Source organism: Ixodes scapularis, unplaced genomic scaffold (assembly GCF_016920785.2).
Source record: "Ixodes scapularis isolate PalLabHiFi unplaced genomic scaffold, ASM1692078v2 PGA_scaffold10__122_contigs__length_95168666, whole genome shotgun sequence".
Classification (NCBI taxonomy): domain Eukaryota; kingdom Metazoa; phylum Arthropoda; class Arachnida; order Ixodida; family Ixodidae; genus Ixodes; species Ixodes scapularis.
Genome location: NW_024609836.1, coordinates 78,452,040 through 78,524,128, shown reverse-complemented (window position 1 = coordinate 78,524,128; position 72,089 = coordinate 78,452,040). Strand labels below are relative to the sequence as shown.

At 43.7% G+C, this 72,089-nt stretch overlaps 3 protein-coding genes across 3 annotated transcripts; 1 reads left to right on the top strand and 2 right to left on the bottom strand.

Moving 5' to 3' along the window:
• The first annotated feature begins 26,577 nt into the window (after positions 1–26,577).
• On the top strand, positions 26,578–27,688 carry LOC120849249. Its single transcript, XM_040221438.2, has 2 exons — positions 26,578–27,023; positions 27,365–27,688. The coding sequence occupies exons 1-2, from the start codon at positions 26,841–26,843 to the stop codon at positions 27,554–27,556; spliced, it is 375 nt and encodes a 124-aa protein (XP_040077372.1). The 5' UTR covers positions 26,578–26,840; the 3' UTR covers positions 27,557–27,688.
• A 16,972-nt stretch (positions 27,689–44,660) lies between these two features.
• On the bottom strand, positions 44,661–52,479 carry LOC120849258. Its single transcript, XM_040221452.1, has 3 exons — positions 52,413–52,479; positions 50,616–50,786; positions 44,661–44,683 (listed from the first exon to the last, which is right to left on the bottom strand). Exons 1-3 carry the CDS (start codon positions 52,477–52,479, stop codon positions 44,661–44,663), a joined length of 261 nt encoding a protein of 86 aa, XP_040077386.1.
• Positions 52,480–66,211: 13,732 nt separating this feature from the next.
• Positions 66,212–70,870, bottom strand: LOC120849259. The gene is made up of 3 exons (XM_040221453.1): positions 70,804–70,870; positions 68,944–69,114; positions 66,212–66,258 (listed from the first exon to the last, which is right to left on the bottom strand). The coding sequence occupies exons 1-3, from the start codon at positions 70,868–70,870 to the stop codon at positions 66,212–66,214; spliced, it is 285 nt and encodes a 94-aa protein (XP_040077387.1).
• Between the last annotated feature and the right edge of the window lie 1,219 nt (positions 70,871–72,089).

The following is a 72,089-nucleotide window of genomic DNA, read 5'->3' as shown; positions in this document are numbered from 1 at the left end:
ATCGATGGTTGTTTCAAATAAAATAAATTTCTTGATAATAAACGAGGTCTTCACAAATGGGTTTTTGGAGTTAAAGAAACACTGGATTTAATATTCTCGATACAATTTTAGTTTACAAGACGGACACTCTTGGTGGTCGCGTACCACCATCGCACAGGCAATCTCGCTTTGAGTCCCGCTGTTAGACTGCCGCATAGTTTTCTTGAGCAGCTTGGTCTCACCCAAGGCTGCAACCCGATCCGCATCCTGCCCGACGCCAGCCAGTCGCGCCTTCATGGCCCGGGCATCCACGTGCGAGATCCCTGGCGCCGAGGAGTTCGAATAAATCACAATCTTCCGAGAACTCAACCTTGCGCCCAGCGAAATAAAATAAAAGGGCCAGTACAGAATGGCGCTCGCTTACATTCGGGCATCCTGACATTGTTAACGTCCTCGTTAACGACAACAAAAAGCAATGCTTATGCAAATTAAGAAAGATTAATCTTTCATGTTTCTTAATAACAAAATATGAATACACAGGAATTGACACTACATATACGTGAACAGCCCAATTAACGCATAAATGCTTTAATGCACGTTATGCAACAAAAAAACAACAACAACAAAAGAACGCCTCGGGAGCTGAACGGTGACTTCGTCCCTGGCGGATTCTGCTTCTTTTGACGATGATGTGTCGTCTTCCAAGTGTGTTTTCCTTGTTGTCGACGTCCATCCCTTCAATTGGGAAACATGCGCCGTAGTTGCGAATCTATTGGCCTTGGTCTTGTCAAGCTCAGTGACGGGATAGGTGTCGGATGGAGGAACCTGCGTCACAACCAAAGGCCCTCTCTACTTCGGTTCAGCCTTCGTTGGCTTGTCTGTGGGTTCAGTAGCTTTTCTCATAAAGACTATGTCTCCGACATCGTAGAGTTGAAGTACAGGTTCACATGTTAGTTTTGACTTCAAAGCTTGCAAACTTTCCTCTTCCTCAGGGTTCCACTCAAACTTTTCATTCTTCTTGGTGAGCCTTGTGAGGGGTTCAGCGATTAACGCATACTTTGGGACGAAGCGTCGAAAAAAGCTCGTCAGTCCCAAAAATCGTCTGACATCATGAGGGTTCTCTTGAACCGGGATTTCTGTGATTGCGCGTACCTTAACTGCGCCGGGTTGCACCGCTCCGTTCTGCAGTCGAAAACCCAGAAAATCCACACTATCTTTTCCGAAAGCGCATTTGCTTAAGTGAAGGGTTAAATTCGCCTTCCTGAAGGCTTCCAGGATTTGGCGCAGCCGCGTGATGGTATCATCCCAGTTTTTCGCTGGAATCAGCGCATCATCCAGACAGCACATAGCGATCGTTCCCTTCAGCGGCCCCAAAACGTGGTTCGTAAGACGCTGGAACACGGACGAAGCATTCGTGAGTCCAAATCCAAATCCCCCCAAATTGACCTGTCTGAAGGTAGCCGTGAGCGAGGCCGAGAACTGTGTACATCGCTGCTCCGCATAGTCCTTCTAGTTGATCATCAATGCTTGTTAGGGGTATTTTTCTTTTACGGTCTGGGTGTTCAATCGTGTATAGTTCATTACTAGACGCTTCTCTCCGCTCTTCTTCTGAACAAGGATCACGGGACTTGCGTAAGCGGAATGCGTCTCGCTCACAATTCCCTCTCGTTTCCATTCGCTGACGATCTCGCGAATCGTTTCTCTTTCTGCTACGTTTGTTCGGTAAGGCCGAACCGTAACTGGTGAGCTTCCCGGCACTTCCGGGATGTCCATTTCAAGGACGTTTGTGCACCCAAGCTCGCTCAAGTTCGCAGCGAAGCACTCCCGATACTCGTTCAGGAGGTCAAGGAGCTCATTTTTTTGCACCTCGGTCACCGACGGACCTACTTCGACCTGATTCTTGTCTATCGGCTTCCGAATTGCCGTGGTGAAAACCCCTTGTTTCTCGGTTTCGTAACTCTCTTCCGCTCGGTTTCTCTGGTTGTCCTCCTCACCGAGTGTGTTATACAATGTCGACCGCAGTGACAGGTCCAAGACGCTGTCCCTTTTTAATGACTACGTCGTTATTTCCGCTTGGGAAAACTGGAACAGCAATCTCTCCGTATTTCATGTCGAGAAGAATTTCTTTTCCACAGTTGTTGAAAAGGACGGGGCCAGTGACATCAGATTCTGATGACAGCGTGGTCCAATTTATCACGTTCGCCTGGAGGGTGGACCTTTCGGTTGTCTTTACAATCAACTTGAGAACGTCGCTCAAGGGTTCGAGGCGGGAGAAAGGGAGAAAGGAAAGAGTAGACACAATATTCCACAGGGTCGCAGGATCGCGCTACCTGTCGAAAATCGACGTCAAAAAAGCCTTTCTAGACATCCGCTTGAGCGAAGAGGATATCCACATGGTTAAAAAAAAAAAAAAAAAAACGAGACTGCGGGTAAACGAAACAACACTAAAAAGTTTTTCAACCATGTGCAATGTACACCAGCTCGTTTGCGCCCTTGCATTTTGTTCAGGATATCCAGAAAGCAGCATTTGTGACAGAAGATGGTCACTTCGAACCACTATGGATGCTGTTTGGACTCTGCACAGCACCATCGACGATGCAAAGCGTGATGAACGAAGGCCTTCAAACACCAATCGACGATGGACATGTCATTGTGTACTGTACATGGACGATGTGTGTGTGTTCAAACTTCACAGACACAGTCGAGACGCACATCAAGATTCTGGACCAGGTTCAAGGACCCTCCATGACCTTGGACTACGAGTCGACCTCAACAAGCGCATGTTCACAGAAAAGACGATTCCGTTTCTCGGATTCCTATTCTCACGGGACGGAGTAGCTGTGGACCCTCAACGCACACCAGCGATCTCCAACTACGGGATCACACGATCAAAGACGGGCATTAGATCCTTTCTCGGACTCGCGTCGCACTACCGCAAGTACGTCAAGGATTTCGCAAAAATCGCACAGCCATTAACCCAGCTCACGAAAAACGATGCGTTGCTGACATGGACCCCTGAATGTCAAAGTGCCATGGACACGTTAAAACAACGACCCACCGAAGCACCAGTACTTGCAAACTTAGATGCAGGCTTACCAACCCAGGTGTATGTGGACGCCTCACACGTCGTATTCGGAGCAGTACCAATCCAAGTGCGCGGCAACTCAACTCGTGTCGCCGAATACACGAGCAAGAAAGTAACAGACGCCGACAGCAGCAAGCACTCGACCGAGCTAGAAGCGATGGCGGCTCACTGGGCCATTAGGGATCGCTTTCACCCATACCTTCAAGGTTTGGAACACTTCGAACCCTTCATGGACAACTGGGCCGTAGCCCACATCATGTCCAAAAAGAACCCAAACCGAAGACTCGCACGAATCGTTTTCAATTTGGCACAGTATCACTTCACCGTGCGTCGCACACCCGGAAAGACAAACACAGTGGGTGATATTCTCTTACGCATGAGGCCCGAAATAAATGCCATTTGTGTACTGAAAGCCAGCGATGATCGACTACGTGATGCACAAGACGAAGACGCCGAGCTGGCAGCGATCATCGCAGAGCTCGAGGCACCGGGAGACACGGTACACGAGAAACGCCTCGAGAGAAACTTCCAGCATGACAACGGCATTTTGATGCATGTGACAAAGGAGAACAACACAACGAGACTCCGAACCGAAGTGCCCAAGTCCCTGCGCAACGGTGTCCTGAGAAGCCATCATGACGACACTAGACATGGTCACGCACTCCGAGCGAAGTCTAAACCTGAACGACGGTACTACTGGAGCAACATGGCCCGCGACATCACAAAGTATGTTCGAGGGTGCAAGATATGCCAACAACACAATCACGCGACAGGCGTGCAACCAGGCACTCTCAATCCCAGGGTCATCCCCACGACACCGTTTGATTCTGTGGCCATCGACCACGTCGGATCAATCAACACCGATGACGAAAACAAGTACTTCATACAGCTGTGGACCTCATGGCTACGTTCATTGTGACACGCGCAGTGCCCGACAAATCTACCGCACACCATGCATGGAGCCAGGATTTTGTTTCGGAGCGGGGGGGGGGGGGGGGGGGCGGGGGGGGCCCATAGGCCCCCCCCCCCCCCCCACCTGGCTACGTGCCTGCCGCACACGTCCTCATATTCATAGAGGAAGACATTGCGACAAAGTTCGGAACTCCACGGACTATCATCTCAGATAACGATAGCGCATACACGTTAAGAGCAGCAAACGAGTACCTCCAACGACGCAGTGTCGAACACATCTTCACGGTACCATACGCACCAGACACGAATGGACTAGTCGAAAGAGCCAACGGCAGGATTCTCCCACCTCTACGCAAAAACGTGAATGGAGGCGTGGATCACTGGAGAGATTATCTTTAAAAGGCAACCTCCGAAGTGAACACGCAGTTTCACGCAGGACTGAAACGGTCACCGTTCGAACTCTTATTCAACTTCACGCCGCGAAGAGTCATCGAAAACCAGACATTGAACCAGACATTGAACAAGCCGACATCAATGCTCTCCGACAAGAGGCATTTGAGAACCTAACCGAATACCTTCAAGGCATGAAGCGGACACACGACAGGATACATGCGCCAGCCACCTACGATATCGGAGGAAAGGTCGGGTATAGCAACGGCATCAGACAAGGAAAATTCGCGCCTCTGTACGAAGGGCCGTACACGATCATTGACTCCGACAAACATACGTACACGATATCCCGCAACCCTCAAAATCGAACAGAATCCCGGACAGCAACCGCACGCCAACTGAAGCGCTTCCACGATCAACCAACGATCGATCCAGCTGGCCAGGACGCTGCGGATGAGGATGCAGAAGCAACAGTCCGATCTAGCACCTCGGACGACAACGAATACAGAGTGACCGTGACCGAGCCCAACGTTACTTTGGCCGAGACGGCATCGAACTTTCCAACAAGATCTTCATAGAGGCAGCGTAGACGCCCCACATGGCTCAAAGACTTTGTGACAGACGCAGTATTTTGAGTGCGGGCGTGTTAGCGGAGAGAGCTCCACAACGACGGACACCTAGCGATCGGTGGAGGGGCGGAGGGGGAGGAGGAGCATCGCGGGGAGAATTCGCGCAGTCATGTCGTCACGACGAATTGTAATCAATTTTAATCCGCATTAAATCGTTGAGTTTCAACTAATTTCGCTTATTCTTGAACTCATTCACGACTAGCAGTACTAATGAACAGTTTTACTATATAACTTCTAGCATAAAATATTCGCATTTTTCTAGCTTCGATTGAATGTTGGAATGTCTGAGAATCGAAACGAAACGTGTACATCGCGTTAGGGCCTAGGGGAAGTTGCTTCAGCCCTGTGTCACCCAATAACCATAGCAACTTCTAACGAGGAAGCTCCTGCGATCTTCAACCTTTTGTGCTAATTGACGATTCCACATTCGATTGCAATACTTTTTTTAAGTGGAAAGCCGGCGTTTGCTTAATTGACGTGCACGCGAACTCTTACAAAGCATTTGAACCAATCATTCGGTAAAAAGGAGCATTACCTATGTTCATAAAGCAGTTTATTTGTCCCTTTGGAACTCAGAACACAGTAAGTCTTCACATTTTTTATTGACCAGTGCACTAAATGTTTTATCCAATGTCCCTTAGAAATTAGCATTAGTAGGCTCTTTACCTTGCCGGTCGGTATCACTAGTCCACAGTAACCTACAAATGTATGATCATACTCCCCTTTGGTAGTTGTCTAATCCATCATTCTAACATCTAGAATCTTTCAAAAAAAGCCCCTCTCTTTATAGGTCCAGAGATGGAACCACACTTATCAGCAATTCGTTAATTAAATGTAATGCACCTCAGAAATAGAAGATTAACTGCGCATTTTTCTCCTTCGTAGGATTTATTGCAGCAATAATCTTTTTCATCAAGAGTGCATTGTATTAGTCGGTCAATTACTTATTTGTCCTAATTACTTGGACAAGAGGACTCATATTTGCGTTCATGCCTTGCCCGAAGAGCAGTCTTGTTGAAAAATGTTGACTACCATTCTTTTCAGCCTCGTCAATAGCCTTTTTTTCAAAAATGTGGGCCGGCTTTACTTCGTTTCACCGTAACTTGGTATGGAGAAACCGCCACAGCCCCTCGAGTCAATCGGAGAGCCGGAGGTGCTCTTGCAGGTAACAGCTAGCTGACCATTTTTCGCCAAGGTCCTTTCTCCGTGACAATGGCCCGAAGAGGCGTGCCAGGTTTATGCGTCTTTGCCGAAAAGAAAACCTCCAACTAACCTGTCTTACACTTTTTTATTTTGTTTTCCAACTGTGACAGCTCAAGGCCATTGCACAGTTTTAGGGCAGCACTATTGACCTTTTTTGGTTCGAGTGAATTTGGTCTGAAACTTTTGCAACTGGCATCACGTGCTTTTAAATCCAGTGCAGACAAAGAGAGAGGTTTTGCGGTGCTGGCAAGGGACACTGGATCACCCTACAGGTCGCTCTAGAAGTCCTCCGTGAAGTCATCCTAGACATCGTCTCGAGATCGTTTTAATTATGAGGAAAGAGACAAACTTAAATCCACTCCCTCAATGTGGGGGGGAGGAGGTTATAAAATCAACACGATGTTTCTTTAGATCTACATGCAAAGGAAAATTAACTTTTTTTTTAAACAGCGTAGATTGAAAAAGATTGTTATAATACGAATTTACGACGAAGTAAAAAAAACATTAGAGCTATATTTACGGCGCAAAATGAATTTGTAGTTGACGACCGCGGGAGCCACCGCTGGTCACGTGGTAAACCTGTGCGCCGCCGCGCTGCGTCGCCGCCCCCGCAAAGTCACGCCGCCGCCGCACGCTGAGCGTGGTGCGACGCCGGTTCAACGCGCTTCTCCTCGTCGGCGACGCCGCGCAAGTTCGTCTGCTCCGGGGCGCCGACGCCGTCAATTTCTGACCGCCGCACAGGTCGTCTGCTATCGTAGTGCTTGCGCTCTTTCAGAAGCTTTCTTCCTGCTCTAAAAGTGGCTTATTAATCTTCGTTTCTTGCTTCATTTTTTACGAAGATAAATGAGTAACTTTTAGAGACCATAAGAAGCTTCTGAAAGAGCGCAATCACCATCTGACGAATAGCAGCAAGTCACGTGATAACTAGAGGCCACTAAATCAGTTTCTCCGCTAGATTTAGCGGACAATTATATCAGTTTCTCCGAAGATTTTGCGGGAAATTGACGTCACGTGACCTCAACACCACTACGATTCCCCGCTAAATGAATTGGTGTTGACATCATGAGACGTTAATCATCCCGCTAAATCCAGCGGAGACACTGAATTTGTTCATAGATGACGAGCCACCAAGTCATGTGACGTCATTTTTCCCCCTAACTTTAGCGGGGAAACTGAATTGGGGTTGGGGTCACGCGTCGTCAATTTTTCAACTAAATTTAGGTGGAAACTGTGGGAGGAGAGGAGGGTATAAAGGAGGAGGAATCAGGGTACGCAGGAGGAGGTGGGGAGAGTACGGAGAAAGAGGAGGAAAGAAGGGCGAGGAGAGAGAAAGGAGAGGAGGAGGAGGAGGAGGAGGGTCATCCCCTCCCCTCCTCCTCCTCAAGAGCTGTGCTCTAGTTTCGAATTACAGAAATTGGTAAACGTCTTTCATTTTTTCTTAAGTGGCGATTGCGTTAAAGAGTTGTTTCCTTCTGCATCCAACTCCTCAAATGCTCCTCAGCGGGTACAGTCCCTTGAAAAAGATTCCAAGCTCGTTTTGAAATGTTGAGCCCCTTCATATTTTAGGCACTCGTTGGGAGTTCGTTTCTTTTATTATTATCTTAACTTAATCATACAGATTTCTTTGGAATATGTTCGTTTCAAATCAATATTTTGAACCAAATTTAACGCACTTTCACGCGCCCACTCTTCTATAAACTATGTGGATACTCTAGATTGGAGTTTAGATACCGTGTCCGCCATTAGATCAACCAAACATTACCAGCTGCCACCAGTGCTAAAATAAAACCATCGGGCGACGTTATTTATCACTAATTATTTACCGGATATTCTCAAAATGAAGGTGATTAATGAAAAGATGTATGGATACCTCCTCATAGATGGTGAGGTATTTCGTGCCCTTCAGTTGAATGGTGTTGATTAACAACGCAGCCTGACCCGGGGATTATAGTCAGAGTACACGAAATAGGTGAGGTGAAGAATAAGTAAAGTGAAAAAGCGTATTTTTACTGAACTACGTTTTTTATTGTTGTTACGAGTCTTTTCAAGTTTGTTTTATTGTAAGCATTTTATCAATTATTATTATCGTTTTCCCAAACGAGATACAAAACCTTATGTCGTCGATATTGATTGAGTTATACTTTTCACTGCGCCACCTCTGGATCTGAAACATATATATATACATATAAATATAGATTTATTTTTTTCAGAATTAGCATTTGCGCAGATATTCGCACGATGCAAGTATTAGCCCTAAATTTACTATAATATTGCTCGAAGATATTTTCTAATAGAGTTGTAATAAGATGCGAAGCTGATGCTCTATTTAATCGTGCATCTTCTTTAAAGGTCAATTGAAATTTAATTTCATATATTGTGTTTTTTTTGTTTTTTTTTATTAAATGTATTTAAAAAAATCATTAAAAGATGTTCCAATACGGTTTCGTGCAGGTGAGTTATACGACTAGGGGGACGGTATGTGTGTGGCTAATCTTTGCGAAAAGTCGGCTAATTAACTAACCCCATTAAGTAACTTTTTAATTACTGAAAATAGACATATGGTACCAATTAGAAACTTCGAGAGCCTTGTCGAAAACCACTATATAACTCTTGTTAGAACGCCTCGTGGGAATCTGGGGGGCGGACCAAAGTTAGCACTTGTGAAGCAGGCGCAAAGCTAGCAGTGGCGGAATGCGATAATGATCTAATCACCCGTGTTCCCCCGCGGCTAGCTTTGTGCCTGCTTCACGAGTTGTAGCTTTGACGCGTCCCCGAGTTTCCCGCAGGCTTCAAGTCGTTCTAGAAATTGTTGATGGTTTTCGACAACCCTCTCTAAGTTTCTAGTTGGAAACATATGTCTATTTTCAGTATTCAAAAAGTTAATGAACGAATTTTAATTAATTAGTCGACTTATCGCAAAGATTAGCCGCCCATATAATGTTCCCTGGCTGTATAACTCACCTACGGAAGCAGTATTAGAACATCTTTTATGGATATAATGTAATAAATCTATTCCAATTTAAAGAAAAAAAGATTCATCCGGTATAAAGTTTCAGTACTAGAAGTATTTATACTTATCCGTGGTGCCTTCCTTAATTAAGAACAATGTTAGTGCTTAGTGGGTACTACCATGTAATGCTTGGAGTTTTGGAACTGGTGCCATGAACATTTTTTTTTTATCAAGACCAGCTGAACTTGTAAATAGGATGCCCACTGTGGACGCAGTCTATGCAATAGTGATAGTTATTTTTCCAATTAGTATTTTCTTTCAGTGCTAACGATGATATTAAACTGTGTTTTCACGACGTTTTATGTCATGCATAGAGTAGAGGTAACCAAAAGGCGATGACAATATCTCAATGTATTTGTGCTGAAATGCAAAAAAGAACTCACACACTTTATACTTCACACACTATAAAAACGACGTTATTAAAAACCTAGACAGGAAAACATATATACTGATGAGGATGGGTCGAACGAATACATTACAGCGAAGGTTTGCGTCTATACAATAGGCTCCTATCTGCAAAAGGTCTAAGACGAAATCGCTGACTCTCTGAACGGCGGATTGAGGCGAAGAACTATAGAGCATGGGTTTGAATTTTAGAATAATATTTCTATTTACCACGTATCACAAATTTTTTTATCAGTTTTGAAAACTTGAGTTCAGTTAATATGCTCATAAAACTTCTCTGACACAGTTCAGTTGCTTGTATACCGTACATAACTAAAGTATGCCACGCATTTAAGCAACGGCGAGGACACTTACCGCATTCAAATTCACACTCGTGCTCAGATTGAAAGCAGTTCTGTGAGGAACGACAGCGCCCTCTTGACATAACTGCTTCGCAGTGATTGGTTCGGGGATTAAAAGTCCATCGTTGTCTATCGTTTCCTCCTACGCCGCCTCCAGAACCACCATTGTACCGGGGTTCACATTTCGCTTCTGCTGTTGTCAAGAGCCCTGTAACATCAACCATATATGAGATTAACTAGCCTTAATTATATATGCCTAGACATAAAACAATACATTACTGAAACGAACCGTCATAAGCCTCGTCGTTCTGAACGTAATAGGAACTGACATGTTCAGCAACGCAGGGTGTGGCGAGTTCCTATAGCACCCGATTATCGCTTCGCAACCGTTGAGATCGCGGCATTCGGCGAATTATATGCCGAGGAACAAACCACGAAGCAAAAAGCGTGAACATAATGGAACAGAAAGTCCGGCTGCTAACAAGCTAATGAAGGTTAGACATCGAGCCAAACACAACACGAGCCCAGTCTGAGACTTTGTATGCATGGGTGCGTGTGTGCGTGCATGCGTGCATGTGGGGGTGTGTCTTTGTGTTTTGTGTGTGCGTGTGGTTTTTTGATTTCTGGATTCTCAGGGTTGTGTTACTTATAACATAATATGCCACATTCGGCGTCTCTTGAGCTGTCTGATTCTGCGCCGAGAAGCTGATGGAGAGGAAAGGGCGAGAGCGTGCGGGGACGTGAGAGCGCCGAGCTCTGACTGGAGTGATTAGTGGGTAGACGCAAAACTAGCTGCCTTCATTTCTACTCATACTCTGAAGGCGTTGGATTGCCGAACGCCGGCGTCTTACGTTCTGAGTTCGCGTTCCAACAGGTTCGAAAAATAAATATGCACAAAGGGAGCTAGCATTACGTCTACCCCTTAATCATTCCAGTCAGACGTCGGCGTTCTGACGTCTTCACGCGTTCTCGTCTCCTCTTCTCCCTCAATTTCTCTGCGCATAGCTCTCCGACGCATCCGACGCATAGCCCTCCCCATGTCGCGCTTGGGAGCACTGATACGTACGACGGAGCAAATATACCACGTGGTTTTTAACAGGCTCGTGATTGGACCTGGCGTCCTCTAGCATTGGGCTTTAGTCCATCCAGGATGAGACGGAGTAAAGTAACTTCTTTTCAGTATTTTTTTTTATTTATAACATGTTTTTGCATTCGTTGGAACAATTATGAATTCTACGTCTGGCAGGTCTTCATCCCAAGCTTCAATAATGCAAACTGGAGTGTTTTTTTTTTTTTTTTTTTTGGAAAAGAACGGTGAAGTTATTTATTTTTAACTTAGTATTGTTTTAAATTTCCATATATTTTTCTGTCGTTAAGTGAGTTACAGAAAACATCCTTGTCCCATCTTGATGGATAAGCATCAAAGGCACCATTGTTGTTTGGGTTTCCTCCCTTGAGATAAACTTACTAGTTTTCTATTCCGGTTATAGCAACTTTGACCAAATCAAAGGCAGTCCTGCACCCATTTACTATTATACATATCCTGGGGCCCTACACTCGCCAAACACAGAGTTGAAGCCGAAAGTTTGCAGAGTGCTCCGATTGGGCGCCGGGGACAAAACGCAGAATCATCGTCATGATAGCCTAATCATCCGTGAACTTCGGCCCTGACTTTGAGTTTGACAAGTTTAGGGCCGCTGGGCTTTAACAAGCTTAATAAAATCACCAGCGGCCCCACGTTTAATATTTTAGGAATTATAGTGAAGAAGTTAATGCTCCCACTATATAAAGTGTACATGACTAAGTCTTTACAGAGTTAATGCAAAAAAAAAAGTGTTGCATTCTGGAGGAGAGGCACACAATTTAAAAGTCTAACTCAAATGAATAAAATGAAAACCAACAATTATACGGAATTAAAATTAGAAGAAGGGAGAAAGTTATATCGATAAAGTAAATATATGTCTATATCTGGTAAACTTGGGATCAAAAATGCATTGTCCTTTATAGAAGAAACATACTACGCGTATAATTAAAGGGCGGGGACTCGGGAAATAGTGCAAACATAAAATTACTTTCTTACATTTTTAAAAAAACTTTAGCTCTTGCACATAGTTTGTTGCAGGATAAAATCTGCGAAAGAGGCACCACCCCAAAAAGGTGCGCTCCACTCAATGTCTTGGTGCACATTTAAATGGGAGCTTTTTTTTAATTTTATATTTTGTGCCAGACATATCTATAGATCACGCTACGAAAGGTCCGTATGGCATCATTTATAATTTTCTTTTTCAATTAACCACGTACAAATCAATTTGACGCTTGGCCATGTTCGTTTGCCATGTCTTGTTTGTCTTTTTCCGCAGAGTCATATCTGAAGTATATAAATCTGGCGCACTTCAGCCGACATTTATTTGACTGTTGCGCATAGTATGTGTATAGTATAGGGTAATTGTGTGCAATCATCTAGATTATAAAGTAATTTGAGCAAGTACCTTGAGTTATGTTGATTTATATGGGTCTTATGAGAAATTATGAGACATCGGTAATACAGGGACATAAAGAAAATTATCAATAAGAAATAATAAAATGTTTGGCGCTGAACCATATTTTTTTAACATCTGAATCTTATGACGCTTTTTGCCGAGGAGAGTATAGAGGTGCCATTTTTCAATTCTGGGGTAGATCCGTACTCCCATTTTAATGTTTTAACAAACTCCAGTCATCTTCATGGCAATAAAAATGAATTAAACTTTTATTCAAAGTCAACTTGTTCGTTTAGTGGCAGGGTGATTTTCCATAAATTATAATCTTGTAAATGTGATTGTGTGTGTCGGTCAACGTAAAGGGGCAGAAACTAAGCAAAAAACGACAGTTGTCCTGACAAAGATATGTGTATGGCACTGTAATGCTACAACATTCAGTTAGATTGCTTGACGACATAAATGGTTCAATTATAACACATGCTAATTAAGTCACAGGGTATTACATCCTGAACTACAAATTACCACACGCATTAATATCATGCTGGTGAAGTACATAGAAACGACAAAAAGGCCAGGAAAAAGTGGATAGTAAACAAAACAAGTTACAAGAACCGACTAATCCTCATCGCTGCTGCTTTGATTGAACATCAAATGTTACAAGAGTAATGGTTGACAAAAAATGACAAAGTTCTGCCTCTCATTCGACAGATTCTACATTCAAAATAGTGCCCAGCACCACCGAAACAAGGGGATGAAAATAGCCACGGAAATCATCGTACCCACACCAACACAGGTATTTGATTTCAAATAAACCCACCCAATAAATAAATTACAAAAATTATGTTTCTGAACTAGAAATGTCCAGACGCTTCAGTATTAGGGTGATACATTCAACATAAAAGAGGTAAAAACGGAAAATAAACAAATCAGGTTCCAAGAGCCTACTCATCCAGCTCGCTACTTTGATTCAACATCAAATGTTACAAGAGTAATGGCTCACAAAAGAATTGCAAGGTGTTACCGATTATTTGGCACCCATTCCAGTTCGAAATTGAGGACCAGTACAATCGAAGCATCTACGAAATGATACAAGATGTACTACGTACCTGTTGTGTGAATAGAAATAACCACGGCAATCAGCAGGAGCTTCATCGCTTATGTTGACGTCCTTTATGGAATGAAGTTTCTGCGCAAACTGCTTAGTATTTGAACGAATTGGTGATTTTATACCTTAGACACATAGAATAAGTATCACGTGGGCAATTGTAACAGTCTTCATTTCCGCCGTCATGACGAAAACTGTCAACTGTGATCATTGTTAAAACCCCTCGAGAAGTAAATTAAAAGTAACAACAACAAAAACGGACAATACAACACGTAATTTCAAAGTGCAGCTGCGTTTGTTCGGTCCACCTGTGAACGGTAAAAAAAGCTCACCAAATAAATTAGATACTATCAAGGCTACTTTTTACTTCCGGTTTCTAAATATTTGTTGCCCGAACCTGTACATATCTAAATACTATGTTATACTCCGAAATTTAAACGCAGCTAACGTAGCATTCCGCAAAATATGGGCCTTTGATTGGCCGGTGATCAGGGACTGGATATATGCGACCAACCTTCTTACGTTCGACGTCAGGGTATAACAGATAGCCTTGATGCCACCTCGACGTCATGAGCGGGCCTTGTCTTCAACGTTGTACCGTCAGAGTTCGGCATTCGACGTCGCCGCGAGCTCTTGTTTCCTCCTCACCGTCAATTTTTGATCGTGTGGTCAGTGACAACTACTTTATGTAGGTTTAGAAAACTTGTACTTTACTTGAAGTACATTCTCTGAGCATGTACTTGTACTTTACTAAATTATTTTTTCTGATACTTTTTGGACTTCACAGTACGATCTCCAAATTTGAAAACACAAAATGGCGTACCGTCGTGTGAAAACGCGCTATCGTCTTTCGAGAGGTAATCTGGTCATTTCTCTTAGTGAAGTGATGGAGGCTATAAGACCGATACAAATAAGTGCCTTATAAAATAATTCTGTTAAATAGTTTGTGAGCGAGAGTAAAACAACTGCTCTGTGGCGATTTGGTTTTTGCCCAATATTTGCAGCCATTTCGAAAATACTGATGCACCTCCGATAATTTTTCGAGCAATGCATACCAGTTAAGAAAACACAGTATATAGGTGATGAAAGGGCATCATAAAAGATTGTCTTAAAAGTGCTTGTACTTTACTTTGAAAATACACTCTATTTATGGTATTTGACGTTACATTGCACTCGGTTTGCTTACTACATTACTTGAAGTATATAACCTCTCATTTACTTTGTACTTCAAGAACTTTTTAGATGAACTTTACACAACACAGTAAACGGGCAAGCACTGCCTGCAAAATCAAACTGAAGCAATGGTCACTTCAAACTATAAATAACACATCATTGACGAAAAAAAAAGTACAAAACAAGCCGCTTGATATTTGGCTAGCAGGATTTCGCTAACGGATCAAAAGCTATACACTTTTCTGTAACCTTGAAACAAAAAACTATGTATATATATATATGTCTGTGTGTGTGTGTCTGTGTGTGTATGTAGAAAGAGAGACAGAAAAAAAAAAACGTAGCGCGGGATGACGAAAAGTATATACGGCAGAAAATGCAATTGAGACGGTTGTTGGAGCCACCTCCTCGGAGACCACGTACGATGGTGGGAAGTGCCCGTGGTGCATATTCAATAACGTGGCTCTGAATTCTCGCAGTTGATGATGATACCATGTCTCTAAAGCTCATAAACAAAGAGTACTACATGTACACGGGACGAGACAGAACAGTGGGAGGATTTCTGGAGCACAAACAAGCACGCACCACGTGACACCAACAGTCGTACCGCGGTCCACGCGGCGGCGTGTGTTTCCAGAACACCTCCGATTGGCTACATTTCGTTTCGTGTGCATTAATAAGACAGATTTGGAAACGCCAGAAAGTCAAGGTGGACTCGTGTAGAGGTTAGCACATCCAACCGGACATTGGGAGGCCTAGAGTTCAAATCTTGGCTCCGCCGTTATTTTGGCTTTCGGCGGGTTCCTAAAAACTTTATTTCTTTGATTTATTGGATTAATTACGGTTCATTCATTTGCATATGTTCGTTTATATCCTCCTCGGAGACCACGTAAGATGGTGGGAAGTGCCCGTGTTGTATATTCAATAACGTGGCTCTTGATTCTCGCAGATGATGATGATACTGTGTCTCTAAAGCTCAAAAACAAAACAAAAAATACTACATGTACACGGGACGAGACAGAACAATGGGAGGACTTCTGGAGGACAAACGAGCACGTACCACGTGACACCAAGCGTTGTACCGCGTTCCACGCGACGGCGTGTTTTTGCAGAACACCTCCGATTGGATACATTTCGTTTCGTATATATATATATATATATATATATATTATAGGAACTTCAAAAGTTATTCGCTACTTTTTAAGGTAGTTAGTAATTTACTGAATTACTTTCTATTTGAGTAATTTCTACAACACTCAGATTACTTTGGAGGCGAATACTCAGTAACTTTACATAATTACTTTGCAGAGGAACTTGTACATTTCTGATCTGAGGGACCCGTCATATAAATCTATTTATTCACGAAACTATTGCGCAATTTTCAGAACGACCTTAGCAAGGTTATAGGAAAATACAATGGGTCCCAGCAGTATAGTCATCTCGAATTTCTTTTTGACCTGTCATAAGCCCTTTAATGCGAAAGGATTCGGAAGAATTACGTAGGCAATTGCAACATTCGGAATCTCCAAGGGCTCGACGGAATATTCCATCTGTAATCATTGTTCAAACCCCACGAGAAATTGAAATCGAAATAACAACAGCGAACGTCACAAACTATGGTATTAAAGCGCAGCTGTTTTCTTGATCAATATGTAAACTGTAAACAATACACGGTGGACAAGAATAAAACAAAACTTAAAAAAATAAACTAAGAAAGTAAAAAAAAGTAAAACAAATTTATGAAGGTAAGATGCTTCGCGGTGCCTGTTGAAACAGGCAGGGATCACTTTCGTCATTCTTGTCCAGCTCGCTTGCACCTTCGCATTTTAATTGCATTATAATGTTAATTTCCCTGGTAAATTTAGAGGGCAAATTTAATTTGTTTGGAGGTCATGTTACATCAATCCAAGTGACGTCATTTTTTCTGTGAAATTTAGCGGGAAAGCTAAATTGGTGTTGAAATAATCTGACGTAATTTTTTTACGATAAATTTAGCGGGGAAGCTGAATTTGTGTTGAAATCATGTGACCTCCATTTTTCCACTAGATCTGAAGGGGAGACTGAATCTGTGTATAGGTCATGTGACGTTATGTGACGTCATTTTTCCCGCTACATTTAGTGGGGCAACTGAATTGGACGAGGTCACGCGACGTACGAATGTTCCGCTAGAGCTAGCGTGAAAACAATGTGTATATAGGCCACGTGACACCAAGTCATATGACGGCTTTTCTTCGCTAAATTTAGCGGGGAAAAAACGGCCAGAGACATACCTCAAAGTAAACTGAAGATCCCAAGAAAGCTAATCGCTTTGAAACCAAATTAAATCATGGCAACGATTTTTTTCCTTTCACTTTAGATTTTTTGTTGCCTGAAGCTGTACTTATTTAATAACATGTATACTCGTCTTCACCTCAAGAGCCGTAGTAAAACAAGTCCGGCTCCGCTAAAAACAATGCTAATTTTCCCCTTTATGCGTATAATTAAGATATATGTAGGTGAATTTTAGATTAGATGTACGTTATCTTATCAAGACGTCCACGTTCCAAACGTCAAAGGCATCGTTTTTTCCTCCGACAACCAAATCTCGGAAGAACTGCTTCGCGCCGCGTAGGAACAATCCGCAAATATTGATGCTTTCCTTGAGGGGAAAAGGAGTATAAAGCAAAAATACCTTTGCCTCCCCTCACCTTCCAAACGTTATCATTGCTTGCGCCAACTCAGCCGTTGGATCTAAGCCTGACTTCGAGAGTCCTTCGACTCGTTTATTGCAAATGAGGCCCAGCCAAGCACTGACGCTGTACTCGTGTCCAATTTCTCCCCACGCTTGATATGTCTTTGATGTTTATTTTCAGCAAAATCTGCGTGATCTTCCCAAGATGGAAGATGATCCGGTAATTTGGGAAGGTGTTCTGTAGATGTTTATAATAGTTTCACAATCCCTCATCCTTGCCACGTTTGCTGAAGTCTATCCCCCTGCACGACCGTGGGAGTCACGACCTTTTCATCTGACGTGTCAAGCTGGGCGTATTCCTTCAGTCTGCCCGGGATGCACAACTTGGGTAGGCCCATGATAATTCTTCTAGCTGGATTGTTTAAGACTTCGATGTTCTGCCATCGAGCCATTGTGATCCGGTAATGCCGAGCTTCGTAGCAGATGCACGATACGGCTAGGGCGTTTACCATTGTTCTGCTGATTACTTCTGTTGCTCCGCTCCTGCAATGTTCGTGTGTATCTTGAAGACAAAAGCCTGCCATTCCCGTTCCTTAAATTGTGATCCCCATGATTTTCCATGACGGGGAAATTGAATACTTTTGCCTGCTAGATAGAGGTTCAGTTGTTACGCGATCTTGGCGAGACGTTGTCTTTTAGGTGTAATTATGGTGAAGTTGGGTTTATCCGGAGATGCTTGCATCTTTACTCTCCTTAGGTGGGCTTCGATTAAGTCTAGGCCTGCTTGGAGTGTCTTGCTGCCTTGCAATACTGTAGATTTTTTTTTCCATATTGAAACCTGGTGGATGGCTGCAATTATGAGATTAAAGAGTGTCAGTTATAGGACGGTGCCTTCTCGGACGCCCACACGGTTCACTTTTGGTTTGCTGCCGTGCGAGGCGCAGCGTACAGAGAACGTTCTTCCTTCCAAAATTATTTTGAAAGTTCAGAGGCCTTCTCCTAATACCGAGTCTCTGAGCTTTGATAATGATTGAGAAGAGGGGGACTGCGTGAAACGCTTTCTTCACGTCAATTAACCATTGTTTTGATAATCACTCCGTCGGAGTTGATATTCTGGATTACTATCTGCCAAACTGAGGGCGATGCTTTCTTGCGTTCCGATGCAGGGTCGAAATCCTCTCTGGGCAGGATGAAAGGCTTTGGGAAATCCCAGATTCCATGTGACTCTTGCTAGAACACTCTTCAAAAAACATCTAGTGATGAGCTAGTAACTGCACTAGTTACTACATTTTTCTGATCGTTAATCAAATCAGTTTATTTTCTCCATTCAGCAAAAAAAAAAAAGGGGGGGGGGGTGGCCGAAGTAAAAAGCTGATAAATCAGCTCGACATGGTCCTTAGCCAACCTAAAGAGGCAGTGCCGGCACTAAAAAAATATACCCTAATAAGTTAAGAAGCAAAATAGTAATTGAAAATACAAAAGGGCGTGTCAGGAGCAATGGGTAGAAATATTAACCAACATTGAGAAACTGACCACAACACTGGAACACGAGAACAGCCTCACGACACAACTTACTAGCTTTCACTAACAATTTACTACTTCAAGGGCGCGGTAGCTTGTATAACGTTAGTAAATGCAGCATTAGTAGATTTTTATTAGTGTTACTATCTTTTTACAAGCTATTTACTGCCCCAAATGCGCGGAAAAGATGGCGGCGTCTGCAGCATACCCGATGGCCATCTTTAGCGACGCACTTACTGTTTAGAAATGCAGGAGCAGGTATCCACACACGATGATAGCATCAAATATTGTTGGAAGAGGTATGTTCAAGCGTTCAAGCTGACTTTATAACGATTGCAGCCTCCGTTCCAGCAAGTAGACGAGTAGAGATCCCGCGATCTCTACCCCTCCACCCCCGTGGGAAGACAAGGCACACTCTAATGGCGAATTCCACTGGGCGTTTTGGAGCGCTCCGGGATCAGTTGACCAGATCCGGACTGGAGCACGTGCACGATCCGAACGTGGTCGTGCCGCCTACGGATCCCCTGTGGAACATGACCACTGCTCCGGGATCGGCGGATGCCTTCCCGTCATTCAATTGCCCGGGAATCCTCTTTCCGCGGCCGCCGTGGTCATTTCGAAGACGTTTTTGCAATCGCGGCGCTAACACGTGTTCGACGCACGAGCGGCAGAAATGGATCAGGCGCTTCTAGCAAAGATTGCCGGATTGCCCGTAGCGCGGCAAAACGAACCGGCTGTCGAGCCAAGGGGTAAGCAAGCGGCCATTACGAATTCTTCTGAATTCGAGACAATCTAGGAGCCCAGCCCTCGACGTGCTTCCTCTTCTTCTGAGGCGAGATGGGCGAGATCAGGCGAGATGCCCCGCGAGAAAGGAAGTCACGTGTGTGCGCCGAGGGCTGGCCCGGCTGGCTTCCGGTTGAATCCGCCGAAATCGTGGGAGCGACTTTTCTCGGATCCAGATCGAGATCTGGAGCGGAAGCTAATCCAAAACGGACCAGTGAAACACGTCGGTCTCGATCCCGATCGCCCAGTGAAATGGGCTCGCTCCAGGAAACTCGATCCCGGCGCGCTCCAAAACGCCCAGTGGAAATCGCCATTAGAAATGGGGGGTGTACAGGGGTACACCCGTTGGCACATATGTTGCATATCAAAACTCCATTTCGTCGTTCTGTCCGCTGACGTCGAGCTGGCAATACCCACTTCTGGGAGCGGCTTGATACCTGTCGGATATAACGCACTAAATAGCTAAGGTGCGTATTAGAGACCACACCAAAAAAAATTCAATAGGGTTTTGGAGCAGGGCCAAAATAACCTTTATTGTCTTACTGTAGCCTTTAATGAGTACAATAGCTATTTTAATAAGTTGTATCTCTCGACTATTAAACCGCTCGTAAAAGTTGGTATCGCCAGCTCGACGTCGGTGGACAGAACGCCGAAACGTAGTTTTGAGGTGTTACGTATGGGACAAGGAGTGTACCCTGTCCACTCCCAATTTCTGAGAGCACACTGGTGGACCATCTCCGTTTTAAACAGAACGTGGAAAAAGACCAGAAGGCCAGAAAGAACAACCCAGCCAAACAAAAACACGCGGAATCCGTGCAGGACGCCCATCCCGGCTCCGCAACAGCACACGTCTGCAACGCAGCTTTCAGAGAAGAGGGAGGAGACACAGCCATTGCATGGTGTTGTCTTAACAGACAATCCAAGGCAAACTTTGCGTTTTACAAGAAACACTCAACTAAAGAAGTAGAGCTAACAGCCTTATTATTCGGAGTACCTGACCCCACAGGCTTCCAAGCCTGTGGGGTCAGGGACTCCCTGTACAGGTGTACAGGGTACACCTGTACACGAGCTCGAAAGAGGCCAGGCACTTTCCGGAAGCGAGACGGTTAAAAAAAAAGTTAAAGAAAACACTTTTAAATCTAGAGGGGTTAAAATCACCATCTCCTGGGTCCCGGCCGAGCCGGAAATGAGGGAACGAGAGAGAACACGAAGCCGCGCGGGATCTCATTCATTCTCCCCACCCCTCCGCAACAGGCCAAAGCGCGATTCTCGACAGCCCTCCGCCCGTACTTACTTAAGAGGACTCTGAAGATGAAGAAAAGTCCGACCGAAACGAGGAAGCGACCCTTGCCCACCTTGACCGATGAAGGGTCCTGCGTAATATGCTACCTGAAGACGATGACCCATTGCCAAACGGGTATGGTCGGAGGGCTACAGTGCGTCTTCGGAGAGTCCGAACCGGAACTGCCGTTTCCCCGGCAGTCCGGGCTAAGCTCGTGAGATGTGTGCTCAAGACAGATTAAGAAAAAGAACACGCCGACAACGGATCTTGCAGACGATGCGCAACTGGACAACAAGCCACAAGTGCCCATCTCTCATAGGACTGTGGGGAGCTCAGCTGGACGTGGGAAAAAGCAATTGGAAAACTGTAATCCAAGCTGCGCTCGGGAATCCTTCGAGACTGGATACACCCGAGGGGCGCACCGCAGCACTGCAAATCCATATTGGACTCGCTGCTTGACTTCGTCGCGACAGAAAACATCCAGAACTCCATCTTATTACAGACATTTCTGGTACCCCCCTTCTTATCCACACTCAATTCCGAGACCCCCTTCTTTCTCCTATGTCAGTGGACAATTGGTTAGACAGAGTCGTACGCGCTTTACGTTTTTCTTCTTTAATGACACATGTCCGTTCAATCTTTTTCCTCGCGAGAGTAACTGTGATTCACTGCAAGAACGAGGAAGAAGAGCGAGGAATTATTTAAGAATTATCTGCGTCAGTGGCAGAATCAGCGTCCCTTTTCCTAATCTTCTCAACCTCAAATTTCAGCGCCACCTTTCAAAAGATGACGTAAGTGCGCGTCGTCTGCTACAACATAAGTCCGTTTTGATATTTAGGACAATTAGTACCCTTTAAAAATTACATTGATTGTGAGCGATTTTAATGAAAACGAGAAAATCTGTAATTAAAGAGTCGTTTTTGAAATAGCTGTCCTTTCATTTGAAATATAATTCTTGCGTACAGAGTCGAACTTAAAAATAGTCTTATGATTTAAACTCATTCTGAACAAATCTGAATATGTATTCAATCAAACCCAGTCCTACAAAAAACCAGCCTATTTCATCTAGCATAATTAAAAAAAAAAATTAGATCAGATGTAGAATGCCATCTGAGAAAACCAAAAACGCTTGAAGGAAATTCTTTTAAATTTTATCATATTCAAGTAACGTTTACGAAGAATCTGCAGGCATTGCACTTCTAATGTTTTTGTTTTGTTTTGTTTTCTCTTCATGCTGGGCATTTATATTGACCAAAAGCGTGCGCCCAAATGTTGCTGCGCTATGATAAAACTGAGTTACGACACTTCAAAGTCGTATGAAAGAGGCACTTTCTGAATAACTATAAAAAAATGTGAGTGTACTAATTAAGAAAAAAACGTAAGTACAAAAATGGCGAGTCCTTTATCTAATCATTAACGAAAATCAGAACGTGATTTGGATTCATTATATATCTAGAAACTTGGAATGCGTAAAGGCAAGTCTTCGAAAACATCAAAACTTGCCTTTTTTTGCTTTTTAATTGCGTGTTAAATTTCGACATATGCATTTCACATTCTGGAATAAAATACAGGGAATGAACTGTCGATTTATTTGCAAAAAGAACGAAACACGTGGCACGTGCACAGACGCGACACTTGTACCCCAAACGGGAGCGTAGCATGCACAGCTACTTTAGCACAGCCGCCACCGGTATTATATGTTGCAACAAGGAGACCGCTGGCTTAAACTGAGAATGCAGCGAATGCCACAAGCACGAAAGCTCGAGGTCGCTGCTTTGAAGCATTCTACCACAGAACGAGCCCTCGATCTAGAAAGTGCAAGTCTCAAAGCCAGGAGCGCGGGCGAGCTCGCGCTTGTAGCTTTGGCTGCATTCACAACTTAAAGGGTTCATCAAACGAAATTGAATTGGAATGTTCATAACGTTTCACAGGCACACTGCTCCTCGTCTGGCCAAAATACACTCTCACAAACCGCCAGTGATTCAGAAGGTTCTTGGACGCGATGAGATTGCGAGGATAAAAGTGAACAATTTCTTTCAGTCTCGCCTTCGTAAAGCTAGATGACGTAATTCTGGGATCGGAGCCACCCACCTGACTACAGTCAAGCGGGGCTAATGGATTGGAGGCGAGAACTGTGAGCACTCGGCTTCGGCTCGTAACAATTAATGCCTCCGCGGACAGTCGGGCAGTCGCTCGTGCTCAACCACAGTACATTGTACAACCACAGAGGTGATGAAAATAGCCGAGCTCTAACAGTGACTGGAGCTCAACACGTGTTTTCTACTTTGACGACCCCAGCGCGTGGATATATGTTTAACGTTGGCAGCATAGGATAGGCACAAGGCCACGGGGCTGCTTGTTCTGGCTCCGAGTTGAAGGGATGAACGATGTTCATATTTCTCAAATTGTTTTTTGCGACTTTTATTGCATAGAAAGAAAAAAAAAAACGACGTCAAGTTTATTCAATTATTAACGTTAGGGAGTGATTTTAAGCAGTATTTAGCGAGTATTTAGTATTTAGAACATGTGGTTTATTTCTAAAAAGTGGGACATATGTGTCCCGTTGGCAGTAACACATATTCCAAAAAGTGGGACATATTTGTCCCAATGACCTTTTATGGTTCCAACCCTGAGTTATTTATTAGCAGGCCCTGCATGAAACGGTACAATGCATGTCGCACACAGCGGCACATCGCAGGCGACACAAAACAACCTTGTGCGAACTTCTCTTTTTTCCGTTGAACACCAAAGGCACCGGCGCCTCTTCGTCACCCTCTCGGGGTAGTGCTGCTTCCCCGAAAACCTCACCTCGTCGCTCACTCTGATTATTTTCTGGCCACTCTTAGAGCCTTTGTTGTTGATGCATACGGCTTCTTGTTGTCCGAGCCCTTGAAGGTTCGGCCGTTGATCAGTTGACGGCCAAGCACAAGTCGAAACCACAGCAGCCCATTTCGGTCGTTCCCTTGACTTGGATGAACGCATTTACTATAGCTGCGAACAGAAGAAAATAAAAAAATCCGATACCACGACTTTTTCGATCGGCTATCGGCTGGCGTCAGGCAAGATAATGGCGATGAAAAGTGATTTTAACGAAATATATCAACGATTGTTGAAATTACCTGTTTCAAGTGAAGTTTTGAGAGATCGTCAGGCAAGCAAGAAGACACCATGATTTGACGAGATCATTTATTAACAACCTGGAATAGCATGTGGTGCTGCTACCGTTGCAGACAAGTTCATTTTGAGTTATCATTTCATTTTGATTTTTACAGGGCCGCTGTAACTCATAAAGTAATATCTTTTTTCATGCAGCTTGGGCATAATTAACACACATGGCGCAAGACATATTGATAAAAAAAAAAGAAATCATATTAATTGGAGCAATATTTAAGGCGCTAGAGTACTTTCGGCGGGCCAATGATAAAATGGCTGGTATTGGAGAGAGCTAGTCGTTATTTTGCTGGTTTCCCATTGGTACACCTCTATCAGCAGCCTCTACATTGCTCTCCACGTGCCGCAATCAGCACGAGAGTTGTGCGTTCGTTCAATTGTTTACTCTTGAAAAATACATCGTCTGATACGCCTCTTCTCTCACGGCGATTTGAAATAATGTTGATGCTGCAGCGGCCCTTTAAACGACTAGGGTTCGGCCGTTTCGATGTGCCCGCCGTTCACTAGACACGCAAAGCCGAGCTTCGTCCACCAGGAAAGCCCTTTCGCGCATCCCAATGTCGATCTCGAGAAACCCACCCTCAATTTTTTTCTTTGAGCTCTTCCATGCTGCGGATCCTCTTCTTGCAGACCTTTTATAAATCCCCATACGAAAAAGTCGCACATATTTAAGTCGTGGAAGCCAGTCCATATAGTCTAATCCCCGACCCATCCACTGCCGAGGGAACGTGTTATTGAGCCGTGCCCTCACACTCTTTCCGTAATGGGAAGCCGCCCCATCCTGCATGAATATACAGTTTTCCTTTGTCATTTGGTACCTTTCAAGCTCTGGGAGCATTTCCGTTTTCAGCATGTCCAAGTAGGCATCTGCGTTAACGGTGCCATCGAAAAAAAAAGGGCCCACTATGCGTTCAAGCCAAATCCCACTCCACACTGTCACCTTCGGTAAATAGACATGCCGTTTGTCCACGGCATGAGGGCTATCGCGAGCACATATCCTGCTGTTCTGGTGGTTCACACGTCCATCAAGTTGAAAGTTTGCTTCGTCACTAAATAAAAGAAACTGCAGGTGCCCAGGGTTGCTCTTAATTCGCGGCAACTCCGCCTTGCAAACTTTTAAACGTCGGACGTTGTCGCTGTCGTGCAGGGTTTGAACGACTTGTGTCCTATACGGGCGAAAATTATTTTTACGCAGAATCCGTCGCACGCTTTTTTTTTTCTCGAAATTTCGAGCAACCTGGCTGCTCGTTATGTTGACAATTTCCGGTCACCCTCGAAGACAGCAAGCACCGCTTCAATGAGCTCTGACGTTCACTGAATAGATTCTTCTTTTTAAAGTCTTCTCCACTCGCAAAACGATCCGCCAAAGTCAAAATTGTCGCGCGTGAAGGCGGGCGTTTATGAAATGCAGTGCGAAAGTTTCGTTGTGCTGGGGCCACCGAGTTCTGCTCCACGTACCACTTCACTGCTTGGGAAACTCATTTGCCGAGTATTGCGGCATCGCAGGGCGGCGCGGAAATATATATTGATAATAACTGCAGCAGAAAGCAGTGATGTGATTGGCCGAAACCGCTTTGAAGCACCTTTTGGAGTAGCCAAAACAATGCTTTGAAGAGTGGCATAATCACAACAACTTCTAGCGAGGAGGCTCCTGCGATATTTACGTTTTGTACTGTTAGAGGAGCGAGCTCCACAACGACGGAAACCTAGCGCCATCTGTGGAGGGCGGAGAGAGCTCCACAACGACGGACACCTAGCGCCATCTGTGGAGTGGTGGAGGGGCGAGGAGGAGCATCGCGGGGAGAACTCGCGCACGTCATGTCGTCACGACGAAATGTAATCCATTTTAATCCGGATTAAATCTTTGTGTTTCAATTAATATCGCTTATTCTTGAGCTCATCCACGACTAACATGGCGACGAGGACTCACTAACGAAGACTACGCGGACGGGCAAGCAGCGGAAATTCGGTAGGAAGCGACCGACGACTACCTAAAAGAAATACGTGCGAGCGGCCCACGGACGACCTGATGACGGCACCACGATACAACGCACCAGGTCACCGCGACGGTTACGTCATCGAGTGACATAACAGCGAGAACGCTCAAACGACGCCCAAGTCGACATCAAGCCGAAAAGCACCACCGCATGCGGCGACCGGCGCCGAAAGGGTGGTGAGCTGTCAACACGTGCACCAGCGACACCAGCGAAGAAACGCAACAAGCTACGACCGTACTGCCGTACGCGACGGACTGAGGACACCGGCTGAACGAGGTCAACGACTCGGGACGGCGAGCAACACGTACTCTCGGATCTGTTCCCCGACCTCCACGGCGTCAGTCGACGGCGTCCCCATCCACGGCAAAACGCAACGCAACAAAGCGATGACAGACTACATGTTTGCAACGACATCTGTCTTCACTGAAGACCGCGACAGCATCGACAAAGGCTGACACCGGACACATCTGCGCGATGCAAAACGCGAGGGCACCGAGCCACAGACTGCGCTCAACCTGACACCCGCACCAAGGAGGAGAAAGCCGCAACAGCACGACGACGCGAAGCGAAACAGCCAACTTCGGAACGCGTGAACAACATCATCACAGCACATCATGCAGACAAGAACTGGACAATTCTATTGGCTTCGCACGTCAACAGCATCGAGGCGATAGCGCTCTGGGACACAGGCTCAGCCGTAACACTCATGAGCGAGATCTTCGCTGCAAGCCACAACTTTGAGATCACCCCAGCCCCAGACAGTGTTCTCGGAGGCCCGTTCGGAGAATCAAGACACCCCGTTGGCCTAACACAAGCCAAGATTGCCATTGGAAACGCCAGCGCTACGATTCAAGCCAAAGTTGTGAAAAACCTCCCTCCTCATCTCATGGTAGGCCTTGACAGGCGACAATCAGTACAGTACGATTACATCGAACGCTTTGAAAACGGTGTACATTCCCTCTAGTAAAGAGATAAGATAATCCGCCAACCAAAAATTGAGATAGTAGCGACCCTACGTTTCGAAACCGTTCGTTTCTTCTTCAGGGGGATGAAATCCCCCTGAAGAAGAAACGAACGGTTTCGAAACGTAGGGTCGCTACTAGAAACGAACGGTTTCGAAACGTAGGGTCGCTACTATTTCAATTTTTGGTTGGCGGATTATCTTATCTCTTTATTATTTACCCAACCAGAGAGAATTCTCTCAAACGTGTTTACCTTCATTCCCTCTAGTGGATCACGCAACGGAGGTCAAGAAACGGTCATACAAAGGCAAAACGTCAGGGTACCCACATCCTTTTTGTGAGCGTGATGTACCGATCGAACGAAGACATCACACGCAACATGTTTCTACGACCGAGAACAAACCTTCGCGAGGGACAACTTTTGCTGCAGACCAACCTCACAGTTCTTCAACGAGCCTAAGCAGCCGGAGGACAGAACTAGGAGCACAACAGACCTGACTGTCACAATTCAAATGTGATAGAAGTGTGTGGAGCATCGGCGCACCGGCGAAGCCGGCCTTTGATCCGAATAAATGCCGCCGTTGCAGTCGTCCCGCGGTGTTGTTGCTTGCTCGATCGCCGTCGGCGTGTCTCAGCTTCGTCGTCTTTGCTTGCGGCGCACCGGCGGAGGCGGTTGATCTGACACACCGCGTTCGGCTTTGGCTAGCAGACGGCGTTCGTAAAATGGCGTCAGCTGTTGCTGGCTTCACGCGGCGGTACCGTGCGTGCTTCCATTCATTCGGTGTTCGTTACCATGGTGACGACGAGGAAAGCAGACGAACTTTTTGATGCGGAAGAACGCTGCGGCGCAGCGATACCAGGTGCGTTCTAAGGCCCTTACCGCATGCTTTTCAATGGGCGGAAGGCGAACAAAAAGAGTTCGAAATAAGGACTTAACGCAGAAGGCTGCATTTCTCCAGCGCCTCATAATTTGACGAGCCTTGCACGAAAAGCATGTTTTTAGACCAGAGTTTGGAGATAGTTTTTTTTACAACAACATGGGTCTAAAGTATCAATGTGCCGAAATAATATCAAGAAGGGCCATGATATCCAGGGGCGGTTGAATGAATGGAGTTGCAAGCCGTAAGGAGCTCTTGAAATAGTGCGATAAGAAACACCTGACCACAATCGCTGAGCAGAGTTTGTGGTGGATCAAAGGGAGCAATATATTGGTCAGATAAATCTTGGCCACCTCTTCTGCTGTCGTACTCGATAGAGAGAAGATTTCGACATGATTTTTTAATTTCTACTTTCATGTTTCGTGTTTTGTGCATCTATGCTCCTACAAAGGTAGAGGAACGTACAGGTTTTCTCAAAGATATTGAAAGGTATACACAAACAGATCGACTGGTAATTTTTGGGAGGGATGGCAATTGCGTTTCTGCGCCCCAAGACAGATCGAACAGCGCGGGGTATAGAGATGCAAGTTTAGTATTGTTAAAGGATGTACTCGATTGATGTGAATTAGAGGACCTAGCTCACTGCGCGTTAAGTGGCAGGTATATACAGTAAACACATTTCCAGGGAGGTACAGTGTCAAAAAACGGGCCTTCAAATAAAAAAAACATAAAAAAAACACATACCAGCGCTGCGTCTTTAAAAAGCAATTCTTATCGGCGATTCTTATTCCCAGATACAATATTACTAAAGTCCGCTGGAGGAATTGCATGTAATGGTCTCGCTATCTTGACGGTAAACTAGAGAATTCTGTTTTCACATTACGGCGAAAACAAGAATTATTTTGTTTACCTTCACAAAATGCGCAAACAATCATTGCGGCAATAGACGTTGTGACAATTGTTTTCGTTCGTTTTACTAACGTTTCCCATTTTCGTGCATAGTTTTGATGTGTTTTTTTAGTTACATCTTGAATTTAAATACATCTTTAATACATAAAGCAAAAACTTCTATACAAAGAATTCGTTTTCAGAGACCGTCAAGTTCCTTTACACGTGAAATACACGTGTAGATACATGCTTACACACCCATGCAAACATAGATGGTCGTTCACACACACAGTCCCTTTCCCCCCGACGCTCACACACACGCACAACACACGCGCGCACACGGACAATGTGCACGGTCACTCGCACGCACGCACTGCCACAGATGCCCACACTCACTCACACGTGAACCTGCATACACAGGCTCACATACGTTGGCTATAGACAATCACAGCTGCATTACACGTTGCTGGAAGGCTATGTACGTCACTGTGTGGCTTTGCTGCTTTTGCGACAGCAGCTGTTATTAATTGTTTTATAAGCGTAAATTCAAGCGAGTGTTTGTCGCCACTGCACTGTGCGCGTGTAGGCTTCACAAGCATAATGAATCGCTTTTCTTAGAAGAACAATGCCTTTCTCAACATTGATGTTGACGCCTCGTGTAGAAACTTTTTCATGACGTAAATTCCAGAGGATTCTTCTACCTTGAATTATAGACAATTGAAAGCATGGCGTCCTGACTTGTGCTACATGCGTTCATGCACGTCCAGCGTTTACTTGGTCATAGCTTTTTGCAAGCTTTACATTTCATGGTTTTTCCCGCACCAGGAGAGACATGGCGGCGGTAAGTCGCGTCGCTTCCAGTCGTGTATACACCTTCCTATAAACGCGGATGAGGGCGCGTTCATTGCTGTGTTTGTGTGTTTTTCACGCGTACTTTATTGCTGTCCGCAATTTCGAGCGAGCGAGGCTGAGCACGTAGGGGCTGTGCTTTTTGTGAACAGTGGAAACGTATATATTTTCCCTCAAATATCATTGCTAAAAAATAAAAGCACAGCAACGTTCCTGTTTTTCTGTATGTTTTACCAATATCTTTCGGGCTAAAGTGTTTTTTTTTTTTGGTTAGTTACAGATTGCCCGCGAGTAAAACAATAGAGAAGAGTTTGATTTCTAAGTAAAAAAAAACGTGAAAGAGATCAAAGTTGTAAGTAAATTTTCGAAGTTTATTTTATAAACTTTTAAAATATTAAACGAAAGGAAGTTATAAACTGAAACTACGTTCCGGTTTTTGGGAAACCCTGTACGGTTTGCCGATATTTGAATAGCGGAATACCCATAAACAGAAACGGAACCGATTTTATAATAAAAACTTTAGACGTTACTTTATCCAAATCGTCATTGTTTGCATTGATTAATTCGACCAACCGGCAGGTGTTTCTTTCGGGTTAATTTAATATGACATATGTTAAATTTTGGAAACAGTGACACAATTAAAAAATACAAAAAGTAATACAAAATTTTAAAATTTTGCACATGAAAGAATGCGTATCCGAAATGTCGCAAGAAGTTAGCAAAGAATAATACAAGATGGACTTTATGTTCCACAGTCTAATTTAAAAAAAAAAACGAAAAAAAAAACGTCTAGCGCTTTGAAAATATTCTGTCCACCTTCGCATGACTCTGAATGCAAACCGCCCTCTGAAAGAAAAATGTTAATTTATTTTTACAAGAAATTCCATCTGCAATCTCAATAAATCACCATCATCTATATTTATTGCTAAGAAGGCATATTAAAGTGTATTAGAATAATGCTAACGGCAAAAATACGCATCCTGCTCTTATAATGGTTGAAGGGAAGCAAAAACAAACTCGGTCCGCCACTTACATCGTTCCTGCCGACTACAGGAGGAAAAAGTGGTTATGGCTGGCGGAAGCCGTGTCCCTCCACCTCATTTCCCCTTTAAAATCTCAAGCGATCGTGACGTTAGGATTGCTGTGCTACTCGATCTACCTTCGGCAGTGTGGTTCGCTAGAACTGCTGTATCGTGCCGCATTTTCCACCACAACCTTCAGGGAACACTCTGCCCTATAGTGATGCATTTCCTGCGTTGCGCACCGAAGGCGAGCGTTGGTCACAAGCTGAACACGAGTACTGCGTGAAGCATCGGTTCTCGCTTGTATGCTGACTGATTGGAGACATGTCCGAGTCAAGCGCTGACGCCGCACTTCTGTCCAATTTGTGCACCATGCACGCCTCCGGTAGGCGGCGTTGAAAATCTAACTCCACGGCGTTCTTATCGTCGAGGTGATATTTTAATTCTTTTGAACTTGTATGTCTTTTTTAGGCGTATTGACCACTCATGTTGGGTCCCTCTTTTTTCCCTGAGTTGTTTTAAAGATTTCATTTCCACAAAGCATACAGTCATGCTAGATTACGAACTCTTTAAAAAGACAAAATATACATTTAGGACACTCGATGCCGAAGGAGGCGTGACTTTTTTTTTCTTTCATATCTGGAATATGCTTGAATTCATTTCGACTTCAGAAACTTCAAAAAATCAGAACTTCAGAAAAAAGTGTTTTTTGCGAACAAAACAATTTAATGTTGGCTGATAGTATGCTTTAAATTTCTGGAATTCGCCTCAAACCAATATGCCCAACAAAAACATCGTGTAAAATGGCTGCGTACCACAAAAATGTTTTTGGCGCCCAATTACCTAATGATATGCACTCTATCTTATAATAACATAGAAACACTGGAAGACGTTATTTTATGAAAATTCTTTATTTCTTTTATTCAAATCTGGGTCATGTGTCGGCTATAGCACTTCCTTTTTCTGAAAACTACTCACTAAATTTCTCTTAGTAAATATTCAAAGCCCCGTACTGCTGTGTTAGTTAAGCGACAAATCTCCAGTCTATCCAGAAGCGGCCCTATTGGGACTTAGGAAAAGCAACGTGTGCGAAGATTCCCGAAACTTTCATACTAGTCAAAATATTATTCCGCTTTATTAATGCGAAAGCAATAAATGCTTCATGGAGTGAAGTCAGCGATAAACGGCACCTAAAGTCTCATCGGCTGATCGTAATGGCACCTTAATTCCCATTGGCAGAGTGAAACGGCAACTAAATTCCATTCCCTATACGTGGCTTGCACATGGCGTCATTTCCGATGCCCTCCAGAGAAAAGGGGAAGAAGGAGCTCCCCTCTGATCAGGATCCCCCTTTGTGCCACCCGGATAAGCACAGACGTCGCTGTTCTCCTCCGAGAAGATTACAGAAGATTAACCTGCCACTCAAAATTCTTACAAAAGCAGCTTCCCTCTCCTCCTTTTACATGGTGTTCAAAAGTATACCATGTGACGTCAATGCAAGGAGCCTATAGACCTTTTCCACAAGGGCGCCGCCATCTTGAATTGTCGTCACTTCCAGTATGGGCGACGACAAAATAGTAAAACGTTTCAACCTCTAACCAGTAAAAAAATTGAGGCGAGCCAAATCGAGAATGTGTGACGGTTAGGCTTTTATCCTAAACGTCTTCTATTGGCGTGGCGACGGCAAAGTTGTGTTTTCGCCCATACTGGAAGTGACGTCGATTCAAGATGGCGGCGGCCTTGTGGAAAAGGTCTATAAAACACAACCAAAAATACAGCAACGCAGTTGCTTCGCCGCGGAAGCCGTCGTGAAGCCGGCGGGGCTCGCCGCGTCTGCGCACTGTAATGTGACCGCCCGAGCGCCGTACGGGAAAGGAGAGCATGGCGGGCTGCTTGTACGAGTGCGTTGTGCGTAGAAATGGTTCCGCATTTCTACACGTAAGCAGTCTGAAGCCTGTTTTCGAATTTATTTATTCAACCTATTAAAAGAATTAGAAAAAAACATAATATTGTTGCTGCAAAATTATTCTTTAAATAGGAGTCTCGACGGTTTTGCCTCCAGGCGTCCGCCTCGTAGGCGACTCACGCTGGAATTCGCCAACAAGGCGTCAACGCTGTGAAACGCCGGCACAAGGTCTTCAGCGCTCTCCTGAAAACACTTTTTATACAGTTTATTTATTTATTTAAAACACCTTCAAGGCCATCGGCACTACAGAGGGGAGGAAGGGGGGGGGTTAGTCGTAGTAGTACACTTTGTAGCTCAATCTGAGCAGTATAGATTACTTATGGCAGTTCTGAACAACTGGTCAGGAACAATTGTTGCGATAAATTCTGGAAGGTGGTTCCAATCCACTGAAGTTTACGGAATGAATAACTCTCGGAGTGCATTAGTGTTACATTTTAGAAAGTCTACCTTATACATATGATCAGTGCGTGACGAAATATAAGACTGAGGATTCAGCAGTCGGTTGTGAAGTAATGAGTGAGTATGGTGTACCTTATGAAAGAGACACAAGCGAGCTATTTTGCGACGTAAAGTGAGGTTAGGCAACAATAGGCTAGTTTTCATGGAGCTCACGCTAGCGGTGCGATGGAAGTTATTAAGAATAAAACGAGCAGAGCGATTCTGAACTGATTCCAGGGCGTTAGTTAGTTTGGAATGACCGGGGTCCCAGATGGAAGCATGTTGTAATATAGAGCTTACAAGCGTTTTGTACAGCTTTAGTTTCAGAGATCAAGGAGCAAGTGAAAAGTTTTGTTTTAGATAACCCAGCATTCAATTTGCGTTATTACTAACATTCTCAACATGCATTTGCCAGGAGATATCTGAGGTTATATACACCCCTAAGTGTTTAGAAGAAGACACAGAAACTAAGGGGATATTTTTGAGAAAATAAGAAAGAACATTACATTTATGCGATACTTTCATGGCTTTGCATTTAGTCGTGTTAAGTGGAGGTTATCCTGACTTGCACGTATCGGTATCCTCTCAACGTTACGCAATGGTACTGGCACCCTAATTGCTATCTACTTATGTTAGGACTTGTACGGCACTCATCACAAGAAAGCAAATTACTTGTAATCAACTACATTTTGAGTAAAGTTGAAATCATTTGATTATTCTAACTAGGTATTTATCAAACCAGTAATCTCATTATATTTGAAATTAATAAAAATACTTGAATTCGTTATCATTTTTCGTCAGCACAACCTGTCTACCAAGAGCTCCTCAAACCAAGTCTCTGACACGGAAGGATGCTACCAAAAATAATGAATCTAAAACATCAGAAATTTGTAATTTGGTCATTCTAATCTAATAATGTTCAGCACGAAAGGCTCGTTTTCCAAGAGGCAGAAATGTACGCCATTTTGAAAATCTGAAGTAATAGTAGTAACAGTTCCACTTTCAAGTAACGGTAGATAACTTGTTATCTGAAATAATCAATTAATATAATTGTAAACATGTTTACAAAAAGAAATTGTAATTGATAACTTTTATTTAACAACGCTTTTGTACAGGTAACTGCCGACGAACGCAGCCCTGCATCTTCGGCTTACGGGGCTTGGAAATGCAGATGCCCCTCGGTCTGTGTGTCTATGCTGGAAAAAGCAATGGAGAAACTTCATCGTGACGTCGCCAGTGGGAAGAGGCTAAAGCGGAAGCTTTTTGGGCCGGCGTGTAAAAGAGTCGAGGCACGTCAGCAGGTATAGCTTGCCCCTGTGATGGCGGCAGCAATTCGTCATTATATATGTGCATATTGTCGAACGGCGCGCCCAGGTGGTTGAAGTTTTTCAGTGGTGTTATTGTGTGCCGCAGGATCTTGGCGCGCTGACACTGTAAGGAGGTGGGGTACCCCACTTACGTACGTCTTTGTTGATACAGGGCCACACATACCGGGAAGTTTACAGCCGTTGTGTGGCTTTGATGCTGGGATGCCGCTACCAAGAAAAAGAAGTGAGTCCCCGTACCAGGTTCTCCCTGCGGCCTTCCTGCTTCCCAAGGGCTGGACGCACTGCCTTCGGACTATCGACGCCACCAACGGACAACCTCGCTCCCTGGGCCTTCTCCTGGGACCCGCAGGACCCGTCGAGGTCGTTGTGGACGGTGTCCCGGCACTGGAACTTATACAAGACGCCCGTCACTTGGACGACATGTTGGCCTAGGTGTTGCACCAAGTGGAGACCTTCGCCGACTGCATCGGAATTTCCCCTAAGTGTTATCCGGGACGTTCTTTTAGCGGTGACCATTCGAAGGACACCGCGCCCGGCCAGCGACTACTCCCCGAGCTCGCCGCCCCGGCCTTCCCCGGAGGATGACTCGGAGGAGGAATCCGAAAACGAAGAAGAAAACTTGGCTGCCGCCGCGCAGCGCATCCTCCACAGACTGGAAAGGAACCAGCACCTTCCGTTACCAACGACCCTGACGTGGCCGACCACGTCGACAGCAGGCGCTCAGTGGCTTTTTTGGCTGGGCCCCGGCATCCCCCAGTCTGCGCCAGCCTCCCACGTCCCTAAGTGGACTGGACTTTGGGCGGTGAGCTCTTCGGGTACTCACCGCCCTTCGACCCACTTAATTTCGACTCATTCCGTTTTTTACGCACGTGCCCCGCCCCCTTACCTTCCTCCCCCCCTCCCACCCGCCGTCCCAGCATCCGACATTACGCGACGCGGTGGACTCCATGTTGGCCGTTGGACTAATAGAGACTACCACACGAGGACCTTATTTGAATCCCATCCAAGTCGTGCCTAAGTCGTGCAAGGTGCAAGCACTTTCGCTTTTTGCTTGATTGTAGTCGGCTGACCCCGAGTGCCCCCCGGGCCATTCTTCACAAAGGTGGGCCTGCAAGATACCTTCGACCATTCCGGGTTGGTCAGGGCTACCTGCCATCTGACCACCTTCCGGCTGGACGACACGTACTGCAAGTACACCGTCCTGCCGTCTGGGGTCAGACCGTCACCTTTCTTTATGCAGTCTCTGGCCACAGCCCTGGCCCGGGAGGCTCGGGTTCCTGGGCTCTGGTTTTGGGCACACTTCAACAATTTCTTTTTTGCTCCCACCAACGCCGACTACCTTCTCCACCACACATCTCATATCTCTGAACACCTTCAGCTTTGTTGGTTTTGTATAAACCCAACAGGCTCTACACTGGTGCCAGTCCATACCATCAAGTTTCTTGGTTTCAAACTCAGTGCGGCAACCTACACCATCGGCCAGACCGCCTCCCACCGCCCAGACTTGCGTGCCACTCTCGGCATCCTCCGTGCACGTGAGAGACGCGAGACAGGGTAGGAGCTGCGTCTCCTATCCTGTCCTTTCTTTCTTTGTGTTCTAGTTTAATTCTAATGTTCAAGCTGATATGTTTACAAGTATGTACCAACAAGCTCAACTCTTCACTGTTTTTCAGACCAAGAAAACCTACTGCTGACAGGCTTCTGGAACTTGTATTTTAGTATTTTTTCGTTTCATTACTACGTTCTACGTCCCCTGGAACTCGCCGCCGTCACGGGCCAACCACCTTCCCTGGACTAATTGACCCTGTTTGAGCAAACTTACGAACGTCTTCCGATGAAAATCCTGTGGAACATCGTCCCAGTACAAAGATCAGCCTGCGCCAATGCCAGTGATTCCGGCATCGAAATCTGCCTGCCTGCGGAAAGCATCTCCATTTAGACCTCATCGCCCCGTCAAATCTGCAAGCGAGAGCTCAAAATCATGTTCCTCTTGCTGCTCTTGGCCCCTCCCGCACGCCCATTTCATGCGAGAAGCAGGCGGTAGTTCACGCTGCAACGAGAGGCCACGGAATAACTTGTTGAACTATCCAGGCTTGTGTGTGCAGACTTTTTTTTTGCAATAAAGCAGTTGTGTATACGCTGGCTCCCCACAAGTGACATCCCTGCCGGTGGTCCCTCCCGCTTCCTACTCATTTAAACCCCGGGGACGAGGATTCGCCGCCAGGAACCAGCTCAATATTGTTACGATTGACACGGTGACGAAACAAAGAATAACCGAGGAAACTGAAACGTTTAATGGGGCGAAATTGTTCCCTAAAACAAAGAGAGGACAGAAGACAACAACTGAGCGTCGCGGGCGTCGAATTCGGCGTAACAGCAGCATCGAACACTGGGGCGAGAGTGGTTCCGGCTCGCCATGCGAAGTCCCTTAAGTGCCCGCGTGGGTTTCTGGAACATTCGGCGTAGAAGGTTCGGCCACTATAGCTCGTTGTGACTCAAAAAGGTAGGGCGAGGGTAGGACGGGCCGGGGGGGGGGGGGGGGGGAGGAAACAGACAGAACGCTAAAGAGAGAAGGAGGTTACCCCCTCTCTTCTCCAGCGTTCCGTCTGCTTCCTCCTCCCCGGCTCGCCTTACTTCCTGGCCACCATATGAAAATGGTGGCCAGGAGCCACGTTTTGTGGCCCCCGGATAGACGATGACATTTGCCGCGCCTGTCAGGCATATCCGCGTGCCCCCAGGCCTGTGCAGCTCACGCCCTGGCCATTTCCTCTGCGACCATGGTCTAGATTGCACGAGGATTTTGGAGGACCGCTCCAAAATCCTCGCGCGTGGGGTGTATTGTTTTGTACTGGTGGATGCCTACTAGAAATGTGTAGAGGTGGTGCATAAGCCATCTCCATTGGCTGAGGCCACTGTGAGGTCTCTGCGAACAAATTTTGTAGCTCCTGGTCTACCGGACGTGGTGGTTAGTGACAATGGGCCAGTATTTGTTAGTGCTAAGTATAGAACCTCCTTGGAGTGAAACTGCTTCAGGGCGGTGTCCATTCTCCCTTACCATCCAGCGTCGAACGGGGTGGCGGAAAGGGTGGTGCAGACCACCAAGAACAAGCTGAAGAAGGCTGAGCCAGGCCTGTTCGAGACCACAATCGCCAGAGTGCTATTGAATTACCGGACCTCTCCACGCTGCCTCACGGGGCGAACACCTGCAGAGTTTCTGATGGGGCGGCGTCTGCGGACAGTTCCGGACCCTTTGCATCCTGACCTCCAGAGGCGGGTTGGTTTTCAGTAACTGCAGCAGAAGCAGAATCACGACCAGGCGGCTCGTAAAGACCCCCTGCCACCTTCTGGGGCTGGGGTTTGGGCTCGTAACTTCCGGCCTGGGACACTATGGGTGCCTGGATTGGTGGAGTGGTGGGTGAGGCTACAAACGCATCATCAGCACAGGTGGGTGCCTGATGACACTGTCTGGAACCGCCATCGGGACCATGTACGGCATCGAGCGGCACCTGACACGACCACTGTCGCCAATGAAGACTGCTTGGTTAGAGCATCGCACAAGCTGTCTTCAACTGAACACAAAACTGACCTGACAGTGTCCAGCTCTCTACTCGAGCATGTGACCTGTCCGCGGGCCCCCGAGGATATGCGAGAGGTGGTGACCAGTCCGTCTACACCAGTGCTGAGACGGTCAACACGAGAGAAGATCCGTGTCACGTTATTCACCTTAGCATTGTGAATTCTGTTGAGGGGGTGATGATTTTTTCTAGGGGGTAAGTAATGTTATCGTCTGACTAGTAGCACCACCGCGGCAATGGTGGGCGCTTGGTGACGTTGGTCCGGCCGCGGCCATGTTTTTAAAAGGCGGTGCACCAGCGGGCGGAGTCAGTTCTGTTGGCTGACCAAGGTGGTCTACTTGGAACCCATTTGTAGCCAAGTCTTGACATGCAATAAACATTATCTTGTATCTTAACAGTGTTTAAGTTTTGAGTTTCAAAGCAGGCTTATTTCGAATGGTTCTTTTCAAAACTGAAGACATTTTTTTGTAAATTGTTTAGGCTGGAGTAAGCGGGTCATGTGGAGCGCATAATGAGTCCCGAAATAACTATTTAAAATATAAAAAGTAGACGTCATACCAATTTCATCTTCGTAGACGCTTACTTCATGATTTGGCTCCAGGCTCTGGCTCCCGAACTCATTTAGCAGGTGAGGCTCTCAATGAACGGGAACATGGCCGTGGAGTGACAAGACCACCTCCCGATTTATAGTGTTAAGGTCTTTCTTATCCGGGCACCTCCCCCTCTCCCGGGCTATGGACTTCTCGGTTCCGAAAGACTAAATAGCCTCCATCACGTGGCTAATTTCAAGATGCTGCGGTAGCCGCAGCAGCTTCATTTTGAAGTCCTTTGTGTCGGAATTGACTACAAAACATTTTCGCTGTTTCACCGGTGGCTCGCCTTTGGAGAACAGGGTTGTTCGTGGCAAGGGCTTTAGCAAAGGTGGACATTCACACGTGAGTGATTTTGGTATTGACCAAAGCCTACAAGTTTTTTTGTTTTTTTTTTAAACCGACAACTTTCTACATGCGTCTCGGAGGTCGGGGACAGGGTAGGTACCGGCGCCGAGGTCGACTTGTAACGAGATGCGGTTAAAAGCTATATTACCTGAAGGCATACGAGGTATGATGATACGGTAGTTGCTTGTAGCGTCAGTAGACATTGAAAATGGTCCCCAGCCAGTGGGCTGTGCAATTTTCCTAGCGAAGAGAATTTTCGATTTGCTGTTTCGAACAGCGTCTGCTTTCAAATGCTATGATGAATATTGTTCTTTATACCAAGCAACAGCATTCCTATTCCAAAGCAGATCAGTGAGGTAATAATAGACAAACGACTAATAGTAAGAGTACCGTTTCTTCGAATGTTTAAGACGCGTTTTAGAGCGCAGCTCTTAGGGGCCCGTTCCCGGCTTGAGCGGCGTCGCCGTCGGCGTCGCCGTCGGCGTAACCGCAACCCTCGTAACCCTCGTGAGGGTTACGAGGGTTACGAGGGTTAATCTCATGAGGGTTACCCTCACGAGGATCACGAGGGCCACGAGGGTTACTTCCTCACGAGGGTTACGAGGGTTTTTACCCTCAGAAGGGTTACCTTCACAAGGGTTACCCTCACGAGGGTTACTTACCCTTGTAACCCTCACGAGGGTTACGAGGGTTAGTAACCCTCGTGAGGGTAGCCCTCGTGAAGGTAACCCTTTTGAGGGTTACGAGGGTTAGTAACCCTCGTGAGGGTAACCTTCACGAGGGTTACCCTCACGAGGGTCACGAGGGTTATGAGAGTTACCCTCACGAGGGTTACTTACCCTCGTAACCCTCACGAGGGTTACGAGGGTTAGTAACCCTCGTGAGGGTAACCTTCACGAGGGTTACCCTCACGAGGGTCACGAGGGTTATGAGAGTTACCCTCACGAGGGTCACGAGAGTTACCTTCACGAGGGTCATGAGAGTTACCCTCACGAGGGTCACGAGAGTTGCCCTCACAAGGGTTACTAGGGTTACCCTCACGAGGGTCACGATGTTACCCAGGTCAAGTGACCCCCCCTGGGGTCACGTGACCTGGGGATACCCCCCGAGGTCACGTGACCCCCCGTTGACGTCATAGCCACTGATGACGTCATCAGTGACGTCACTGATGACGTCACCGGCATCCGCATCGTCATCGTCATCATCGCTGATGACGTCATCAGTGACGTCACTGATGACGTCACCGGCATCCGCATCGTCATCATCATCACTGATGGCGTCATCAGTGACGCTACTGATGACGTCATCGGTATCGTCACGTGACCCCCCGACGTCACGTGACGCCCCAAGGTCACGTGACTCCCACAAGGTCACGTGACCCCCAAGGTCACGTGACCCCCCGCCCCCCGAGGTCACTTGACCCCCCCCCCCAGTACCCTTCCCTCCTCCTCCTCAAGAGCTGCGCTCTAATTCGGCGTTACAGGGAGTTGTAAACGGCTTTCATTTTTTTTCTGTCAAAATGTTTCGTCGGTGCGTTTTATGCAACGCTTCGACTTATGTGTTTTCTTCTTTTCTGTGTAAAATTTCACATAAAGAATAACATCGTGAAGTTTGGGGGATGCTTCTCAATTAAAAAAAAATGATACATACAATAATTTTTTGATGTAGTTGCTAAAACTGAATCCACTTGAACTGGAGCACAATTCTTTTACATCTTTTTAAAAATGAAAGGTGTTACAAGCAGCAGCACGCGATCGGACACACACACACACACACACACATATATATATATATATATATATATGTGTGTGTGTGTGTGTGCGTGTGTGCGTGTGTGTGTCCAATTCTCCGGGACGAAGTTTGTACTCTTACAGATGTAAATAGTTAAAGCGCTTGTATACTCCTCCCAAAAGCTTGAAGCAACATAGTTGACGTCTGATGTACAAAAGCAGGCAACCACGGTGGCCGTTTGTTTTTCCACCGCAGTAGCGCACTCCACGGATATCCTGACTGGTAGACACGTTTTCCTCTTTATATTACATTCGTTCCTCATGAATTACAGATTTCTTTCTTGCCTTGAGATTTACCTCCCTGCTCTCAAACTATAACGCCCAGCTTTATTTCCGAGCACGAAACTCATTGAATCATTTTCTGGAAAACGCTGAACCTGCGAAATATACTTGATACCCCGAATCACATAAAACCAAAACGAATTCAAAATGAAAAAAAAAAGAACGCGGCAAAAGTGCTTCACCGCACCGGTATAATGTTTGGTTCATGTATTCGATCGACTGGCAGGTGTTTGCCTTTCATGAATATCAATTAACATGGAAGCATTTCAATATTATTGACATTCATACTGTTTCAACAGAACGATTGTAGTAGCATCATTAAAAATCTGCATCTAAGAGTTTTCTCATACACAGGGTCATAGTAGAACGACATGAAGAGAAAAAGGCACCAAATTTAGAATGCACAGTTTTATTTCAAGACTTCTAAGTTCCTTGTAGTTGTGTCCGGAGAGCCCAGTTTCCAGATGCAGCCATCGAGAGCTTAGAGCTTCCCGTCTGAAAGTAGATATTAGTAATCAATTTGCGACATATTTAACATCAAAATAAATCTATCAACACCTCCTAGACGACGAGGGCATTACTTATAGTATACTAAAATAAAAATAGGTGCCTTCGGCTGAGAATTGTGCTCTGACCTCTTTAACCTATTGACCATTTGAACATAACCAAACAGTGACGCGATCGTTTCTGTACAATCTGTATTTCGTTCCGGTCTCCGGTATGTGATGTAGAATATAATGCGCTGCGGCATGGTTGTCTACATGGTAATTCAGTCCCCTTGAATCCGTATACTTTGTTACATGACTGGAGCACTCAGCCTGGGCTCGGGCTCTTTCTGTAGGTTTTTTACCGGTGAGTGTGTATACCGCATTTACACAAATTAAAAATAAGATGCCCCCATGGCGGGGGTACTATGCAAATGATAAATTAGGGAATGCAACAGTACCGAAGGGAATAGTATTTGCTGTTGCGTTTAACATTAACACCGAGCAATTTTACATTTCATTGATACATTTTAGAAGACTCTAAAATATCGGCGTTAAAATATAGCTCATATTCGTAGAGCTCAGCGCTTTCTGTTTGAAATATGTGCTTCATTTGAGCTTTGCAGTTTCAAGGTTAACGATAACTGTGAAAGAATCAGTAGGTATACGTAAGCATGACTCAAAGTTACTCCAAAACTTTGATGGCGTATTGAACTCTCCAAGACCTGCTGCTTTGTGTTTTGAGGCGTTCAGATGCATTAGATCTCACATTTCTAGTCAGAGAGTTTGAGCCTGGCATTCAATAAAGACCAAAAAATTTGGTATCCGAACGTCGTTATAGCCTCGTCGAATCTAGAAGGACGTGCTAGTATTTTAGTTTGCTATATTATTTAGTGATGATGGGTAAATTTACCGGCGGAATCGTAGTTTGCAGACCCTTAAAATCAGAGAACAAGTTTACCTAAATTTGCATAAATGTCACAAGAAGAGCCGTTTGTTGTCCTCTTGCATTGTCATCAATGGCCCACATGGCGGTTATAGTCATTTACAGTTTGTGAAATACAGAACATAGCAAGGTCAGAGCTATTTATCACCGTTCAGAAGCCAATGAAATAGCGGCAGTAAGCGATAAAAGCGGCGAAAGAGGAATCACGGAGCCTGATTCGCGTAGATGTAGGATGCGCCCTTCGTTTCCTAAGCTGTCAAACACTATGGAATCGCTGAAGCATTTTTGTTAAGCACTATACCGTAGCCACATTTAATAAAAAAACATTTACTTATATGCTGATTACTATATAAAAATGAAATATGATAATCTGAGTAGTACTGTTGAATATCTGGGACGTGGCCCAGTATAATCTTGCAATTAACCTCGCGATTACCTCCCAACTTGGGGTTTCTCATCGAGATTGTCTTATGACGTGAAGCAACTAGACATATTACTTTCTTATTTTAAAACTACTCTATGAACATACATCTTGAAATCACCAGAAAGCATAACGACTTAACACATTTTGCGTTGAGTCACAGACAACTATTGGCGATTAGCCAGGAGTTGATAAGTTAATTTAAACTTTCAACATATTTTGAAGCACTAGGAGTGTTTTATTTATTAGCACACGTGTACACTAGTACAGGAATTGTACACCGGCTTTGGGTTGGTGCAAGTTTTGTTGGTGATTTATTATCACCGTGCGCCCAAACAATATGCACGCGTTTGAAAGCTGTTGGGTAAAGGAAAGTGTCTATTTGAATGCGCCCAAAGCAAACTCTAAATCAGCGGAAACAGCAATACTAAATTCATAATATCCCAGGAAGATATTTCCATTACGTACATTTATATTTGAACGACTGCTTTTTACAGGTGATTAAATAGATTATATTGGCGATGCTTTGTTTTTTTAGATTTACTACTTGACTAAGCGTTGCATTTCAAAGGTATGACAGTGAAACGGACAGTAGCTACGGACCTTTCACTCAAACTTACTTGCTCATTTGAGTTTACAGGCAACAGAATACTAGTTATATCCAGGGTATCTCACCATTGGCTAAGAATACTTAAAACATAGGCACCTAAAATAATGAAATGCGCTCTTCTGAATTACGCCATCTACCTCGGTGGACGTCGGGTAGAAAGTGTAAACTGATAATGACAGATATTTACCTAAAATTTACTAATTACCCTTGAACGCATGAGCTGGCATATTCTAACTTGAAGTGGAATGCCCGTGAAGAAATTATTCCATAAAAGTTGTTAAATTCAGATAGATATATTCTGCTCCGTGCGGTTTTCTCAAGAGCATAGGTTCTCTAGAGTCCGTCATACCCAAACTAAGTGGCAGAAGGCGCCGAAAGGTTACTGCCTGAGGAAACAGCAGAGTATGGCTCACTTTTTCTACGGCCACGCGATCCTGATCGGCTCGCCTTGACTAACTAGATGGGACAACTGCGATAGCTGATGTTACATCCGTGTAGAACCTGCGCCACTTTCTTTTAGCATGTAGTTTCAGCATCATGTCTCCGCAGGGCATTAACATGCCAGAAAATAGCACTCAACAAAATTTAGTTGCGGCATATTTTACCCACGGGCAACAGATCTCTTATTTGAATACACTAGCTAAGGAAAATGTTCTACAAGTTGGTAATTATAGTTTAGGTATTTTATTTGATAATTATCAATGTGCACTGGTAGCTTAACGTCTGCTGCGCCTAAATACATATTTCAGTCGCTAGTGAAACATTCAGTATATCCTTGAATCTGGGACATTCGCAGGCGGGATTTTTGTAGTACACTTCAAAATGTTTCAGATTGAATTACAAAGTTGATCTCCTCACTAGACGCTGAATTACTAAGCAGCGTTTCTGGATCTCGTAGGTCTTGTTAGTGTTTTGTGTCCCCTCACTGTTTCGCAATGTTGGTTAAGAATTCCACTCTTCTAGTGTGACAGTTGTGACCAAAACACACGAACAAGGGCGCGTAATAACATCAATCTGCCTAAATATGGTGTCACAATTTGCGGAGTCGTCTGATGTTTGGTCGCGAATAGCAGGCATGACGGCTAATTTTACAAATAAGGTTGTGCTTAGAGGTAGACATCATTTGTTTACTATAGCTTACCGAACATTTATCCGGTCTTGGAATGTTTTCCTGCGGGAACACACAAAGGCCCAAATGTCTCAATCAATACAACACCACGTTTGTTGTATTAAAAAAAAAACATTATTTCAAACTTTTAATAGTGATAACAGAAATATTCAGAAATATTGATGAGGTTGCTCGTCACAGTGCCCTCCTTGACTTCAATAAACCAGTCGGCTCATATTTGTATAACGAATAGATTTTAATATATATATATCAGTTCAAATGAGAAGAAACCACAATACCATGCTTGTTTTTAACGAGGGGTGAGAGTCGCTTTATTCCAAAAGTCAGTTTTAATTTGTTTTGTACACTTTGCTGGCATTAAAGCAGTAGGCACGGTCAATTCATTGGCTCCATAGAGGAGATACACACCTTAAGTTGGTTTTACTTTTCTTTAGTTGGTTTATTATTAACTTTGCGAGTCACAAATACACTAATTAAATAAGAGTGATATAAATTGAAGTTGATCATTAAAGGGGTATTCACACGAGGGAGAAATCCCGGGGATTTCTCCCCGGCACGCGCTTATCACGAGATGAAAACGCGAGGCTTTTGCACATGGCAAAGCCTGACGTTTTCGTCGTGGGATGCGCGTGCCGGGGAGAAATCCCCGGGATTTCTCCCTCGTGTGAACACCCCTTAAGGTGCGTTGAGAACAAAAAAACAAGCAACCGAATATAGCACTAGTAAAAAGCGAAAAATATATAGAGCGGTTATCGTCAACCTTATATATAGTAACACTTGATTGATACGCTTCAATCATTTAATGGTACCGGCGTTAAAATAATGCTTACATTTGTAAAGATTTAGTGCTATACTCTAACTTATGGCATACCAAGGGTGTATAAATGTTAAAGGCAGGGTGTTACGGAGCTATGACCCAAGCGCGCTACCGCATTTCGTTGGTTTAATAAATTTAACATACTATGGTGTGCTTGCACCTGGGGCATCAAAAGGCAGAAAATTTAACATTGCGCTTAAACATGTTTCCACCTGATGTGCATCGTTGACCGAAGAATTATACGTTCGATGAATAGCGCAGCCTATTTGACAGTGGTGTCTTGCTTTCAAATACTTTTTTGGTATGCTAGTCAAATGTCTCCCGTTGTCAGTATCATTGTAGTGACCAATATCCAAAATCTCTAAAGGAGTTTGTCATCGCTTGGTATAAACATGAAGTTACGAATTGTTGGGTTCGTAATGCACGGTCATGAAGTGGCGGCGTTAATATCTACGGGTGCACACACACATTAAAATCAATATTTAACCTCACATATTTTGCTCATATAAGGCTCGTAATTTACGCATTTGGAGTAAAGACCCTTATGGAAATCTTATATCTGGGCCATATCTGGCCATATCAAACACTATATGACTATATACGGCCTATATACGGCCTTATCTGGCATATATACAGACTTATCTGGCATATATACAGCCTGATATGGCGTATATACAGACTTATCTGGAGTATATACAGACGTATCTGGCGACCGGTTTTCAATTCATTAAAAAGTTAAAAAAAAGTAAAAAAAAAATATTTTTGTTACCAAACTCTGAATGACTCATTGTTGGCGAGCTAATTATCAGCACAAGTAATCCCAAACTTCAGCTTTGACAAGCTTAAGTTTGAGATTATTTGTGCTAGTTTTCACGAGGATTTCTATGTAGCTTAATTATTTCAAAGTGTCAACATTACGCCCGAATAGATGATTTGCTAAATCCCCAAGCGCCTCGGCCCGTACTCGAGGAATCATGGGGACGGTGCTTCTTCAGCTGCCTAGTGATCGAAAATTTCGAGCAATTCTATGGTTACACAGATTTGAGTGTAATTCGGAGTCACCCTGAACACGTGCCGTACAGAAAACAAGTACCTGCCATACCACTTTTAAAATGGCCCGTCAATGTCAGTACTGTGCATTCCGTTCAACCTTCAACCTGGACGAGCTGCAGACATATCTCTTACATTATTATCATTTTCGTACAGCTTCAAAGACGCTGATATTAAGTTAGAAACGCTAAAAATGTCATAAACAGCTCCGCTGAATCCGAGCTAAATCCCGGTTTTGTTTGTTGTGATTTCTCGGTTTTAAGTAATTCCTGATAAAACGACAATCACGAGAATGATAATATGGGAAGAGATTTCGGCGGTTCAGCGTGGCTGAAGTTTGGACAGAATGCACAGTATCATAAACACTGCCATTGACGAGAAAATTTAAAAGTGATATGACAGGTACTTGAGCCCTATGGGACGCTTGTTCAGGGTGACTACGAATTACACTCCAAAGTGTGTAACCATGGAATCGGTCGAAACTAGCGATCACTACGGAGCTGATGGATCACCGTTTCCATAACTCCTCGCGTGCGGGCCTGGGCACTTGGGAGAATTGTAGACAATAAAAAGATATAAAGCGCAGATTTCAGGCTTATGTCTTCTCGACATGCCTGGCCAGATCTAGAATTTCCTTACTTAGCCAGATCTGGGATTTCCATAACTGGCCAGGGGTATCAGGCTATATCTGGCATTATGAGGCTATATCTGGCAGATATACCATATCAGGTTATATGTGGCCAATTTTTGATATGGCTATATCTGAAAACTTCAGATCTGGCCAGATATAAATTTTTCGTAAGAGGACACCATCCGCTTAGCTGAAGACAACGTATATGCTGCTGAGGTGGCCAGTTTGGAATCGCAATTAATGTTTTGGTGATGATTCAACTTGAGGAGGCTTGTCAATATGGCGCTTTTTGGATTTAATAAAGAAGTACATTACCATAATTATTCCGTAATTATTTAACGAATATGTAAATGTTTTTTGTTTTTTTACAAAAATAGGCCAATTAACGAATTCAGTGTCAGGTGTGAAATAAACTTTAATAAGGTCAAAGTGTTTGTAGGTATAAAATTTTGACTGATATCTACTTTAGTTTGAGAAGTATGCTTTAACGATGATGACAGTGAGTATAAAAAGTGTATGCGAATATAGAAATTTAAGCTCTAATCAAATTCAAGTCGAAAAGTGCCGAATAATGGCCCAAAGCTCGAATATCGAATCGAATACAAATACTAAAACGTTTACTCGCAATATTCGCAAAACTGAGCAAGAAAGTCGAGTAGATGAGACGAAACACATCGTGTTTATTCTAGGGAACGAAGAGAAGCCAACGCAAATAAAAGTGTCGGTCTTGACCACGCTTCAACGACTAGGCTTGAAACAAATAGCTGACGAAAGCATCCACCGATTCACGTGTGAATGCACAGCGTGTCGGATAAATGAACGTATATGGCCGATCTGTTAGAATTGGGTGACGGCTTGCATCACCCACAGCCATGGCACTTAGCTGGACGCTGTAGTAACCGACGACGACTTAGCTGAGAAGGGTGGCCGATGGTGTAGACGTAACAACCCAGAATAACTGACGGTGCACAGATCTGACTCCAGGTATCTCAAGATTCTTAAGTTTAAAAGGCCCTGTGAGTGGTTTTCGAGTTTTCGTCGAACGCATCTAAGATGCTGGGTGTATGACTGACTCGTTCGAGAAACGCTAAAAATGAACAATGTTTTTTTTTTCTGTTTTTTTTCTTTTAAGTTGTTTGTTTGTCAAAACCTGATTGCAGGCTTGATTTAAATCCAACAAAGCACTGTGTGGACTATTTCATCATATGAGCAGCATTCTGATTAAGCCCACAATTTGCGCCATCGGTACCACTGTTCGGTGAATCAAATTAATAATGCGAAAGCATTAACTGTCCCATGGAGCGAGCCAACGTCATCATCCGCGCCAAACGGCAGTTAAATTCCCGAAGCCGCGATCTGAGGCATCGAAGCTTTGAAACCACGCTGAAAACGACGCAAAACGGCACTGATATCAAGCCACCACGCGTCAGTTTTAACTAGAGCCTCCCCATGGCGCTGCGTGTCCGCGAGTCAGTGGCTCCAGCGCTCCACGCATACGGTCAGCGTGGAAAGGAGAGCGCGTGCTCTCGACCGTACGCCGCAGACTAAATAAGGAAGCGGAAGAACAGCATGCATGCTTTCGCATTTACAACTCATAAGAAATGCACAGGTGTCCCTCGAGGTTCTTGAAGCGCAGCTCTTAGGCGCCCGTTTCTGGATTGAGCGGTGTCGCCGTCGGCGTCGCCGTCAGCCTAACCGCGCGGTGCATTATGGGTAAATTTCCCCGCTAAATCCAGCGAAAAAATTTCCCCGCTCAATCTAGCGGAAAAAATTTTCCGGCTAAATCTAGCGGGAAAATTTTTCCGCTAAACCTAGCGGGGAAAGTTTGGTCACGTGACCGGGGGGGTCACGTGACCCCCTCCCGAGGTCACGTGACCTCGGAGGGGGGCACGTGACTCCCCCCGCGTGACCCCACCAATGTCGAGTGCCCTCGGGGGCGGTGGGGGGTCACTTGACCCTTTCCCCTATGTCACGTGACCCCCCCCCCCCCGAGAACACGTGGTCCTCAGTACCCTTCCCTCCTCCTCAAGAGCTGCGCTCCAATTCGGCGTTACAGGGAGTTGTAAACGGCTTTCACTTTTAGAGCGCAGCTCTTAGGCGCCCGTTTCCGGCTTGAGCGGCGTCGCCGTCGCCGTCGCCGTCGGCGTCGCCGTCGGCGTCACCGTCGGCGTAACCGCGCGGTGCATTATGGGTAAATTTCCCCGCCTAGCGGAAATCTAGCGGAAAAATTTCCCCGCTAAATCTAGCGGAAAAATTTCCCCGCTAAATCTAGCGGAAAACATTTCCCCGCTAAATCTAGCGGAAAAATTTCCCCGCTAAATCTAGCGGAAAAATTTTCCCGCTAAATCTAGCGGAAAAATTTACTCGCTAAATCTAGCGGAAAAAATTTCCCCGCTATACCGGAAAAATTTCGCCGCTAAATCTAGCGGAGACATTTCACCGCTAAATCTAGCGGAAAAAATTTCCCCGCTAAATCTAGCGGGAAAATTTCCGTGCTAAATATAGCGGAAAAAATTTCTCCGCTAAATCTAGCGGAAAAATTTCCCTGCTAAATCTAGCGGGAAAATTTCCGTGCTAAATATAGCGGAAAAAATTTCTCCGCTAAATCTAGCGGGAAAATTTCCCCGCTAAATCTAGCGGAAACATTTCACCGCTAAATCTAGCGGAAAAAATTTCCCCGCTAAATCTAGCGGGAAAATTTCCGTGCTATAGCGGAAAAAATTTCTCCGCTAAATCTAGCGGAAAAAAGTTCCCCACTAAACCTAGCGGGGAAATTTTCGTCACGTGACCCTGGGGAGTCACGTGATACCCCGAGGTCACGTGACCTCGTAAGGGGGCACGTGACTCCCCCACGTGACCCCACTAAGGTCATGTGCCCTCGGGGGGGGGGTCACGTGACCCCCCCCCCGAGAACACGTGGCCCTCAGTACCCTTCCCTCCTCCCCCTCAAGAGCTGCGCTCCAATTCGGCATTACAGGGAGTTGTAAACGGCTTTCACTTTTTTTTGGAAACTTAAACACTGGGAATTCGTAAGTAAAATAAAAATAATCGGATAATTATTATTCGATTGAAATTCAAAACTCTAATATTCGAGCACCCTTATTAGGGAGTCGTATTTAATACGTCGCAAACTCAAGCGCAAAAAACAAAGAACTTCCTGTCCATATTTTAATGCCCATTTTGTGAATAAAATGTCTTGTTAAAATACATTATAAAAAGTAAAAATTTGATGAAGATAGAGTAAAAACAGGAGAGCCTCAAGATGTAAATACATTAAATTTAGTGGATTATTTATTCACACATTATAATGGCCTCACACATGCTTTGAAGAGGCTCGCGTTAGGATTGCAATAAAAGTAAGCGTAAGCATGGTCCCTGATTAGGACGGACTCGTATTTTCTGGAGGTTTTCATTTTAGCTTAAAGGTAACTCGCGTTGAAATGAAGATAGTAAGAATAGAGAGGCGTAAAACTCACCGTACGGGCATTCACTCGTGCAGCAATCTTTCTTTTCAAAGTGGTTTACACCATCCGTACAGCTCTCCATACTCTCGCATTTATTAGTATGGTTGCTAAAGTAGTAGATAGTTCTAAGTTTAGCGTCTCCGTTACATAAAGACGTTGGCACAGCGGTTCTGCATTGTTGCTCTGCAGAAGGGTTAGAAAAATATATAAGAAATTCGTGTCCTAATTATATACCGTCACCATGAGAACTATTATAGTTCCAACTGGACAATTTTATAAACAGAGTTGTAAAAACACACAAACACGAGAAACATGCATAATATTTGAATGATCATTTTTAAATAAAGCTACTAAAAATCAACAACCTCGTATTTGAAAAACGCAAAATAACACACAAAGAGAAGTAAATTTTGAGACTCAGGCGTCTCGACCCGGTGGAAGTTGAAGAGAGTGACATCAACCCATACAGAAAGGGATTGGCCATGACGCTACGTGATGTTAATAGGAACTGACAATAAATTAATTTTGATCTGAAATATCTGAACAAATAAAGATAGTGCAAAACAGTGCTTCCTGAGCATAATAATAATAAAAAACACATTTTCAGGAAAGATGACATGAAACTGCTAGCTATTAGCTCTTTCTCGCGTGAGTAAAAATGCAGTGGCGCTAGTGTGCAAATAGTCCATAACAGCTTCCAGTTCTGAACTAGCCGGTGGGTTTCTCCGTATTTGCGCAATCATGTCTACGTGCTATCTACTCAAAATGGCCACTTATAACCCTTTCGTACTTAATTAACTCTTGTGATAAGAAAATGATGAGGAGGCAATTAGGAGTAATACGAGAACCGGAAATGTGCCAGGGCTACCCAATAGATGGCGTCACTGTGCTCGTTGCCAAACAAAAAAGGGCGAAGAAATTCACAAATATCTTGAAGCGTTCTGCCTGAGACTCACCTAGCAATCATTGAACGTACTTTGTTGTTTGTTGTGTTCGCCAACGTCCCGGAAATCGTAATGTGCCGGAAAGCCAGAGACGGCGCAGCGGTGTTTCTTGTTATACTTTGTTTTTATTTTCCGGACGGTGACATTCAGCCATAATCATATCCGAGTTTTTTTTTTTGTAATTTGTTTAAGCAGAAGTGGTACAACGTAAACTTAGCGGGACCACGTCATTAGTAATAACTGATGGCGAGGGTTTTTAGTGAAATATTGTCTGTTTGTTTACTGACTGTGGAGAAGCTACAAATAGATCAGAATTTATGACTGGCAAATACTAAACGCTATGACAGTTACGCAATCAAGGCAAATGCACACACAGTAATAACCTGCTAACCTAAAACCTAATAGTTGGATATTAACAAAATGGTATTGTCTACCAGAAGACATGACAAGTCTCTGGTTTTAAGTTGAACCAAACTTGCAAAGAAAAACGAACCCTTATTTTGTTCAACTTTTTATTAGTGTTCTTTAATGTTTCTGCAAAAATAGAGCCAATATAAGCGAACTCAATTCAAACTGCAATATTTCATGTATAAACACATCAGTCAGAGCTAGCCCTCGGTTATAGTAAAAACTTATTTGGTGTGCTTATGTAGAATATAAAAAATAATAATAATTGGAGCGGGACATTATATTAGTGCTTTTTATTTTTGTAGAATTAGGCTGAATTCGTTGTTTTTAGTAAGTCAAATTACAAAACAATAGGAGCTGCGTCATAGTCTTAGAAATATGATGTAAACGGTGAGTGTAGAAATACACCTAATGACATAGAAAACAAAGTGTAACGTCGTGAGAAACATGGACTTACCAGTCAGCCTCCCCACGGAGTACACCGCACCAGCAATGAAGCAAATGGCTACGAGGGTTGCCTTCATCTTGGACGCTAGATGTCGACTATGGTATTACATATTTTTGTACGGATTTATATATAGTGCTCCACGAGCATATGCATTTTTCTTCTTATTGTATTTTATATTATTGACGCAAATGCGATTCCGCCTATGCGCATTGTTCTCTGAAACTGTCGGGGAACACGTGGAAACAAATAATGTATTTTTCACCTCAAGGTATGTCATGGACAATTGCTTTAGCGTTTGTCCTTTTCAGATTGTTTGCGGTAAACCCAGAGGACGTTGCACTTTTGTTTTTCTGCAGGTTTCTATTTGAGAGAAAGTAAAGATAGGGTCATTCGAAGCAGAAAGAGTAAACAAGGTATATGAGAATATTGGCGTCAAGGTCCTCTCTAGTATTAATTTTTTAGTTTTTAAAAGTCCATAATAAGTATTTCAATGATTTCTAGGGATTAAGTTTTTTTTAAATAGAGAAATTAAGTGGACTTCATCTAATTAACGTTTTCCCCATACATGCGGCATGAAACAGCAACCGCAGAATATGCGTTGTATTGCTGAAAATAGATGGTTGGATGAATAAATACAACTTAACCCTTTTAATCGTGGCGTGGTTTACGCTTCCGACCAACTGTGAAAAAAAAATTCTATACTCTGTTTTATGTGAACTTGGTCAAACTGTGGAGGCTTCGGCCTTCGGGAACAAATAAGAGCATTGGAGCAGAACACGTGACAATCCTCCATGGTCGAGGCCATGGAGGCATCGGTACCGCCATAGCAGCAGTGCCGTCCGCAACAAGAGTGGTTCTAGGGTTCTTTTTCTTTTAACGGGAATTGAACTCGCGCGATTTCATTACTATGGACACTGCACTACACGACATAGAAGAAAGACGAAGATGTGTTGTATCGGGTAGAACACTGTAGTATCGGGATATACCAGCACGAGGTGCATGTACATTGACTAGTAGGAACGCCTAGTTACATCAAGATACATCTGGCCCCGGATCAACAGAGGCATCTGTATGTGGGCGAAGACTTGCTGCAAATGCCAGCGCTCAAAGGTGTTTCGACGCACAAAGACACCACTTCACCCATTTCGACCGCCGGATGCCAGATTGGATCATGTACATATAGGTGATTTCATCTCAATTCAAACATCAATTTGAGGTCGAATTTTTAATTAAAAAAAAATGCTCTCGGGCAATTCCTAGAATAAAAGAAGACGCAAACGGCAGTTTCGTCAGATTTTGTGTTCTCAATTTATGGACCGTTGAAGCGGCCAAGGTGGAACTGACGTTTTACTAGCTTATCGGGGGTGCCATATTTCACTCCATCCGTTTTTCCTACTTTTTACTCTACGTCAGTAGAACTTTCTTGGAACACCCTCGAGATATGCTTTTTTATTCTAATTGAGCATCTAGGTCATAAGATTCTTAATGTTTTTTCTGTTGTAATTGTCAAACCGCCTCACTGCGACGATATTTGACGACGTTCAGGAAGCTGCGCTGTGTGACCTATTCAACAAAGTTTATGATCTTTGTATCACCGTGAAGCTCCACTGAAGCCTTTTTTCGAGTATAATTTGAGTATTTTGCGATAAATATATAATGCGCTACATGTGCCTGAAATACGAATATTTCGAGAAACTAGCCAGCTTGGAGTCGATTTTCTAAAAAAAAAAAACACCTTTTATTTCTTTTATATTTTATTCACAGTTATGTAATATATAATATAGTAGTCTATCAGTAATTACCAAAAGAAATTGTAATATATTGTTTGTATGGCCGCTATGAAGGCTCAAATCTCGTGCTATGAGCGTTTTGAACGGGGCCTTCACAGGCGCTCTGCTGAGCGGAATTTTGGCCTATGTAAGGTTTTCTATTTATTAGCAGTTACCTCAATATCCAACCATAGACATTAATAAAATTTAGAGTAGTGTACTTACAAAAAGTTACTTCGAAGTCTGTATCCACAAGTGAAGGCACAGCGCTTAGTTCCTCCCAATACGGGGGAATCCAGGTCGTTCGAGAATTCCTCTGGGGCCTTTTGCTTTCGGCTTTGAGTTTGAAATACCGAATTTGATATGTAATTGTCATATTTTTTATGTCAAAGAGATATGAAGTGCATATGTATATGTACGATTTAGTATCTTACGCTTGAGAAGTACGGTTTATTTTGTGCACGTACGGACTCTTTCGTAAAATAGCGAGCATTTCATAGCGTGTAAGCTTAAAATGTGTTAGTCACATGTTTAAGTTTCATTTCTATTTTCAGTAACTCATGCCGGGCTCCTTAGATGTTTTCCTCTTGCCCTAAGTTTGTCCTGGAGTCTAGATGTTACGTATCTTCTCCCCCAATACATAAGGCGAAGCTCACAAAAAAAAAAAAAAAAAACACTTGACATCATAAGATATTTACAAAATAAAACAAGTCGTTTGTGCGGTCGCTTTATAATAATCGCCGCCAGATCGGTATCTGCTTCTCTCGTCTCCCAGGGAGCGATACAACACGACGAGAAGACAGCGAATGGATTCACTGTACTTCCCGCTTGCCCGTCCTTGAGAGCCGGCAGTCCGGGCCTGCCGACCCTGATTGTGGCCCGTCGTTCAGAGATCGGAGTTGGAGTCTGTGTCCAGGCCTCCGGATTGTACTTGCCATGCTAACGATGAGTAGCGACAAAATGGACGCACACGTTTTGATTCGATAGACGTCGATGCCTTAAAATCAAGAAAATCATGGAGGTAGTTGCTGAAAAGCTCGTATTCATCCCACCATATTCTGTCAACCTAACTCGCAGCCGCGCGAGGTGGAGTGGTAAAGGATGAAATAGAGAAGATTCATCTGCTCCACTTTGCCCATTTAATGCAATATTTATGGTCCATAGATTTCATTGTTAAAAAACACAACCTCATCCTTCCTTCTAAAGCGCAACTAGTATGGTTCAAACTTGAAAAAAAATAACAAGAAAAACAGTCGTTTTTGTCGTGACCTCAAAGCAGTATCCTGTTGTCTTCAATGAACCTTGACGAGATATACAGTAAGGCCCTTTCGACAGTGCTTCGCGATCAGAAAGATAACTGTGGTAGAATTTTCTCAAGACCATTGACCCTGTGCTCTGATCAAACTTAATAGACCGATCTCACCAAGCGTTCGGAGCATGCGTGACGCCGCCATAACTTTAGTTCACAGGAGGGAAACGGCAGCGCACGAGAGGGCTCTTGCCATCTCGTACTCTACACGAGCAGAGCTCCAGCCAGGTTGTCGTACGTGCAGAAAGACTAAAGTTCCCTCGATGCATCGTGGCAGCGGTGGCGTAGTCAAACTGGCTGGTGAGGTCGGCCTATCGGTCTATTGCCAAATACCGTTCTTTTTTTTTGCCGGGGAGAGGGGGGGGGGGGGGGGCATGGAACATCAAAAGTCAGTTTATTGGATAAACCTGAATTCACCATAATTATACCGTCGGGTGCTTTTCGGAGTTTTCCCGGTTTATAAGAAAATATGGTTCCCTACATATACCTCATTGATTTCTCTTGCAGTTCTATCGCGTTTTTTTTCCTCCCGAACTGCTGTGTCAGGAAAACATGGAGTACACTCACATCGGTTGCAGTGCTCTGCTAAGTGCCCTGAGGGTGACGGTTTAAGGAGGTTGCATGTTGTTTGGCACGGTCAGTCGTACAACGCCAAATTTGGCCCACATGGGAGCCCCCGCAGGAAAGTGGACATATACATCCCTGGTTTTGCGTTCCATTACGTTGTTTTTGTGCTTGGTCATACAACCAACCATCTCTCCCTCTGTGGCATTGCTTTTTGTGCATTACGCGTAGAGCTTGTAGGGGGTCGAAAAAACTACTGGTACGTCGTAACCTTCTGAAACTTTCTCCAAGTTGTGATAGATCGCGTAAATGTAAAGAAGTACTGCAAGCCCTATTTTTTGGCGTTCACGAGCACGAGCATCACGTGCCTCTATATTTTCTTTTATATCATCCGGAGCCTCTAGTAAGGACTTCTATAGAAAACGCGAATTTACGAGCCGATTACCTTGTGTGAGACAGTTCCTTCCTATCTCACGGGGACATCTCTTTCACAAAGCAGCTCCTAAGCACCGATGAGGCAAAACTCATGTAACTAATACCCCTCTCAGACGGCAGCTAAAATGGCATTTACGCCAAATGACATTCAGTGTAAATGTCATTCAGGCACTGCCACACGGCAACTCAAATGGCATTCAACCGAAGTGCCATTTCAGGCAAACTAAGTTCGTAAAGCGTACTCTCGTCGGCAGCGCTCGGCACCATGTTACGGAATTAAAAAAAAAAAGGTATATATTGCGGAAACAATTTTTAGATCGTTTTAATTACGATAATAATTTGTTTAACGCATATTTTGTACACACTTTACGTTTCTACTTGTTTAACCTACTCACGGCTCCAGTTATCCAGTAGGCCTAATGGCTCTGAACTATCTGGTCCGCTGAAACTGTCGTGTGCTCGCCTCGGTCGGCTGTTGGTTCGTTGGGTCCAGTTGCACTCAACATTTACGCGTTTTTACAATGTCGGAAGGAGCGCCTGCCGGCAAGATAAAGCCACCTGTTAATTATACCACCCGCGGGACGTTGGCAGGAGCACGTCGAATGTCTTCTGTAGCTGACACGGAACGGCGGGTTCTGCATGGGTTCACTACGGTTGATCGAATGCCATTTCATCGGAGCCCGTTTTAGAGAATAGGCACGTTTTATCGAAGCACGGTTTACAGAAAGCAGAGCCTCAGTTTAAAAAAACGCCGTTTATCAAAAAAAAAAAAAATGCTTAAAAAAAAAAAGAAAAAAAAAGGTTTTCTACTTTTTGCCTGTATCACTGGTGCGCGTGTTAAGCCGCCGCGAAGCGCCGGGAGCGCAACAAGGGGGGGGGGGGGGGGGGAAATGTTAACTCACCTGATTTACCCGTACATGCCGCTTCGCGGCGGCCAAATTCGCTACAAGGAGTTTCATCGCCATTTTCTCTAATTTGGGTTTTCCATAAAGGCATTCGATAAACGGGGGTCGGTAAAACGGCTTCAGCTAAAACGAGCTTCTCTAAGCCGCATGCCTCCGGTTCTTGCACCAACATTCAAGCGTTTTTCAGAAGCCCTCGGTTTCCTCAAGACACATGTCGCAATCCATCAGAACATCGAAACCCCAAGGAGTGTTGGGACCTCTGCTTTTTCTTATATTTATAAATGACCTACCCGCCAGTGTCTCGTCCTCAATCAGCTTATTCGCCGACGACTGTGTAATATACCGTGAAGTAACAATAATTTACATGTCATTTCTCTTCAGTCAGACATTAACAGTGTGTTAGAATGGTGTAACATGTGGAATATGCAGCTTAACGTTAACAAATGCAAAGTAATGAGAATTTCCAGTGTCCAAAATGACACCCCTCGCTACTTTTTAACAATGTTTCTTTAGAGCACGTTTCATGTTATAAATATTTAGGCGTTCATATCTCATCCACTCTCTCTTGGGATTCTCATATTCAATACATAACAAATAATGCTAACCGCATGCTCGGATTCCTGAAACGGAATTTTTCAACAGTTCCTGTGTCGCTAAAATTACTTCTCTACAATACACTCGTTCGCTCAAAACTGGATTATGCCTCCTCCATCTGGGACCCCGGTACTGACGTACTAACCCTTGCAGTTGAAGCGGTCCAAAACCGTTCTGCTCGCTACATCCTCACTAATTATCACCGCATCGCTAGCGTAACATCAATGAAATTGGGGCTAAAACTGCCAACGCTTGCTTTGCGCAGAAAAATTTTTCGCTTATGCCTGTATCACAAGCTATACCATCATAACCCTTTCCTACGTGAAAGGTTACTAACGCCTGCACCTTACATCTCGTCACGTCTCAATCATCAACATAAAATGGACGTACCCTCGTGTAAAACTACATCTTTTCATAGTTCGTTCATACCTCGCACCACTCTTGACTTGAACCACCTTCCAGCCTCTGCGGTATCGATTTCCGATGGTGTGGCGTTTAAAAACTGTATTGCCAATATTTATATTCCAGAATTTGACTAACCTATTGTTATTTTTCTTGTTCTGTTTCATGTGCATATCTTAGATTTACTTTATATTATGTAACCCACTCCCCTCTGTAATGCCCTCGGGCCCTGAGGGAAAAATAAATGAAATGAAATGAAACATGTTTGGGTAAAATATAACTTTGACGGTGGGCGTAACCAACAGGAGCACGCAAAGCAATTAGCAAAGCGGACGCCCGCCTAGTGTTTGTTTTGCGTGTGTGGATCGTCGCAGCACTGCGTACCTCGAACGAGTTCATTGCACAACCCGCTTGGTCGTGGTTCATACAAACTGTCTTCGCCTAGCAGTGCTTTAAATTTTGAGTTTGTTGCTCAGGCAACAAACTCAAAAGGTTGGCTGACATGCCTTGTCAAATGTACTACCGCGGGGTAGTACATTTGCAGGGGTTAGCAGGTGCACCTGCGCAAGGGTCTCAACCTTTCTGCCTAGCCTTGCACGCAACCGAGTGGGTATCGCAATCTGTGCAAATAGAGATTCTGGGAAGAATGCCAGACGACAAAAAGAGGTTACCTTTCTTTAAGGGGTACAAATCTTGTAAATGGTCTGTTCTAATAAACGTAGTGTAGGTATTCGCCACCGTGACCTTTTACCAGATTTTACATTCCCATTGACATGCTCCAAGAGAAATAAAAAGACATGCTGCGTGAAGTCAGTCTCTCAATATTTCTATTTCTAGCTTTCTTTGATGTTGGATAATCCCATACTGCTTCAAAGCTAAGTATGCTCCGTGTGTTTACATGATACGTGCACAATTTTATTCCAAAGCATCCTAAAAATTGTTTGATAATTGTTTATATACATTGAATACAGTTTCTGCACAGTTGCTACTTAAGATATCTACATGTTCCAGAAAACATCTGGTGCTGGAGGCCACCATAGAAGTAGGCAAAGTGATCTGGCTACATTACAGAAAAATCTCACTGCTTCTAAATAACTGGTGGCAGCCTCTTGCAGCCATGGCCACTTGTGTGACATTCTCCTCACTTGTTTTTAGACGTGCAGTGCAAAAGCACTCTAGAAAGAGCAACCTGTGTGAGGCACCTTCTGGAAAAGCAGCGATAAAGGAATTGTGTGGGGCTGACGAGGACAGTGCAATAGCCATCATCAGGGCCGCCACTGGTATTGACCCCAAGGTACCAGTTGCAATGTCAGTGATGATGCCACGAGTCCCAGAACAGGCCGACGAAGCAGTGGTATGAGGGCCGGCACAAGCAGTAATGTGCAGCTGAGCTGACAAGAGTAAAAAGCAAGAGACCACATAGCCGTAAAAGCTGCTTCGGCTCGGTTTTGAAGCAGCCCGAAACGCTTCAGCAGAGCACTGGGAAGATATGAGTCACTTGCAGCTGCAGTAATGACATTCCTAAATAAAATGACTGAGCAATGAACTCTATTCTATATATAACTGTTGTATTTAATAGTAACAGATGAAACGAATTTGCTTAACGGTAGGGATTTGTGATATTCGTCTTTATCGTAACTTTCCACCATTAGAACCTACACTAGACAGCTGCGGGTTCCTGTCCACTCTCTTTTAGCAAAGCAAGGCAAGTTAGGCTTTTCTGTTCAGGCAGTGTGTTTACTTGTTTTTGAGGCATTGCAACAATAGATTATACTGTACATGAGATGTTCAGCCGGTGCAGTATGACTGCTAGCCATGGGAATACACAAACGCACAATGGCACGATTCTCATATAGATCGAAATGGGCAGGGGCAACACAACCTGGATATCAAGTCAATACTGAATATACTACACCTACTATGGTTGGCCGTAGTTTACAAGTTGCACATGACTGCTGCATCTGCTTTTGGCTGGGGTTAATGTTCAATCGGTGAAGCACTGATTGACCACGTGTCGCAGTCGAATGCTGACTCGCCACTCGTGTCCAATTGATGTGTCGTGGTTGATCAAGGAAGGTAGTTGGTGTAATAAATTCACAATGTATGCCTTGCTATCTAGGTAGTGTTGGCAAGGGCACTGAACTTGTGAACCCTGGGTTCTGCAGCCAGAGTGTTTGTCCCACGTGCTCCAAGCTGCAGTGCACTAAAGTATTCAGCCTCCAATCCCCCACCACTCATAAGAAGACATTTCTCATAAAAGCTAGAAGCGGCAATGCTTTTCACACCAACTTGTAGTCACTGTCGAGCTTAGGGCACCCCTCGTCCCTAAGGAGAGAGAGAGCGAGCGGGTGAAAGGGGAATGTCTAATAGCCGAAAGAAAGTTTATTGTTTACACCGAAAGGATTCCGTCTTTAGGTTAAAAATTAATCCGTTTTCTTCCTTTTTGCGTGAGGTGGGTGTGTGGAAGCCTGATTTTCCGACCCATACTCGCACGTTGAGTTGGGGATGATTTGTGAAGAAGTGTTTAGATACGTGTGTGGAAAGGTCGTGTTAAAGTTGCCCGCTCTTTCTAGTGTGACAAGTCTATCTCGGAAGCGTTCGTGAAGTCGGTGGTCAATTCCGCCGATATATAATAAGGTCGGGCAAAGTGTGCAGAAAATAATGTATACCAGATTAGAAGATTTAGAGGTGTAATTGCCAGGGATTCTCATTGGCGAGAAGGGAGGAGGGCCGGTGTGTTTGCACGTAAGACATTTCGGGGCGCGGCACGGCATGGTACAGGGGAGCAAGGTCGGAGGTTTTGTGGACTGCATGGTTGCTGTGTACTAGAAGGGATCATAAGTTGGGCTGTCAACGGTAAGTTAGGGCAGGTGCTTTATAAATAACTTTAAAGTCTACGATGTAAGAAGTCACGTCCATGATTAGTTTGCCGAGCCTGGGTATGGAGGGATGGTACGTCAAGAAAAGGGGGTTGCGGACTGGTTGCTGCATGCTAGAAGGGATCGGAAGTCCGGCTGAGGACGGTAAGTTAGGCAGGTGCTTTAGAAATTACTTTAGAATGTGCGAGGTGGGAAGTCGCGTCCATGATTAGTTGGCCGAGTTTGGGTGTGGAGAGATGGAATGTAAAGATGAGGGGGTTGCGGACTGGTTGCTGCATACTAGAAGGGATCGTAAGTTAGGCTGACGGCGGTAGGTTAGAGCGGGTGCTTTAGAAAATACTTTAGAATCTGCTAAGGGGACGAGGCTTCAACTTTTTGCCCCGGACACCGCAAACCAGACGGTCCCATAGCATGTCTGACAAAATCTCATCAAAGTTGCAGTGTTTGGAGAAGGGGGAGTTGTTGCTGCATCGCACGAGCCGCACGTGTCCGGTTCTCTACTCGAGCATGTGATCAGCCCGCGGACCCAGGAAGCTCCGCAAAAGGTGGTGACCAGGCCCTCTACACCAGTGCTCCTACGGCCAACCCGGGAGAGAAGACCCGTGTCACGTTATTCACCTCAGCATTGTGACCTGTGTTGACGGGGTGATGATTTTTGCTAAGGGGTAAGTAATGTTATATTCTGACTAGTAGCGCCACCGCGGCTATGGTGGGAGCTTGGTGGCGTTGGTCCAGCCGCGGCCATAATGTTAAAAGGCGGTGCGCTAGCCGGGAGAGTCAGTTCTGTTAGCGGACCAAGGCGGTCCCCTTTTAACCAATTTGTAACCACGTCTTGACACGCATTAACCGTTATGTTAAAACTTAACAATCCGTAAGTTTCGAGCTTCGAAACAGGCTTATTTTGAATGATTCCTTTCGAAACGGAAGACACTTGATTTTTGTAAATTGTTCAAATGCTGCACAGAGGAAATCACGTGGAGCGCATAATGAGTCAAGAAACAACTATTCGAAATATATATTTAAAAAAAACGAAAAATAGACGCCATAACATTTCCATCTTTGTATGCTCTGGCTCCTGGATTCGACTCTATGCTATGGCTCCCAAACTTATTTAGTAGGTGTGGCTCTAGACTAACCGGAACGTGGCCGTGGAGTGTAAAGACCACCTCCCGATTGAAGGTGTCGTCTTGATGTCCTTTGTGCCGACATTGTCAAGAAGACACTTTTGCTGTTTCACCGGAAGCTCGCCTTTACAGACAAGGTTTTTCGTGGCAAGGGCTGTAGCAAAGGTGGCCATCCACTCGTGACTTATTCGGTATTGACCGAAGCCTCCGACATTTTTTTTAGAAAAACCGTCGACTTCCCTCAAAGCGTCTCGCAAGTGGGAGACGTGGTCCGTACCGGCACCGAGATCGTCGTGTAACGAGACGGAGTTGAAAACTATTTTACATGAAGGCAGACGAGGTATGATGATAGGATAGTTTCTTGTAGCGTCAGTAGACGTTGAATGTGGTCCTTAGCCAGTGTTCGATACAATGTTTCCAGCGGAAAGCATTTTTGACATTTCTGTTCCGAACGCTGTCTGCTTGCGACAGCTACGACGAATTTTGTTCTTTATACCAAGCAACACGATTCCGATTCCAAATCAAATCATTGAGGTAATAATAGACCGACGATCAATAGCCGAGTAACGTTTATTCCGATGTATAAGCCGCATTTTTTTCTCTCAAAATATTTCGTCGGTGCGTTTTATGCAACGCTTCAACTGATACGTGTTTTTTTTTTCTTCTTTTGTATGTAATATTTCGCATAAAACATAACACCTTGAAGTTTGGGGTGATTCTTTTTAATAAAAAAAAAGTCGTACAGACAATAATCACTCGATGCGGTCGCTGAAACTATATCCACTTAAACTGAAGCACACCCCATCTTTTAATAATAAAAAAATGTTCCACACAAAAAGCACCCTATAGGGCATATTTATATAAAAATATTTCTCAAACTTAGCGTGCTGAAATGGTGAGGACGCTTGTGCAATTCTCAGGGGCAAAGTTTGTTATCTTACAGATGTAAATTGTTAAAGCGCTTGTACACTCCTCCTAAAAGCGTGAAGCAACAAAGTCGACGTCTGACGTATAAAAGCAGGCGACCCCTGTGGGCGTTTGTTTCTTCGTCGCAGTAGCGCACTCCATGAGTATCCTGACTGCTTGACACGTTTTCCCCTTTATGTTAAATTTGTTTCTCACAAACGAAAGCTTTGTTGTTTGTTTTCGCCTTAAAACTTACATTCCTGCTCTCAAACTATAACGCTGAGCTTTTTTTCTAAGAAGTGAAACATATTCAATAGTTTTCTGGGAAACGCTGAACCGGCAAACAATGTTTGAAAATCGAAATCACAAAAAAAAAAAAATTCAAATTTAAACGCGGTAGATGTGTCCACAACCGAACCGTTATAATGTTTGGTTGACTTCTCCGATTAACTAGGAGGTGTTTGTCTTTCATGAATATGAAAGACAAACACCTGCAAGGGCTGACATGCAAGCATTTCAATGTTAGTGACATTCATACTGTTTGAACAGAACGATGGTAATAGCAACATAAAAAAATGTATCTTAGAGTTTTCTCTTACATAAGGTCATTATAGAGCACCATGAAAAGAAAAAGACACACAATTTAGAATGCACAGTTTTATTTCTAGACTTCTAAGTGCCTTGTAGTTGTGTCCGCAGAGCCTCGTCTCCAGAGGCAGCAATCGAGAGCTTAGCACTTTCCGGCTGGAAGTAGATATTAGACATAAATTTGCGACATGCTCCAACATGAAATCGAATCTATCAACAGTTGCTAGACGAAAAGGCCGAGGGTATAGTATACTCGAATAAAGATACGTGCCTTCGGCTGAGAATTGTGCTCTGACCTATTGAACCTATTGACCATTTCAAAATGGCCGAACAATGACGCCGGTAGCTTCTGTGCAATTTGTACCTTGCGCCTGTCTCCGGTAAGCGATGTAGAATATAATGCACCAGGGCATGGTTATCTAGATGTTAATTCAATCCCCTTAAATCCGTATACTTCATTAGACGAGTTAGACACTCAGCCTGGGCTCGTGCTCTTTCTGTAAGCGTTTTACCGTTCAGTGTGCACACCGAATTTACACAAATTAAAGAGTAAGATTCGCCCATCACAGAGGTGCTATATGCCAATGATAAATTAGTAAATGTAAGAGTTCTGAAAAAGAATAGTAGTTTCTGTTGTGGTTAGCACTAACCGCGAGTGTTTTTTGCATTTTATTGATATATTTGAGAAGACTAAGATATTGGCGTTAAAACATAGCGCATATTAGTAAGGCTTAGGATTTTCTGTTTGAATTATGTTCTACATAATTGGCAGTTAGTCAGATGTTTGTTACCCGATGAAAACTTCCGACATATTCCGAAGCACTTGGAATGTTCCATTTCCTAGCACACGTGTACTCAAGTACAGTAATTGTACACCGGCTTTGGGGTGGCGCACGTTTTATTGGTGATCTAATATTATTATGCGCCCAAAGATATTCAAACGTGTGAAAGCTGTAGATTAAAGAAACGTGTCCATTCGAATGCGCCCAAAGCAAACTATTAATCAGCGGAAACAGCAATATCAAACACTCATAATATCCTACAAACTATTAACCTTACTTACAGATATATTTGAACAAATTATCTATATCGGTGTTTAAATACAGCATTATATATGCGACGTTTCTCTTTAAAGATTTACTACTAGACTAAGTGTTGCATTTCGAAGATAAAACAGTGAAATGAACAGTAGCTACGGACGTCTGCTTTAAACTTACTTCCTCGTTCGAGTTTACAGACAACAAAAGGCTCATATCCAGGGTATGCCACCAATGGCTAAGAATACTTAAAACACAGGTACCTAATGTATTGAAATTCTCCCTTCTGGATTATGCCATCTTCCTCAGTGGACGTCAGGTAGAACGTGTGAAGTGATAAGGGGAAATATTTACCTAAAATATACTAATTACCCTTGAACGCATGAGCTGGCACATTGTAACTTAAGTTGGAGACCAGTCGAGAATTTTTTTCATAAAGGTTGTTGAATTCAAATAGACATATACAGGCGCCTGACTGTTTTCTAAAGAGCGTAGGTTCTCTAGAGTCCGTCATACCCAAACTAAGTGGCAGAAGGCGTCCAAAAGTTACTGCCTGAGAAAACAGCAGAGTATGGCTCACTTTTTCTACGGCCACGTGATCCTCATTGGCTCGCCTTGACTAACTAGATGGGACAACTGCGGTAGCTGATGTTACATCCGGGTTGAACCTGCGCCGCTTTCTTGTAGCGTCTAGTTTCAGTATCGCGTCTCCGCACGGCATAAACATGCCAGAGAATAGCGCTGAACAAAATTTAGTTGTGGCATATCTTACCGACGGGCAACACATCTCTTATTTGAATACACTAGCTGAGGAGAATATTCCAAAAGTTGGTAATTAATGTTTAGGTATTTGATTTGCTAATTTTAACTATACACTTCAAGCTTAACGTCTGCCGCGCCTAAAGAAATACTTTAGTCGTTTGTGAAACACACAGCATATTCTTGAATATTGGGCATTGGCAGGCGGGATTTTCATAGTATATCTCAAAATGTTTCAGATTGAGTTACAATGTTGATCTCCTAATTAGACGCTTAATTCCTAAACAACGTTTCTGGATCTCGTAAGTCTTGTTACTGTTTTGTGGCCCCTCACTGCTTCGGAATATTTGGATTAGAATCCCAGTTTTCTAGTGTCACAGTGGTGACCAAAACACACGGACCAGGAAGCGTATTAACATCAACCTGCCTAAATATGGTGTCAGAATTTGCTGCATTGACTGATGTTTCGTCGCGAATAGCAGGCATGACGGCCAATGTTACAGATAAGCTTGTGCTTAACTTTTAGACATCGTTTGTTTAACATAACTTACCGAGCGTTTCTCCGGACTTTTTGGAATGTTTTCCTGCGGGAACAACACAGGCACACATACAGACACCCAATATGTCTCAATCAATACAAAACCAGGTTGGTTATATCAAAAGAAATAATATTTCAAACTTTAGATAGAGAAAATAAGATAAATATTGAGAAATATTGATGAGGTTGCTCGTCACCATTTTCTTATTTGATGTCAATGAACCAGTTGGCTTATATTTAAATAACGAATATGTTTGAATATAGATATTACTTCGAATGAGCAGAAACGACAATACCACATTTGCTTTCAACGTAGGGTAACAGATGCTTTTTTTCTACAAGCCAGTTTTTTTTTATTTGATACACGTTGCTGGCATTAAAGCAGTAGGCACGGTTAATTCATTGGCTCCGTACATTAGATAAACTCCTTGTTGGCTTTACTTTTCTTTAGCTGTTTTATTATGTAATTTGCGACCCACAATTGTAGAAATTAAATAAGAGTGACATAAATTGAAGGTGATTACTGTGGTGCGTCTAGAACGAAAATAGACAACCGAATATAGCACCAGTGAAAAGGTTAAAATATATAGATCGGTTATATTTAACCTTATATCTTGTAGGACTTGATTGATATGCTTCAATCATTGAATGTGCCCGTCGTTAAAATAATGAATACATTCGCAAAGATTTAGTGCTACTCTAACATATTGCGGGATAAGGGTGTATAAGAGTTAAAAGCAGGGGTTTTATGAAGCTATGATCCAAACCTGTTATGACATTTTGTTGGATTAATAATTTTAACATGCCATGGCTGTGCAGTGTTGACCGAAGAATTAGTCATCTGATGTCTAGCGCAGCACCAAGGCGTAAAGCTGTTCGTAAGCAAAGAAAATAAACAAAATGAATAAATCTTTGACTATGGTGTCTTTCCTTCATATACTTCTTTGGTATGTTAGTCAGAGGTCTCCGGTGTTCAGTATCACTGTAGTGACCAATACAATAAATCTCGAAAGGAGTCTGTCATCGCTCGGTATAAACATCAAGTTACGAATTGTTGGGTTCGTTATGCACGGTCATGAACTGGCAGCGTTAATACCCGTGGGTGCAAAAACACACATTTAAATCAGTATTAAACCTCATTTACCTTGCTCGTATGTGGTTCGTAATATGCGTATTTGGAATAAAGACGCTATCCGTGAAACAGAAGACGACGTACATATTGCTGAGGTAGACAATTCGGACCTCCCAATTAATGTTCTGATGATAGTTCAACTTGAGGCAGCTTGTCAATATGCCACTTTTTGAAATCATTAAAGAAGTATGTTAACATAAATCTTCCGTAATTATTTTAATGAATATTTTTTTCTGTCGACAAAAGTAGGCCAAACAACGAATTCAGCGTCAGGTGTGAAACAACATTTAATAAGGTCAAGATTTTTGTAGGTATACAATTTCGACTGATATCTACTTTAGTTTGAGAATTATGCTTTAACAATGATGACCGCAATTATAAAAAGTGTGTGCGAATATAGAAATTTAAGCACTAATCAAATTCCTGTCGAAAAGTGCCGAATAATGGTCCAAAGCTCGAATGTCGAATCGAATACAAATACCAAAACGTTTATTCGCGATATTCGCTAAACAGCAGAAAAGCCGAGTAGATGAGACGAAACGCATCGTGTTTATTCTAGAGAACGAAGAGAAGCCAGCGCGAATAAAAACGTACGTCATGACCACGCTTAAACGACTAGGCTTGAACCAAATAGCTGACGAAAGCATCCACCTATTCACGTGTGAATGCACAGCGTGTCAGATAAATGAACGTATATGGCCGATCTGTTAGAATTGGGTGACGGCTTGCGTCATCCACAGCCATGGCACTTAGCTGGACGCTGTAGTAACCGGCGACGACTTAGCTGAGGAGGGTGGCGGATGGTGTAGACGTAACAACCCGGAATAGCTGATGGTGCACAGATCTGACTCCAGGTATCGCAAGATTCTTAAATTTAAAAGGCCCTGTGAGCGGTTTTCGAGTTTTCGTCGAACGCATCTAAGATGCTGGGTGTATGACTGACTCGTTCGAGAAACGCAAAAAAACAAACTACGTTTCTTTTTTTTTTTTTTTTTAATGGTGTATTAGTCAAAGTTTTTGAATGCAGGTTTGATTCGTAGCGAGGATATATTTCATCGTGTGAGCAGCGTCCTGGATAAACCCACAATTTGTGCCATTAGTACCACTATTCGATTAATCAAATTATTCGAATAATCAAATACTCGGAATCGATAAGCAAAATAGGAATATTCGGATCATTATTTTTTTATTCAAATTCGAAACTCTAATATTTAGTCATCCCTATTAGAAGGTCGTATTTAGTATGTCGCAAACTCAATCACAAAAAACAACAAAAAAAACTTCGTGACAATATTTTAATTGCCGTTTTTTAAATATAATTTCGTGCTAAAATTCATTATAAAATGTATCAATTTGATGATGCTAGAATAATAATAAGAAAACTTCAAGATGTAAATAAATTAAATTTAGAGGATAATTTATTCAGATATAATCATGGCTTCACAAATATTTTGAAGAGGCTCGCGTTAGGATTGCAATAAAACTAAGCGTCTCTGGTTGTTACGTACTAGTATTTTCTGCAGAGTTGTATCGTTAGCTTAAACGTGGCCCGTGTTAAAATGAAAATAGTAAGAATATAAGAAAAGGCGTAAAACTTACCGTACGGGCATTCACTCACACAGCACTTCTGCTTTTCAAAGTGGTTTATACCTTCCGCACAGCTCTCCATACTCTCGCATCTATTAGTATGGTTGTTAAAGTAGTAGATAGTTCTAGGTTTCGCGTCTTCGGCGCATGAAGGTGATGGCACAGGGTGTCTGCATTGTTCCTCTGCAGAAGGGTTTCAAAAACATATAAGAAATTCGTGTCTTAATTATCTACCATCATCCTGGGAACTACATATAGTTCCAAGTGTACAATATTATAAACGAACCTGTCAAAAAGAAAAAAAAACAAAAACGAAGAAGAAAAACAACACAAACACGAGAAACATGCATGATATTTCAATGTTCATTTTTATATAAAGTAATTAAAAAAAAAAAGACAACCTCGTAATTGAAAATTGCAAACCAGCGAACAAAGAGAAGTAAAATTTGAGGCTCAGGCATCTCGACCTTGCGGATGTTGAAGAGGATGTCATCAACCCATACAAAAAGGGAATGTCGATGACACTACGTCATGTTATTATGAACTGACAATAAAATAAATTAGATATGAAATATATGCAGAAATTAAAAATGGTGTCAAATAATACTTCTTGAGCATAATGAAAAAACACCTTTTAAGAAAAGATGACATTAACTGATACCTATTCGCTCTTTTTCGCGTGAGTTTAAACGTAGTAGCGGCAGTGTGCAAACAGTCCCCAACCACTTCCGGTTCTGAAGTAGACGTTAGGTTTTTACCGTATTTGCGAAATTATGTATACGCGCTATCTACTCAAAATGGCCACTTATAACCCTGTCGTACTTAATTCACTCTTGTGATAAGGAAATGATGAGGAGGCAATTAGAAGTAATACGAGAACCGGAAGTGTACCAGGGCTGCCCAATAGATGGCGTCACTGAGTTCGTTACCAGACAAAAAAGGGCGAAGAAGTTCACAAATGTCTTGAAGCGTTCTGCCTGAGACTCACCTAGCAATCATTGAACCTACTTTGTTGTTTGTTGTGTTCGCAAACGTCACGGCAATCGTAATGTGCCGAAAAGCCAGAGACAGCCCAGCGGTAGTGCTTGTTACAATTCGTTTTTTTATCTTCCGGTCGTTGACACTAAGGCTTAACCATATCCGAGCTTTTTTTTTTTTTTTTTTCTTTTTCTAATTTGTTTAAGCAGTCGTGGTAGAACGTTGACTTAGCGGAACCACGTCATTAGTAATAACAGATGGCGAGGTTGACGAGTGGTTTGTGAAGTATAGTCTCTTTGCTTACTGGCTGTGGAGTAGTTACAAATGAATCAGAATTTATAACCGCAAATACAAAACGTTATGACTATAATGCGACCGAAGCAAATACAAATACAGTAACCTGCTAACCTAAAACCTAATAGGTGAGTATAAAAAAATGGAATTCTCTACCAGAGGTCATGACAAGCCTTTGATTTTAACCTGAAGCAAACTTTGCAAAAAAAAAACACAAACTATTATTTTCTTTAACTTTTTATTAGTGTTCTTTAATGTTTGTGCAAAAATGGAGCTGATAAAAGCGAACTCAATTTAAATTGTAATATTTCACGTATAAACACATCAGTCAGAGCTAGCCCTAGGTCATAGTAAAGATTATTTGGTGTATTTATGTAGACTATAAAATATTTTTAATTGCAGTGGGACAGTACATTGGTGCTTTTTATTTTTGTACAATTGTGCTGAATTCATTCTTCTCTTTTTGAGAACGTCATATTACAAAAAATAAGGAGCTAATTTTGTTATAGTTAAAGAAATCTGAGGTAAACTCTGATTATAGAAATACACTTAATCTCATAAAAAAAACAAAGTGTAACATCGTGAGATACATGGACTTACCAGTCAGCCTCCCCATGGAGTACACAGCACCAGCGATGAAGCAAATGGCTGCGAGGGTTGCCTTCATCTTGGACGCTAGATGTCGTCTATGCTATTACATATTTTGGTACGGATTTATATATAGGGCTCCACGAGCATATGCATTTTTCTTCTTATTGTATTTTATATTATTGACGCAAGGCGATTCCGCACATGCGCATTGTTTTCAGAAAATGATGGGTAACACGTGGAGACAAATAATGTATTTTTCACCTCAAGGTATGTCGTGGACAATTCTTTTAGCATTTGTCCTTGCCGGATTGTTTGCGGTAAACCCAGAGAACGTTGAACCTTTTTTTTTTGTGGGTTTCTATTTTAAAGAAAGTAAAGAAAGTGTCGTTGGAATCAGAAAGAGTAAACAAGGTATATATGACAATTAGCGCCAAGGTCCTCTCTAGTATTTATTGTTTAAAAGTCCATATTAAGGCTTCATGGTCGAGGTCATGGAGGCATCGTTACCACCACAGGAACAGCGCCGTCCGCGACAAAAGTAGTTCTAGGTTTCTTTTTCTTTTAACGAGAATCGAACTCGCGCGATTTCATCTCTATCGACACTACATTACACGATACAGTAGAAAGACTAATGCATGTTACTTTTCAACATTGCTTAATTCTAATGAAATGTTCTTCGAGAACAACGTGAATTTTGAACGATGTTTGCATGATCCCAGCCCTGTAATCCACCGCTCCATTCAAAGTATAGCCCAGAGCAGACGATCGCGGGGTACGGGCCCCCAGGAATGTTGCAAATATACGGTGAGACACTTGAAAGTGACGTTCGTGGCGATGTATCACATGGAGGAGCCAAGTGCGCGATATAACACTTTGATATATTTTGTTTTGTACTGCAGTTCAGAGTTTACATATAAGTTGCGGGCGAAATAATTTGAACTTGCTGGAAATAAGTAGCTCGAAGTATGTTTACATGGACAAGACATTTCGGCTGCACCATATACTTGTGGCTACGTGGTGCGCCTTTGTGAAACAGCGGAAGAATAAGAGGTTACCTAAATTCGATGTTTAAGGTAGACTCCTATGTCTGATATGAACAAACAGAAACGTGTTATTTCAAGGGAGTTAAAAATGACGCAGTGAGAAATTGAGGTGCTTTATTGGGTAAGACAGCAAATGGGTAAACACACAGAATAGCTTACTTTAAAACAGTACTGGAACTAACGCGTTACAAGTAACGGCGTTACTGGTAACGCGTTAGTTTTTGGCTAACGTACTAACGTACTCGTTAGAAT

Bases quoted from the DNA above. Each gene is read 5' to 3' on its own strand.
- LOC120849249 (XM_040221438.2), top strand. From the start codon at position 26,841: ATGAGCGAGATCTTCGCTGCAAGCCACAACTTTGAGATCACCCCAGCC. The intron at 27,024-27,364 runs GTAGGCCTTGAC...CATTCCCTCTAG, and splicing joins ACCTCCCTCCTCATCTCATG to TGGATCACGCAACGGAGGTC.
- LOC120849258 (XM_040221452.1), bottom strand. From the start codon at position 52,479: ATGAAGGCAACCCTCGTAGCCATTTGCTTCATTGCTGGTGCGGTGTAC. The intron at 50,787-52,412 runs GTAAGTCCATGT...ACCCTTCTGCAG, and splicing joins CTCCGTGGGGAGGCTGACTG to AGCAACAATGCAGAACCGCT. The intron at 44,684-50,615 runs GTGAGTTTTACG...GTGTTCCCGCAG, and splicing joins CACGAGTGAATGCCCGTACG to GAAAACATTCCAAGACCGGA.
- LOC120849259 (XM_040221453.1), bottom strand. From the start codon at position 70,870: ATGAAGGCAACCCTCGCAGCCATTTGCTTCATCGCTGGTGCTGTGTAC. The intron at 69,115-70,803 runs GTAAGTCCATGT...ACCCTTCTGCAG, and splicing joins CTCCATGGGGAGGCTGACTG to AGGAACAATGCAGACACCCT. The intron at 66,259-68,943 runs GTAAGTTTTACG...TTGTTCCCGCAG, and splicing joins TGTGAGTGAATGCCCGTACG to GAAAACATTCCAAAAAGTCC.